Raw genomic sequence first — 58,699 nt, 5'->3', positions numbered from 1 at the left:
CGGTGGCTTTCTTGCTCACGTATTTTAGTGCAGTGGGTGAGTTTTTCTGGACCTATGGATGGCCTGAATTTGACTCACTCTTCTCTGTGCACCCTCCCTCCCTCTGCTTGCACTTAAGTTAGATGTGGAGAAGGCTGGACACACCCTCCAGAGCTAAGCACCTAGTCCTTGTGAGGGAGTAAAGTCCCAATGCTTGAGGGTGGGACCTGTAAATAAATTCCTATAATAGAGGAAATGCGGTGTGATCTGGTCTCCCTTTTGATCCGTGGTCCTTGGGATCCCACTGAATTAATTCTGATGAGATACGGAGAGAAGAGTTAATACTGCCCGTGGGGACAGGGCGTGGCAACCAGAAAGATTTGCTTTGGGAAATAGTCAGAGGGCTCTTGAATGGAGGCAACAGAGAGTCAGGAAGGGCCAAAACATCCCTCAGGTGCTCCCACACGTGTGGCTTACCCGTCTTCGTCACGGTTGCCCCTTTGATTCGTCCCTTCCTTCTAGATTTAATGTGTGCAGTTGCGGTTTTAGGACAGCAGGGACTTCTCATATGTGCTTGAATTCACTTGTGCTTCATGTCACTTTCGCCCTCCACTCTTTAGACGTGTGAGCTTTGTTTCCCTTGTTTCATAATGACTTTCACCAGGTTTGAAGGTCACTGGGGACTAACTCCTCCCTTGTAACCAGTGTCTTCAAAAACCAGGACTGAATGAATCACCGTGACTCTGCTTGCTCCTCAGAAAAACTGGACCTAAGTGTCATGGCCTCTGAGACTTGACTCTTTTGTTTATTTGGTTTGGTTTGGTTTTGGGTTTTTTTGAGACAGGGTTTCTCTGTGTAACAGTCCTGACTGTCCTGAAACTCACTCTGTAGACCAGACTGGCCTCGAACTCACAGAGATGCACCTGCCTCTGTCTCCAGAATGCTGGGATTAAAGGTATGTGCCACTACCGTCCAGCTGAGACTTGACTTTCTAAACTGCCCCAAAGATCACAAGGCTATTGCCCGTCAGAGTCAGAGGTGTTCCTGTAAAGGGTAAAGTGACAGTATTGTCCCTTCACTTTAGAGTTTATCCAAATATGTCTGTCAATCACCTGAATAGGAAAACCCCTCTCAGAAAAACTGCTCAAGACATAATATATAGTATAATGCCAATCAAAACAGGGAAGTGATCACAGTGCCCTCCCTCACCCTAGGAGAGTCCTTCCCTCCACAATTGTGGTGAGTTGAAAGAAAATGGACCCTAAAAGGAGTGGCACTGTTGGGAGGTGTGTCTTTGTTGGAGTGGGTGTGGCCTTGTTGGAGGAAGAATGTCACTGTGAAAGCAGACTTTGAGGTCTCATATATGCTCAAGCCATACCCCGTGTCTCAGTTCACTTCCTGTTGCCTGTGTAAGATCTAGAATTCTCAGTGACCTCTCCAGCATCATGTCTGCCAGCTCACCACCATGTCTCACCATGATGATAATGAACTGAACCTCTGAACTCTTAGCTACCCAATTAAATGTTTTCATTGATAAGAGTTGGTCATGGTGTCCCTTAACAGCAATAGAAACTCCAACTAAGACAACAGTGGTCTCTTTAGCTGCTGCTCACTCCACCTTGACAATGCCTCATGTCATAATAACCGAAGCTGCTACTCCAGGGGTCTGAGAAAACACTCAAGGAAGATCCCAGACTCAAATAGTATGCAAGAGCAAAGAGCGTTTATTTACCAGCATATGTGGGGTGGGTTGTTCACCTGCACAAAATGGCAATGACCCTGAGAGGAGCATGCAGGCTTCTTTTAAGCACAGCTAGGGGGATTTCAGGAATAGTTAGGTCATCTCAAACAATTGGTCAAGCAAGTAGCAGTTACACTAGTATATTTTTGATTGGCTGAGGTTTTAGTTTTTCCATCTTTGGTGTACTGGGGCAAGTCAAGACCTGTTTCAGGAGGTTACAGGAACTGTCCTTTTGGGGCACTGTCTTGTGATACTGTGGGGGCTGGCTCAGGCCTTGTGCATGCTTCCCTCCTCGTCTCTGCAGTCAGGGGCGGTGTTGACTAATGGTCCTTTGTTGGAAAAAAAGCTTGCTTGCTCTTAAAAAACTGAAACCTAGATCTGGTTATAAAATGGGGAAAATTTAGACCTCTCACTACATGAACTTTTACAGATGCAAAACCAAAGAAACTGATAAATGAAAGCCTATTTCAAACACATTGGTAGGAAGATTGGGTAGGGGAATAGAAAAGTGGTGTTAGTCTAAGATGTTCTCTGATGACATTCTCAGCTTTGGGATTAGTAGAAGCTAATACTCTATTACCATATTCCAAAGATTTAGTGCGATCACCAAGAGGATGTTGGCTCAGACACAGGTGGGCAATGAATGGCTATGAAGAGCATTATCCTAAGACATTCTAGGGTAACTTTAGCTCTTGAAGGGAGGGGGTGGAGCAAGGAGAAAATGGACATTCCAACTCTCTACAATCACAGAAACTCTAATTCATGACTAGACTCTTAAAGACTCTTTGAAGCCAGGTGTGGTGGTGCATGCCTTTAATCTTAGCACCCAGGAGGCAGAGGCAGGTGGATTTCTGTGAGTTCAAGGCCAGCCTGGCCTACAGAGTGTTGGTTATTATGCGGCGCAATGTTATTCACTAAGCAGCACTGTTTACCATGCGAGAAAAGCCACGAGGTACAACAAAATCCACTGTAAGAGTTTATTAGGGGAAGGGAACAGAAAGGATGTGATAGGCCTATGGGAATGGAATGACTGTGCAGGAAGAGGGGGGAGGGATAGATGGAACCCGCTTGTTTATAGGTTCCCCCTGCACATGGGCATATGGATTTATGTAGCTATGCCACGCATGAGCATAGATTACGTGATCACTCTGCTGGCAAATTATGTGATCATGCAGCACACGGATTACATAGGACATAAGGCCCTGGGATGACTAATCGTTTTGACAGCACATGCATGGTCATGGAGGCGTGGCTAGGAATCCTATCACAGAGCAAGTTCCAGGATAGCCATGGCTACAAAGAGAAACCCCGTCTCGAATCCCCCTCTCCCCACAAAAAAAGACTTTCACATGGGTGTGGCTTTTTCCTGGGAACTTCAGTGTACACTAGAATGAGTGAAAACATGTGTTGTGTGACAAAATTTTTCCTGGGGAGACAGTACACACATGACTACTTACCCCAAATAGCCCATGACAGACCAGGGTGAACAATGAGTTTTATTGAGGTTACTTAGAAATGACTCAAAGAGAACTGTATCACCGAAGTCCACCCCAGCATGGGTGACAGCTCACAAAGCTGGGAACCTGGAGCACACTGCACAGCCTGCAGGCATCTCAGCAGCTTGGAGTGTCCTTCCCAGGTGACTCTGGTCTAAACCTCTTCCAGGCAACTCGGCTGGTTTGGGCTTCTTCGAGGCCGCTGGTCTGGTCCCTGTCTTCTTTGCATCTTGGCGTGTCTGAGGATGACTCTCAGCAACTTTATTGCTTACTCTGAGAGGGAGGAGCCTACCAAATCAGGTCAGTTTCAGGGACTTCCTGCAGCTGTTTTGAGTTGTTTTTCTTCCCGTTTGAGGAGCTTCCCTGCAGAAGGGAATGTTTCAGTGGCAGAGGAAACTGTTACACAACGATGTTCAAACTATTCCTTTGTCTTTGCTTTCTTGGAACAAGGAAAACTTCATCAATTGTTCATCGGCTTAGGAGCCCAAGAGCTCTGCTCAAGATTATCTTCAGCTACATCAGGAGTTTGAGGTGACCCTACATGAGATCCTGTCTCACAAACAATAAGAACAAAAATCTAAATAGGGGCTGGAGAGATGGCTCAGAGGTTAAAAGCACCGACTGCTCTTCCTGAGGTCCTGAGTTCAATTCCCAGCACCCACATGGTGGCTGACAACCATCTGTAATGAGATCTGCCACCCTCTTCTATGTATATAATATATAAAAAATATAAATAGATAAATACCAGTAAAAAAATAAAAAGTCAAAATACTAAAAGTATAGTTGAAAGAATAAAAAAGGGAAAAAAGGGAAAAGATTTCCCAATAATGTAAAAATTGATAAATGATATTAGATGAATATATGAAGGATAATAGAAGATAAAAGTATAAAAGATTTTTAATACAGTAAAGTGAAAATACTACTAAAAGTGTAGTTAAAAACAAAGAAATGGGAGAGCTGGGGAGATGGCTCAGTGGTTTGGAGCGTGGCTGCTCTTCCTAAGGTCCCAGGTTTGAATCCTAGCTCCCACCTGGTGGCTCACAACTGTCCATAACTCCAGGAGAATCTGATGCCCTCTTCTGGCCTCCATGGGCATTGCATGCACATGGTACACAGACATACATGTAAACAGTACTCCCATACATGTAAAATGAAAATAATTAAATCTTGAAAAACAAAACAAAATAAAAAGGCAAAACAAACAAACAGCAACAAAAACAAAAACATGAAGTACTGGAGCAGCTTCTTTGGGGTTCCTGAAAATTGCAGACTGCCAGTTATCTGCATGGGAGTGGAATGACTCGGGGACATGTGGACTCGTGGACAAGTGTCCCCTGCCTGCCACAGCTGTCTCCTCTTTAGGGGCTCCCCTCCTTCATACCCCAGGGGCCTCCACATGGCCACACTTAGCTTTTCAGTCTGTGGACTGGGCAGGCACTGCCTCTCCACCTCCATTCTGAGGTGGCCGTTTTAGCTGAGGAGTGTTTCCTACATCCACTGGGATGGGAGACACAACCACAGCATGGAGATCCATACCGGCAGAAGACCATTTTCAACCCCCTACCTGTCGCTTTTCCTGCTGAGGGCTGCAGCTGTGGACAGCAAGTCATGGACTGGAACCTCACGGTTCTCAGGCTCTACAGCAGTGAGCCGCAGATAACTGACTCCTGGACTGGTCCATCTGTTGACTCCATGCTTGGGACCATCAGACTCTAAAGTCCTTCCCAGTTGAAGTCTGTTCCTGGCCACCAAGGGCAGGGCAGCCTCCCCCTATACAAATCACGGCCTGATCTGAGACTCTGGCCATCGTGTCCAATCCTTCCACTCTTCACACCTGACACCAGGGTAGTCTCTCACACTGGGCAATGCTAGACTAATTTTAGGAGGGTCGTCAGTTATACACAGTAGGCTCCCTCCCAAGGTGATGTCTGTCCACTGCTTGCCAAGTCATACAGAGCAGCAAGATAGGATTCCTTTCCATGACTAACCCATCTGCCAGAGGAACCACTGTCTCACCAAACCTGGTGACTTCATTTGAGACTTCTGAGGCCTGTGAACTGGCCTGGAGGGCAGGCTGGGCAATCTCTTCTCCCCAGGATACCTGGCTGATCTTTTGAATGCGGCTTCTGCTTCCCTTTCCTGGACCAGGCAACTGAGCAGCAGCTCAGCTTGACTTCTGTGAAGCCGCCCATCTTTTCCTTGGTCCTCTTCATCGGCTCTGTATCTACCTTTGTGAGATTCAGAAACTCTTCCTCTTTGTCAGGGTCACATGGAGGCAGCATCTCGGCTGCCATCTTATGTGGAAGTCCCTCCCCCTTTAGTAGACCTTACTTTTTTAGAGTCGTTTTAGCTTTATAGCAAAATTGAGCACAGAGTATAGAGTGCCCCTTTTGTGGGGCGTTTACCCACCAACCCCACAGCTCCCCAGAGTTTTCTTGAGTGTGAGCAGCAGGAAATATTAGATAGAAGGATTTATTGTGGAGATAAACAGATAGAAAATAAAGGACAGCCTTGAGAGGGCCTGGAACCTATTCCAACGGGCCCGACTGTCTCAGCCCCAGGGTTTTTATAGAGACGCCAAGGGGTGGAGCAAAAGACCTCCTCCCCCAGCACAGCCAAGTGCAGACCATCCCAGACACCTGCACTCAGGCCCGTGGTCCTCATTATCCTCTATGCGGACCTGCTGGATAAAGCCACGAGGAACCCGAGAATGGGCTCCCACACCCTTTGCACCCTCTGTCCCCCACATATGCACAGCATCCCCAGAGGAGTAATGCACCGTCCTCAAGGCCCGAGGACCACCCCAAGACCGCATATTGTATTAGGGTTCACTCGTGATGCCAAGTATCCTGTGGGTTTGGATCAGCCTATCTTAAGAAGTAGTCACCATTTCCACAGAAGGCTTTTGCTGCCCTGCTCCGGTTCCAGCTTCCCTCTCTGCCAACCGATGGCAGCCACTGATCCTTTCACTCTCCTTCTAGTTTGACCTTTTGCAGACCATCTTAGAGTTGAAATCATGGTGTGCAGCCTTTTCAGATTGCCGTCTTTTATGCCGGGCGGTGGTGGCGCACGCCTTTAATCCCAGCACTCGGGAGGCAGAGCCAGGCGGATCTCTGTGAGTTCGAGGCCAGCCTGGGCTACCAAGTGAGTTCCAGGAAAGGCGCAAAGCTACACAGAGAAACCCTGTCTCGAAAAACAAAAAAACAAAAAAAAACAACAACAACAAAAAATGTTAACACAGATTGCCGTCTTTTTCGCATTTACGATTCCTCCATTTCTATAGCTGGACTTTGCACTTGGCTAACTCACCCGGGAGCCCTACGGGGTCTTCGTGGCAAAGACACACTCTGGAGTGACTTGCCCTGATGCAGGTGGTTTTGATCTCAGACTTAGGTGCTGTCTGTCAGGATTCTCCAGTGGGAAGTCACTGGCTCTCCCTCTGTAGTTAATAAATGTACACTTCTTATTATCTGTAGAACATGACTGACTTCTGTACTTGCCAATTTCCAACATCTTCCTGAAATGATTATTACTGTGGTTTTGCCAAATGGTGCCAATGATGACTTTCTAACTTAAACTTTTAAGTGAAATTTTGTTTACTCTTCACTGATTTTGTGCTTCTTTTTTGCTTTTCTCTAAGATTTTCCTCACTCTAAAAAAATTTTGGAATTCTTATATAAAGCTTCATGGGCTCTAACTTCCTATAATTTAAGGCTCACAGAAGGAAGGAGATCACCAAAGACTCCTTAGACCAACACACAGCTTAAATTGCAAAACCTAATTAAAGAAACGAGGTCACTTCCCGGCCTGGCTTCCAAACTGTTTCCCTCTCGCTGTTTTTCATCTTTAGTACTGCTCCTTTGGGGAGCAGGAACAGGCTTTCTCGGGTCTCAGTGGGAAGTGACATCAGGGGCCAAACACTACTCCTGGGTGAACTCTTGTCACTTTGATGCATAAATGCAAGACAGGCTGGGCGGGAAAGACGCTCCTTAGGTCCAAGTGACTTGAAAAGGGAGATAAAAGGGAGCGGAAGCCAGCAACTGTTATTTCAGTCACTGCTAGCCTGGGACATGGCTGTTTGTTGTTGACATAATCTCAGTGCCGAGCACTTAACTGCATCCCGCAAATACTGGAGGCTTAATCGTTGCTGCATACTCTACCACACTCTGAGTACAAGTTGGAATAAAATCATAAGAAGACTGAGGTTTCATTTCGTTTTGAACCATGTTTGAACCCACGAGCCACTTGTGAGTTAAAATATCACTGAAGTGAGGCTGAAGAGATTTATTTAATTTAAGTAAATTTAACAGCATTTAACAGCACTGACTGCTTTTCCAGAAGATCAGGGTTCGGTTCTTACCACCTACATGTTGGTGGCTAACAATCACCTGTAACACTAGTTTCAGGGCCTCCAACACCCTCTTTTTGCCCCATGGGTAGTGCATGCAGATGGTTTTCAGATATAATGCAGGCAAAACGCTCATAAATATAAACTAAAAATAAATAAATCTTTAAAATATATATCACTCTGGTTTGCTGCATGAATTACATTGGGTAGTATGTGGAGAGAAATCTCACGGACATTACACAGGGAACCAAGCACGTGTCTTTTGTCCTGTACAATGGTTGCTGTTGCCTATGTCAACACCTCTGTGACAAGAGGCCCTGTGGTGGTTTGAAAGAAGATGCCCCCAAAGGGAGTGGCACTCTCAGGAGATGTGGCCTTGTTGGAGTAGGTGTGGCCTTGTTGGAGGAAGTGTGTCACTGTAGGGGTGGTCTTTGAGGTCTCATATATGCTCAAGATAACATCCAGTGTCTCAGTTCACTCCCTGTTGCCTTTGAATCAAGATGTAGAATTTTCCAGGACCTTGTCTGCCTGCTGCATGCCGCCATACTCCCAGCTGCCACGCTCCCCGCCATAATTATAATGGATTAAACTCCTGAAACTGTAAGCTGCCACCTTAAATTAAATATTCTCCTTTATAAGAGTTGCTGTGGTCATGGTGTCCCACCACAGCAATAGACAGCCCCTTTAACATTGTTAGGAAACCCAATATGGAAATATCATATATATATATATTATATATATATAATCTTGAGACTTTAATTCATTTTGGCACAACATGGTGAAGCATAGCTGAATTGTTTTATTTAAGAATTTTTTTATTTATTTTACATACCAGCCACAGATCCCCCTCTCATCCCTTCTCTCGCTCCCCATCCCCAACCGATCCACCATCCCCTCCTCCAGAAGGGTAAGGGCTCCCATGGGGAGTCAGCAAAGCCTGGTACATTCAATTGAGGCAGGACCAAGCCCCTCCCTCTGCATCAAGGCTGTGCAAGGTGTCACACCATAGGTAATGGGCTCCAGAAAGCCAGCTCATACACCAGGGATAGATCCTGGTCCCATTGCCAGGGTCCTCTCAAACACACCAAGTTACACAACTGTCTCCCGTATGCAGTGGGCCTAGTCTGGTCCCATGAAGGTTCCACAGCTGTCGTTCTAAGGTTTGTGAGTTCCTACGAGCTTGGTTCAGTTGTCTCTGTTAATTTTTCCATCATGATCTTGAGCCTCCTTGCTCATATAATACCTCTTCCCTCTCTTTGACTGGACTCCCAGAGCTTGGCCTGGTGCTTGGCTGTGTGGATCTCTGCATCTGCTTCCATCAGTTATTAGATGAAGGCTCTATGATGACAGTTAGGGTAGTCACCAATCTGACTACTGGGGTAAGCCAGTTCAGGTACCATCTCCACTATTGCTAGTAGTCTAAGCTGGGTCATCCTTGTGGATTCCTGGGAATTTCCATAGCACCAGGTTTCTCCCTAACCCCGTAATGTCTCCCTCTATCAAAATATCTCTTTCGTTGCTGTCTCACTCCATCCCTCCCTCTGCTTGACCATCTTGTTCCCTCACATTCTCATCCCCCAACCCCTCCCCTCTATTATTTCCCCTCACCCCAGTTTACTCATAGAGATCTCATTTATTTCCCCTTCCTAGGGTGAACCATGCATCCTTCTTAGGGTCCTCCTTGTTACCTACAGCTGAATGTTTTAAACCTTTTTTGTTTGTTTTGACAAAGCAATCCTGAAAGCCATTTAAAATTTGTTCTTTTTTTATTAATTTTTTTCATTTATTTTACACACCAAGCACAGTTTGCGCTCCCTCCTCTCTTCCTGTTCTCTCCCCCTATCTTCTATCTACCCCCTCCCCCCCCACTCCTCCTCCATTCAGAAAGGCGCAAGCTGCCCATGGGAGTCAACAAAATATGGCATATCAAGTTGAGGCAGGACCAAGCTCCTCCCCCTGGAATGGGCAAGGCATCCCAGCACGTGGAATAGGTTCCAAAAGCCAGCTCATGCACCAGGAACCAGTCCTGATCCCACTGTTAGGAGCCCCACAAACAGACCAAGCTACACAACTGTCACCCACATACAGAGGGCCTAGGTCGGTCCTATGCAGGCTCCCTAGTTGTTGGTCTATGAGCTCCCACTAGCTCAGGTCAGCTGTCTCTGTGGGTTCCCCCATCATGATCTTGACCCCCTTTGCTACTACAATCCCTCCTCCCTCTCTTCAGCTGGACTCCCGGAACTCAATCCATTGCTTGGCTATGGATCTCTGCATCTGCTTCCATCAGTTAATGGATGAAGGTTCTATGATGACAATTAGGGTAGTCACCAGTCTGATTACAGAAGGCCAGTTCTGGCACCTTTTCTACTATTGCTAAGAGTTTTAGCTGGGGTTCATCCTTGTAGATTCCTGGGAGTTTACCTAGCACCAGGTTTCTCCCTAATCTCAAAATGGCTCCCTCTATCAAGATACCACTTTCATTACTACCCCCTTTTGTGCTGCCCCCAACTCAACCAACTGGGTGCCTCATTTTCAAATCCCCTAACCCCTCCCCTACACACTCCCAAATCCCCAGTTTACCCAGGATATCTCATCTATTTCCCCTTCCCAAGGAAATCCCTGTGTCCCTCTTAGGGTCCTTCTTGTTACCTTGCTTCTCTGGGGCTGTGGATTGTAACCTGGTTATCCTTTGTTTTACAGCTAATATCCACTTATGAGTGAGTATGAGTGAGTACATACCATATTTGTCTTTCTGAGTCTGGATTACCTCACTCAGGATGATATTTTCTTTTTTTTTTTTAAAGATTTATTTATTTTATGTATATGAGTGCTCTGTCCTCATGCATACCAGAAGAGAGAATCAGACCCCACTACAGATGGTTATGAGCTACCACATGGTTGCTGGGAATTGAACCCATGACCTCTGGGAGAGCAGCCAGTACTCTTAACCACTGAGCCATCTCTCCAGCCCCCTGGATGATATTTTCTAGTTCCATCCATTTACCTGCAAATTTCATGATGTCATTGGTTTTTTTTTAACCTCTGAGTAATATTCCACTGTGTAAATGTACCACATTTTCTTTATCTATTCTTCAGTTGAGAGGTATCTAAATTGTTTCCAGGTTCTGGCTATTACAAATAATGTTGCTTTGAACATAGTTGAGCAAGTGTCCTTGTGGTATGATTGAGCATCCTTTGGGTATATGCCCAAGATTGGTATAGCTGGGTTTTGAGGTATATTGATTCCCAGTTTTCTACGAAACCACCATACTAATCCCCAAAGTGGCTGTACAAGTTTGCCTTCCCACCAGCAGTAGAGGAGTGTTCCCCTTACTCTCCACATCCTCTCAACATAGGCTGTCATTAGCGTTTTTGATCTTAGCCATTCTGACAGATGTAAGATGGTATCTCAGAGTCATTTTGATTTGCATTTCCCTGATGACTAAGGATGTTGAACAATTATTCAAGTGTTTCTTGGCCATTTGTGGTTCTTCTGTTGAGAATTCTTTGTTTAAATCTGTACCCCATTTTTAAATTGGATCATTTGGTATTTTGATTTCTAGTTTCTGGAGTTCTTTTATATTTTGGAGATCAGCCCTCTGTCAGATGTGGGGTTGATGAAGATCTTTTCCCATTCTGTAGGCTGCCGTTTTATCTTGTTGACAGTGTCCTTTGCTTTACAGCAGCTTTTCAGTTTCAGGAGGCCCCATTTATTAATTTTTGCTCTCAATGTCTGTGCTACTGGTGTTATATTTAGGAAGTGATCTCCTGTGCCAATGCATTCAAGACTACTTCCTACTTTCTCTTCTATCAGATTCAGTGTAACTGGTTTTATATTGAGGTCTTTGATCCACTTGGACTTGAGTTTTGTGCATGGTGATAGATATGGATCTATTTGCATTCTTCTACATGTTGACATCCAGTTATGCCAGCACCATTTGTTGAAGCTTTCTTTTTTCCATTGTATAATTTTGGCTTCTTTGAAAAAAAAATCAGGTGTTCGTAGGTGTGTGGATTTACATCAAGGTCTTCAATTTGATTCTATTGGTCCACATGTCTGTTTTTATGCCAGTACCATGCTGTTTTTATTACTATAGCTCTATAGTAGAGCTTGAAGTCAGGGATGATGATACCTCTGGAAATTCCTTTATTATACAGGATTGTTTTAGCTATCCTGGGTTTTTTGTTCTTCCATATGAGTTGAGTGTAATCAAAATCCAAGAGACTCTGTTTAAGGGGTATCAGGGATTTATTACGATATGAAATGGGGGAAATACACTCATGAATATAGGATAGGGTAAATCTAGTTGCAGAGTCCTTGGAAAGCTGGGAACTGATCACACACTGCTTCACACCACCTGACCCGGTCTTCACCACCCAAGAGTCCCAACTCCCCTTTCTCTTCCCTTTTAAGAGGTCTCATAGGCAGACAAGAAGCACCAACTCTACTGGGCCAGGTAGCCCAAGGTCATTGACGTAGTGAATAGACACTATACTTGAGTATTGTTCTTTCAAAGTCTGTGAAGAGTAGTGTTGGAATTTTGATGGAGATTGCATTAAATCTGTAGATTGCTTTTGGTAAGATTGCCATTTTTACTATGTTAATCCTACTGATCCAAGAGCATGGGAGATCTTTCTGTTTTCTGATATATTCTTTAATTTCTTTCTTCAAAGACTTAAAATTCTTGTCATACAGATCTTTCACTTGTTTGGTTAGAATTACCTCAAGATATTTAATATTTTTCATGGCTATTGTAAAGGGTTCTGTTTCTCTGATTTCTTTCTCAGCCCATTTATCATTTGTATATAGGAGGGCTACTGATTTTTTTTTTTTTAGTTAATCTTGTATCCAGCCACATTACTGAAGGAGTTTATCAGCTGTAGGAGTTCCCTGGTAGGATTTTTGGTGTCACTTATGTATACTATCATATCATCTTCAAATAGTGAAAGTTTGACTTCTTCTTTTCTCATTTGTATCTCCTTGATCTTCTTTTGTTGCCTTATTGCTCTAGCTAGAACTTCGAGTGTACATTGAATAGATATGGAGAGAGTGGACAGTCTTGTCTTGTTCCTGATTTTAGTGGAATTGCTTTGAGTTTTTCTCCATTTAATTTGATATTGGCTGTCAGATTGCTGTATATTGCTTTTGTTATGTTTAGGTATGTTTATTGTATCCCTTATCTCTCCAGAACCTTTATCATGAAGGGGTGTAGGATTTTGTCAAAGGCTTTTTTTTTTTTTTTTTTTTTGTCAAAGCATCTAATGAGATGATCATGTGTTTTTTCCTTTCTGTTTATATGGTGGATTACATTGACAGATTTTCGTATGCTTAACTATCCTTGCATCTCTGGGATGAAGTCTACTTGTTCATGGTGGATGATTTTTTTGATGTGTTCTTGGATTCGGTTTGCCAGTATTTTATTGAGTATTTTTACATCAATTCTCATGAGGGAGATTGATCTATAATTCTTTCTTTGTTGCATCTTTGTGTGGTTTGGGTATCAGGGTAACTGTGGCCTTTTAGAAAAAATGTGGCAATGTTCCTTCTGTTTCTATTGTGTGGAACAATTTGAGGAGTATTGATATCTTCTTTGAAATTCTGATAGAATTCTGTGCAGAAACCACCTGGCCCTGGGCTTTTTTTGGTTGGAAGACTTTTAATGCCCATTTCTATTTCCTTGGGGGTTATAGGTCTATTTAAATTGTTTATTTGGTCATGATTTAATTTTGGTGTGTGGTAACTATCAAGAAAATTGTCCATTTCTTTTAGATTTTTTCAATTTTGTGGCGTACAGGTGTTTGAAGTATGACCTGATGATTCTCTGGATTTTCTCAGTGTCTGTTGTTATGTCCCCCCTTTGTTTCTGATTTTGTTAATTTGGAAATTCTCTCTACTTTTTTGTTGGTTGGGATAAGAGTTTGTCTATCTTGTTGATTTTCTCAAAGAACCAACTCTGTTTCATTGATCATTGTATTGTTCTCTTTGTTTCTATTTGGTTGATTTCAGCCTGGAGTTTGAGTATTTCCTGCCATCTACTCCTCCTCAGTGAGTTTGCTTCTTTTTGTTTTAGAGCTATTATGTATGTTGTTAAGTCGCTAGTGTGTGATTTCTCCAAATTCTTTATATAGGCACTTAGTGCTATGACACAGAACCCAAGTATTGTGCTAGGCAGGCATTCTCCCAGCTGAGCTATACACCTAGCCTGGAAGGCAGTCTTTTAAAAACAAAAGCATTTCTGTGTATCAAATAAGAAGGAGTGAAAGATATGTTTTGAGAACTAAGTTGTATTTTCTTCTGATGACTGGAAATGGGGTAAGAATGGAGCATAAATCAGGAAAGTTTGGGCTTTTACATGTTTAATGTTTAACAGAGATAATTAAATTTTTGTTTGAGTCTATAAAATAAAGACTGTGGTGACATATAGAAGCCAGGACATTTCCTTGTTAGTTAGAAAAGTATTTGTTCTCATATACATGTATATGTTTTTAATATTTACATTTTACTTATTTGTGTGTATGTGTGTGTTGCCCATATGCTTGTCTGTGCTACAGCACACTTGTGGAAGTCAGAGAACAGTTTGCAAGAGTTATTTCTTTCCTTTCACCACATGGGTGGGATCCATTTCTGGTAGTCAGGATTGGTGGTAGGTGCCCACCCATTGAATCATCTCACAGCCTTCATTTATGTATTTGTATCTCCATATTTGGGGGCTATATCCTCATTCACTTTAGGTGACCTTTTCATACTGGAGTATACTTAGACATTCAATCTTCTCTTGAAACATAAAATACTCATTCCGAGAGAAGTTAAATACTGGCAAAAAACTAATTTGTAAGAAAGCTGTTAAAATTCAGGGGTCTCTTCTGGCACATTAATGCATTTCTCAGAATCCGCATTCCAGGAATTGAACGTAGGGGGAACTCATTGACTATTTTTACAAGTGACCAAATGTACATTGAGATACCAGCTCTCTTCAATACAAAAACAGCTACAACAGAATACAGAGGAATCTAAAATTCCTCCTATCTCAGTTGGGCTAATGATTTAAAGCTTCACCAGGATAAGTGTTTTTAAAAGACCCAAGGGTACAAGGTAGTTTGGAAAGACGACATAACCATCATGAGCTGTGATAAAACTCTTCCGGTGAGCTTCACCATAACAGTTATAAAGATAAAGAAAATCTAAGCCAGAATATGCCAAGTACCATATGGCTAGTACAGGTAGAGGCAATAAACAGTTACAGGAAGGGAGCATGGGTGGGTCAATTGCCCTAGCACAGGATGTAGAGATGAAACTGAGTTATTAGAAATAACAGAATATTTACCTAGTAACAGCATCTGTGATTAAGTGCACTTGATAGCTTTCTATCCTGGCTGTCTTCCAGAACTTGCATCAGCAAGGGTACAGAAGCATTGCTGTGTCTTCTCACAACAGGAAGCACAAGATATCCATGGCTTCTGAAGGCTGTCTTTTTTTTGGGGGGGGGGTCAGGTGGTAGTGAGGGTGGAGGGTGTTGAAACATCCTCAGCGGTCCTGGAACTCACTCTGTAGACTAGGTTGGCCTCAGACTCATGGAGATCCACATGCCACTGCTTCCTGAGTGCTGGGATTAAAGGCGTGTGCCACCAGGCCCTGCTCTAAATTTTCACTGTGAAAATTCTGTTTTGTCTGTTATTACTGTATGTGCTGGTTTGAATGAGAATGGTTCCCATAGGTTCATACATTTAAATACGTGGTTCCTAGTTGGTGGAACTGTTTGGGAAGAGTTAGAAGGTGTAACCTTGTTGAAGTAAGTGTATCACCATGGACAGGCTTTGAGATTTCAAAAGACTTGTGTCATTCCCAGCGTGCACTCTACCACCTGCTTGTGGATCAAGATGTGAACTCTCAGGGCTGGAGATGTCTCAGTGGTAAAGAGCAATAGTTCTTTCAGAAGACTAGGATTTGATTTTCAGCACCCACTTGATGACACACAATTCTCTGCAAATCTCCAGTCCCAGGGAATCTGACATGTTCTCTGGATTTTGAGGGCACTGCATGCATGTGGGAACATGCTTTTAATCCCAGCACTTGGGAGGAAGAGGCAGGCAGATCTCTACGCGTTTAAGGCCAGCCTGGTCTACAGAGGGAGTTCCAGAAGAGCCAGAGGTACACAGAGAAAGCCTGTCTCAAAGAACAACAACAACAACAACAGCAAAAAAGTATGGAATTAAATTTCATAAAAAGTTAGAATTAAGCTCTATTTGGTAGAAAATGGATCAAAATTCCCTTTATAAGCCTTGCTTCCAAGGAAGCCCTGCCCAGGCAGGGCAGAGCCCAGGGAGGGTGAGGCTCTTGACCTTCAAGAACCCACCTGTGTGCAAGTGTGTGTGTGTGTGTGTGTGTGTGTGTGTGTGCGCGCACGTTAGGCGGGACCCATGAGATCATCTCCAAGACATGATTAGGTTATCCTCAAAGGTCATCACAGGTGGAAAAGAAAACCTTTCAAAATTCAAAACTTGGTTTGTGTTGAAAATGGAAATTAAGCACAGTCCTGTTTAATTTGTAAGTGGCATCTTTGATACATTTCCTTCTGCTTCTATTATCTCGTTATGTTCTGTGTTTGACACTTGAAACCACTTTTATTATTTATGGCTCTCTTTCTCTCTTTTCCCTCCTCCTCTCTATTTACAGTGCCCTATTGGAGCTCATCCTCATACATGCCAGATAAACACTAGAGCTAAGTAAGGGTCAAGGCCAGCCCCTTATTGGGCCTGTTTGTTTATTTATTTATTTATTTATTTATTTATTTACTTACTTACTTACTTACTTATTTCTTTGTTTATATGTAACAGGGGTCAGGTAATCCATCTGGCCTGCTGGAGTTGTAGGCCTAAGATCCTGATGGCTGAGGTTACCAGGCTTTCTCATTTGCATTTTCATTGAGTGTTTCTTTCCACTTAAATAGTATATCATTGGATTTACTACATTGCTCTATGGATATCCATAGGAAAACTCTGTTAAATGAGAGGAAGACAGTCATGTGATGATTCTGTCTGCCCTGCTGAGTGATCTTCTTGGAAAAGTTCTCCCAAAAGTCTTCCCTCCATCTGTTTCTCTACTCCCCCTAACAACTATACAAAATACTGGGTTTCCTTAGGACACTCTCATACATGTGCAAAATAGACCTTGATTTCATTCATGCCCCACAACCCTCTCCTCTTGCTGGCTCTGTTCCTTTTCTTAATTATTCCTCAAAGTACTCTAAGGACTTTAGAAATACTTTCAGCATTTCTTTTCAGCAAGAGCGTCATGTACCCAACCCAACTGGCCCAAAACACACTATGCAGTGAGGATAACCTTGGACTTCTGATTGACTGTCTCTACCTCTCAAAGGCTGGGGTGCATGTACCCACACCTTCCTTCTCCTGCTGTGTTGGGGATCTTTCCACCTCTAAAGAACCAGATTCAGACTGGGTCCTCCCACCTCAAATGATTCAATCAAGAAAAATCCCTCACAGGTATACTTGACCTCTGGCATTTAGTTAATCCAGACAAGTCAAGATGACAACCAAGACTAGACATCACACACTCCCTGTTAAAGAATTTCTTAACCTCTGTGGTTTTTTTCATTCTTTTATTTTAAACCTTTATTTACTTATATTTCATTGGTTTATGTGCAAGTTTGTAGACCTTTGTTAGTGTACATGCACTTGGGGCATACAAGAGCCTGGAGAGAAGGTATTAGAGATCTTCTGGAACTGTAGTTACAGGTGGTTAAGTGCCATCCTGTGGGTGCTCCAATCATTCCTTCTAAGTGAATGGTTCGTCACCGTCCTAATGCTGGGACCCTTCAATAGAGTTCGTCATGCATTGTGGACCCACAACCCTAAAATGATTTCTGTTGCTACTTCATAACTGTAATTTTACTACTGTAATGAACTATTTTGTAAATAACTGCTCTGCAGTATGCCTGACATGGGCCCTCTGACCCTCAAAGTGGCCTCTCCCCATGGGTTGAGAATCACTACTCCAAGTGCTGAACCCTCTCTCTGGTCCCTCTTTACTTTTGGATCTCTTTGACACTGTCCCTTACAGCCCCATTGCCCTTGAACTTCCTGTGTAGCTGTGTGTGGGCTCCAACTCCTGATCCAGCTGCCCTCACCTGGATTATGGGCATGCACCACCACACTCAGTTGCTCCTCATAGTTTCCCATGTTTCCTTTCCCAGTTGACCTCTCTGTCATGTTTACCAAAGGTCAGTGTGGCCAGTGTCGACCTGACCCCTTCCCATTCTTCTCTCAGTGTCCTCACTGCTGCTGTTGGAAGCATGGGCCACCACACCCAGCACAATTGAACCTCATATCTGGATGGAATGGATTATTAAAACCACCAGATAGTTATTCAGTTTAACTTTTCATGTGAAATATCATGGTCCTGTCATATCTTACTAAAAAAATTACCTTTTCCCACTGAACCCCATCACTTCCAGTGGCTTATTTTGTGTGTGTGTGTGTGTGTGTGTGTGTGTGTGTGTGTGTGTGTGTTCATTTCTTTGTGTGTTCTAAATCTATTTCAATTTTTAAAGATACCTGTTTCTCTGATATGGGTAAACATAAGAAATTTCACACAATATACATTTTAATATATTTTGTATTTTTGATAATACATTTGGTATTGGTTTATATTGGGTATGGTCTAGGGAATGTGACACTCTCCATTTCACTAGCAGGCTGATTTTCAACCAATTTGTGTGATCACGCAGTCCCCCAGAATGTTTGTGGTTTAATTGTCTTTCTCAAATACAAACACACACATACACACACTCTCTCTCTCTCTCTCCAGCTCTCTCTCATGAACTCCTTTACAAAGCCTCGCATACTTGGGTCTTCAAATTTTATTAATTTTTAAGTTAAGTTGGAATTACAAACGTGCTCTGGAGAATAGCATTTCAAAAGTAAGTCATGAAACTCGAGTTTTTTTGTCAGAGAGCAAGCTCCAATTCACAGAGATTTGCTAGCTTCTGGTTTTCCAGGGCTGAGAGCAAAAGGCACATACATGCCAGCTCTCCTGCCCCAAACTGATTTCTTCAGTAGATGTCTTTTTGTTTGTTTGTTTTGTGTTCTGAGGTGGTGTTTATCTATGCAGCCTTAGTTGTCCTGAGGAGAAAGACTGTTCTAGCAGGTTAAGAGATGGTTGCGAAGAAGCAGAGAAGCATCATACACTCAGGGCTAGGAACCATCTTCTCCCACCGGGGTATTTGTCAGTTTCTAGAGGAGCAGCTTGATCCATCTACAAGGACCAAGGCAAGGACAAGTCTCCATTCAGTTAGGGGAACACAAAAAGGACAGTGGCAGCCTATCAAACCAAGTACTCTTGGTTTGCAAGAAATAGTGGACAGTGAAAGTGTTTGTACAAGGAGTGTGCCCTGCCAACAGTATCCCTGGGGAGCCTAGGGCTCTTTGGCTAGTATTAATCCATTTATAGACAAAACTGACTCCCCAGAAGCTTTGACTAGTTCCCTTGTCTACATCTGTTGATACGAGTGAGCACTTGCTAGCAGAAGCTTGTGTCTGTACAACACTGGGAATTGAGTAGTGCTCTTAAGGAGTCATATAGGCCACAGTCATTCCACTTTCATGAAAGCACAAAGTAAAACTGCATCCTTCCAAGTCCAGGTCTTACCCACATCTCCTGAGTGACAGCAGATGCTCAGTGTCATGCACATGTTTCTCTCTCCAGATATCACAGGAAGTTTGAGCATCACTACTCCAGAGCAGACAATTCAGGAAGCCCAAGGGGAAACTGTCCACCTGCCCTGCATATTCACTCTTAACCCTGAGGACCAAGGACCACTGGACATCGAGTGGCTTCGGCTTTCAGGACCTAATGAGGCGAGGGACCATGTGGTGAGTGTGCCCTGTGCCTGCTCACTTTCACGAGATAAATTTGGTGTTATGGCTGCAAGCCCCACTGCCCAGGCTTGTGAACACATATAGAATAATCCAAGATTTTGTAAGTATTGTAGAATATTATTTTAAGGTATGCTAATTTTTTTTTTTTTATTTTGGATTTAACTCTGTGAAGCTATGTTACCGTGCCTGGCTAGAACACCTGATGGTCTGTCTAATAAAGAGCTGAACGGCCAATAGGGAGGCACAAGGAAAGATGGGTGGGGCTGGCAGGCGGAAAGAATTAATAGGAGAAATCTGGTAGGAGAGGATAAGGCGCAAGAGAACAAGAAGAGGAGGACACTAGGGGCCAGTCACCCAGCCACCCAGCCACCCAGCCACTGAGTAAGAGTGAAAGTAAGTTTACAGAAGTATGAAAAGGAAAAAGCCCAGAGGCAAACGGTAGATGGTATAATTTAAAGATAAGAAAATCTGGCTAGAAACAAGCCAAGCTAAGGCCAGGCAAACATAAGTAAGAATACATCTCGGTGTGTGATTTATTTGGGAGCTGGGTGGTGGGCCTCCCAAAAGAGTAATGAGTAATAAAACAACCAACAACACATAAGAGAAAGGGACCATCAGATTTCTTGAAGGCTTCAGGGGACAAAAGGAAGTTGTGGAAGTTCTGAGAGTCTGGACTCGAAAGTGTGTGACAGGAGGCGAGGAACAAGAGGGGTGTGCTGAGTTGACTGGACAGCAAGGGTGTGTGTGGAATGTGTGTGCCAGGGTCACTGGACTCTGTCAGAAGTGACAATCAGTGTCCTCTGTCTTTGTCACTCTAGTTTCCTTCCAGCTCACCATGTTGCCAGCCTGGTCTCACAGTCCAGGGCCCAGTCATCCTCCTCCTTCACCTTCCCCTCCTCACTTCTGGTCTATAAGTCGACCTCACTGCACCTGGCCCTGGTAGGATTTTAGATTTACATGGGGCTCCTACAACCAGCAAAGCGGTCACAAGATGTACACAGTATGATGATCGTCTACATTACCACAGTCTGTTCTCCTCATTGCAAGTTAATTCTTATAGCTAATTTCTTGAAAAGCAAAGGAAAAGCTGAGCATGGTGGCACCTGCCTGCAAGCCTTCTCTATGCAGGTAGGCTGAGGCAGGAGGATTGAGTTTGAGGCCAGCTTGGGCTACACAGCAAATTCTATGTCAGCCTGAGCTGCACAGTAAAACCCCCTAGCAAGTAAGCAAACAAACAAGCAAAAATTAACGTCTCTAAAATATCAGTGTTAAACTATAGAAATCATGTAAAACATCACTGTGGAAGTTTTTCTAATCCAAGTGATCAGAGCCAAATGAAGAACACTGGAAAGTCAAAAATCGCTCCAAGGGGGCACACCTGATGGTCCTATCCATGTCCAAGTAGTGGTTCACACTTGTCTTTTGGATGGCTTAGTATTTTATTTTATTTAGAATGTTTTATATTAGCTTCATCTGGCACATTTACTTAAAAAACTAAGCCGTGTTGGACTGGACACTGATTGATTAGTGGGTAAGAGGGCTTGCTGTGCAGACCGGAACTCAGATCCCTCATACTCCTGTAGAAAGCTGTGCGTGGAAATGCATGCCTATAACAGGGCACTGGGATGGGGGGAGAGACAAGAGGATTGTGGAGACCTGCTGGTTCCTGTGTCAGCTGCTTCAATGAAGACCTTGTTGTGCTGACTAGTTTTATGTCAACTTGATACAACTAGAGTCATTCATTGGAGAGGAGGGAATCCCAATTTAGAAAATGTCTCCATAAGATCAGGCGTGGGCAAGCCTGTAGGGCATTTTTTTTTTTTAAAGATTTATTTATTTGTTATGTATACAGCATGTATGACTGCAGACCAGAAGAGGGCACCAGATCTCATTACAGATGGCTGTGAGCCACCATGTGGTTGCTGGGAATTGAACTCAGGACCTCTGAAAGAGCAGCCAGTGCTCTTAACCTCTGAGCCATCTCTCCAGCCCGCATTTTCTTAACTAGTGATTGATGGAGGAGGGCTCAGCTCACGGTGGTGGTGTCATCCCAGGGCTGGTGGTTCTGGGTTCTATAAGAAAGCAAGCTGAGCAAGCCACAGGGAGCAAGCCTGTAAGCAGCTCCCCTCCACAGCTCTGCATCAGCTCCTGCCCTCTTTGAGTTCCTGTCCTGACTTCCTTCAATGATGAACAGTGATGATGAAACACAATCCAAATAGACCCTTTCTTCCCAGCTTGCTTTTGGTCATGATGTTTATCACAGCGGTAGTAACTATAACTAAAACACTTGTCTCAAGGGAATACGGTGGGTCATGATAGCGATGGAAACCCATGGCTGTCTGCTTGCCTCTACAGACCCTCAGGTCCATATAACCACACACACACACACACACACACACACACACACACTCCCCGCACAAATGAAAATAAAGTATTTAGGACAAAAAGTGATGTTAATAAATTAGCCCAGGGAAAGGAAACACATGAAAATATAGTAATAATTATTGCATATATATTTTGGAGTGTGTGTGTGCCCCATGTAGGGTTTTCCAACAGAGGCCAGATAAAGAGTCAGGACTTCCTAGGGCTGGAGTTACAAGCTGTTGTGAGCCCTCCAACGTGGATACTAAGAATGGAACTTGGTTCCCCTGGATGACCAGCAAATGCCCTTAAGGTCTGAGCTATCTCTTGAGTGACCTAATAACTAATTCAGGAAAGAGACTTTAGTTTTGCTCACGGTTCATAGAGAAGCAGGCATTTCAGTTCTGAAAATCACATTCTTCTGGTTCGGGGTTAATCAGGGCAGTCAGGCAATTTCCTCAGTTTGTTCAAGTCGTCATGACAATCGTTGAGGCGATTTCCCGGCTTGTGAATGGCTTGTCTTCTCCTCCCAGGATGCACTTCTTCTATGTCTTCTGCTACCCAAACTCCTTGCTTTCTCCCTATTCATGAGAACGAGGACCCAATGCCCTCTGTGCACTGGGCCACACTCCTGTTTTGCTCTCCCCATCCCTCCTTCCCTGTGTTCTATGCATCCTCAGTACCAGCTTCCACCCCAGGTCCTGCTACTCCCTGTTCTCCCTCGTCAGGGCCATGCCATCCCATCATGGTGGCTGTGTGGGTAGATGCTGGGGTGGACAAGGGTGATGAGCATGCATCGCCAGTGTTACTGGCTGACACTCAAGGGTTGAGTGGAGAGGGTGTGGCGAGAAAATGGCACAAAAGACACAGCAGCTCCTCAGGGGAGCCAGCTGTGGACCTCTAACTGCTGCTTTTATGTGCTTAGCTTCCGAGATGTGGAGGAAGATATGAAAGGAGAGCTCCAGGGAGAGCATCAGCAGGCTAGGGGACCCAAAATACAGAAAAGGACAGTTGTCTCTCTGCTCAATAGGTTTCCACAGAACCCACCTGGAAAAGCATCTTCCCGATGCCAATTACTCTGATTGCACTGCCCATCACCAGAGTTAAACGTTTAGCTGGAAGGCGCCTAGTCCAGCAGTGTTCACTCCTGGTAATTATGAGCTGGGCACTGCTGTTACAGGTCTTATGTGTCTACAGTGAGGAACTTCATTGGCAATGTGAAAATTAGAATATACGTTAAACCAATTTTAGAAATTATCAAGGTGATTACTCCAATTCTTTCCCAACTCAAATTTAACCCAGAGTCTGTTGCCTTCTACATCTACCTGCCGCTGTTGCCCTCAAAGCCTGTAACAGTGAAACCCTGGAAGGCATTGGCATTAGGGTCATGCTTTAGACATAGGAGTTCTGGGGAAGGCTGATTTTTCTATTTGCTTGTTTTTAAACTTTCTACAACTGTCTAAAGCAGTTGTTTTGTTATTTTTTCATATTGGCATTTATGAATTGTAAGTGCCTAAGCAGTATTTTCTAAGATTGGTTCTTTTTTATCTTTCTACATATGTTTTGCCCCAGGAGTGTCTATTGCACCATTTGTGTGCATGGCCTTCAAAGGCCAGAAGAAGACACTGGATCCAATGGAACTGGAGTTACAGATGGTTGTCAGCCACCATGTGGGTGCTGGGAATTGAACCTGGGTCCTCTGGAAGACCTCTGAGCCATCTCTCCACCTGGCGGTAATTTTTTTTTTTTAATTTTAGTGTATTAAGACAATGGTTCACTCTATAATTCAGGCTGGACTGGAGCTTCTTATGTTGGTCTTGAACTCGTGATCAGTCCTCAGTATTCCTAGTTACTGGAACGACAGGTGTGTCCCATCGTGCCTGGCTTCCACTTTTGTATCAAGACAGAAAGAACTTTTTCTTTTTATTAGATCCCACAGGTAAACTATGGTCAGCCTTCTTCTGAAGCAAAGGAGTGGTACATTGTTGTTTGTATTTGGTGATGTACCACAGCGACAAACAAGGATGTGTTCCTGTCCAACCTCACCAGCCATTCCCCATCAGGCTGCGCTATTTACCAACATGTCGAGCCTCCGGTTCTCCATTTAAAATAGGAGTGTGGGGCTACAAGGACCACCATGTGGATGATGCATTTCTACTTGGTCAGTTTGTGCTCTGAGTAGGTTTTCTCACCCTGCCTACCCCACCTCTCTTGCTCATGCTTCTCCTCCCTGTGTCCATTCTTTCTCCTTCCTTTCTTTTTCCTTCCTCCCTCCCTCCCTTCCAATCTTTCTATTTTTTGATTCGATGGCAGCATGGTATGTACAGAGCGTTAATGAAATAAGTTTTGGTTTATTTTGTTTTCTGTTGGCTAATTTTCCCCTTCTGTTTTGGATTTATTTTAGATAATTTTGTATGCTGTAGATAAAATTTATTCTTACTACTACGACCTGAAAGGACGAATACATTTTACAACTAATGATATTGTGTCTGGTGACGCGTCCATAAAAATAAGAAATGTTCGGCCTTCAGACAGTGGCACCTATCAGTGCAAAGTGAAAAAAGCCCCTGGTGTTGCCAAGACAACCATCCAGCTGACAGTTGTTGGTAAGTTACTGTTGGTAGGCTGGCTTCTCAGTAACAGGGTGAAATATCACAGTACTAAAGTCACAGCATTAAAGTAAGACAAACATGGCTTGTACACGTGATTGTATTTATTTTTGATATGCTAGGAGTGGAATATGGGGCCTCTTGCTTACTAGAGAAGGGCTCTGCCACTGAGCCACACCCCTAGCCTAGAGTAATAATGTTAAACTTTTAAAGTATCCCTAATGTCCTCACACAGCATAAAATAAGCTATCACATTTTTGCATAAGAAAAATAAGTCAGGAGGTGGTAGCACATGCCTTTAATCCCAGCACTCAGGAGGCAGAGGCAGGTGGATCTACATAGTGAGTTCAAGGCCAGCCTGGTCTACAAAGTGAGTTCGGGGACAGACATGGCTGTTACACAGAGAAAGCCTGTCTCAAAAAACCAAAGGGGGGGGGGAAGATAGATAAGAAGCGGCTGCTTTTTTTTTTTTTTTTTTTTTTTTTTTTTACAAAATTCCTGGAGATTTTCAAAATAAACTAAGTTTAGTTGTGTGAGGAAGAACCCCAAGCCTAGACTCAGGAGAATGCACTGTTGTCACTAGGGCTGTTGTTATGGACCTAGGTTTCTGCGTTTGCCCTGAGGATTCAGTAAGTTTCTGCATTTCCTCGGGCCTCAGTCTACTCTATGTGCATTGAAACATGGAGTACAAAAAGCTTTACTCGTCACCGCACCTGTCAGAGTCACCCCCCAGAGCTGCGTGTGAGCACTCTGAGCTTTGCTTTCACGGCACAAAGACAAGTGAGGTTTCTATGGCAAAGAGCTGCGTGTTTAGGATGCTGGGGATAGAATAGTGTGTGTGTGTGTGTGTGTGTTATATATGTGAGTGTATGAGTGTTTGTGTATGTATGTGAGTGTATTGTGGGGCGTTTACCCACCCACCCCCCAGTTCCCCAGAGTTTTCTTGAGTGCAAGCAGCAGGAAATATTAGATAGAAGGATTTACTGCAGAGAATCTTGCGGAGATAAACAGATAGAAAATAAAGGATAGCCTCGAGAGGGCCTGGAACCTTTTCCAACGGGCTCCGACTGTCTCTGCCACAGGGTTTTTATAGAGATGCCAAGGGATGGAGCAAAAGACCTCCTCCCCCAGCACAGCCAAGTGCAGACCATCACAGACACCTGCTCTCAGGCCCGTGGTCCTAATCATCCTCTATGCGAACCTGCTGGGTAAAGCCACAAGGAACCCAAGAACGGGCTCCCACAGGTCCCCCTTTCTTAATATATAAAAAATAACTATTAATGGCTTACAGCAATCTCCAAAGCTGTTACACCTCCCAATATGGGAGTAGAGGATGATAAAGATGGCATTTCTCTTTTGAATTAGGTCCAAAGTGACTACAGCAGTCTTACCTACCTCAAGCCCTTTCTAAACCAAAAACTCTTAAGGTGACTACAAACTTAAAGAATCCCTTAGCTTCATCATTACCATTAACAGGTTAACATAAATATTGCTATACATAGTCACAATTCTCTCAATCTTACAACTCAAAGCAAACTCTTAACAGAACCATTTGAATTAGCATATATGGTGCTATATACAGTTAACAATTTTCTCTGTCTTACAACTTTAACTCAATCATTTGAATTTTCTTGCTAACAGAACACAGGAAAAACTTCGATGTATTCACATCAAACTTAAATATTTCCTTAACTCCACAAAACCAGGGTGCATTAATATCAATAGGTTAAACTTAATTTCTGCAAACATAATTCAACCTTAATTCCACTCATAACTCCTCCTTTTCTTTATAATTTAAAACAAAATCTCAAACCTAGTTAGAGGAACCCAAACTCATACAATTCCTACAAACCCATATTGAAAAGCAATATTCTTAATCTAACTTTGAAAACTTAGCAAAACATCCAAAAGCAGTTTCTTAATAAAACTGTTTACACTTTAAAAGTAGTCTCTTAATATACCCCATTTGCATTTCTTACTAACAAAACATGACATTAATCCACTCAAACAACTTTTGAAATTAGGCTAAGGAATATTAACTCTCCCCCTTTTCTTATAATTTTTTAAGCAAAATCTCAAGCCTACTTATAAAACCCAAACTTTTGTTTAAACAGTTCCATTTTTAACACAAAACCAGTTCCATAAGTAATTCCATTTTTACATAAACAGTTCCACAAAACAATTCATGAATCACCAGTTAATAAAGCATATATGCATACACAAAACTGCATCTTGATTCTAGGTAGAAATAAATTTCTTCATTTAAACAGTTCCATTTTTAACCCAATTCCAGCAAACAGTTCCTAGGTCATTACTATGAATAAACTCAAAATTGTCCCATTGCAATGAAATCTCATGTTTACTTCATTTTCTTAAGTCTTAAAATTCAAATGATAAATTCTGGTACTAGCCTTCCAAATAAGAGAAATCCATAACCAAAATCTTTTTGTAATTTTATCTCATTTTAAGTTCAAAAAAAGTAAATTCCGATATCAGACTTTAACTACCAAATATGAAGAGATGTTTTACAACCAAAACTTTTTGCAGTTAACAATTTTAGTTCAAACAAGCATCTCTGCAACTTTTGTTCTCACAGACAGAGATCTTTTTAGGTACAGTAGTATTCTAAACCGCACCGTTTTTGATGTTAGCTCAGGTTTTTCTGTGTTGTGTCGATTTTCCACGGATCTCAGCTGCAGATGCCTTGTGCTGGTTCTGGCGTCCACCATTCTTAGCTTCTTAGCGGCTTCTGGAACTTTTGAAAACCGCTCAGACTGCCTGCTTTGCAGTCTGCTAGGACACTACTGTATCTCAGGTTTTATTCACCATATACATTAAGCATAGATTCACACTTAACATTTACACTTTTTAAACTCACATATAACATTTTTTGCCTTGCAAAGCATTTAGACTCACATTCAACATTTACATTTTACAAACTCACATATAACATTAATATCTACTTATTTATACTCCTTAAGGAAACTATAGAACTACTTTAGCAAATATATTTCTTATTACTTCTTATGCACTTATTTAAATTTACATTTACAACTAGCATCTTTACTTATTACAAGCTTATTACTACATGTCTTAAGACTACATTAGATACTTCTTGCAAGCTTATATTCTTAAAGGAACTCTATAGATCTATTTTACAAACTTATATAGGGCTACCATTAGCATATATTTAACTTAGCAAACACCTAAAGATTTCTTAACACAGATCTAACAAGAGAATTTTTACAAACTCACATATCTTATTTTCATCTTTTTCTACTTCTTACTCTTAATTATCACTATCTCTATTAGAAAGATTCTTAACTAGACAGGAAGTACGTACATCATTTCTAAAGTTTAGAGTTTATAGTCAGCTTTACTATAAAGCACTGGGATTTAGTGATTGTTATAGAATTGTGATAGTTGTTGCTAGGGGACTATAACCTTCCCAGGATGATGCCACACTCCAAAGTTGCCAGTTCTCTCAGCCATTCGGGAACCGGCAGGGATGCACTGTCAGCAGTAAATGGTTTTTAACTAGAGGCTGTCCCTTCACCCAAATTCATAATAGTTCCCCTAAGTGCTTCAATTCAGACAAACGTTTCTATTACAGCAGTACTTTTGGTTTGTTCTACCAAAAAACTTCTGAGGGTGAAATTACCATATTTAGCTGCTGTAAAGCTCTTCGCCAATACTGCACAGCTATTAGGTGTTATAAAGTATTTTTCTAAAGGAGCTATTAAAGCCAAAAGCAGCACAGCTCCAAACTCTATTTCCTCACTGTTTGCATTAACCAGTGACAAAACCTCAGAAACACTAATAGAGCCAATTTCATTCTGGTTCCTTTGTAGGAACATCATTGGAGCTGACCTTTTTTAGTTCCACGCGCGCCTTAGGAAACGCTCTGGTAACCACCGAGTTTCATTCTCCTCTTGTGAAAAAACACAAACATGTCCTCAACCCCATATTAACACAGGATCATTGGAACCCTTCCATAATCCTGAGCAGGGATCTTTCCATTTCGAATTACCCTCAGCTAAAGGACCAGGAAGATTGGAGTGAGCTCTAATATGGCCCACAAAGCATGGCAGCTTTCTTTTGTGGAATAGCGTCTTGAATTTGTTGAAACATTTTGATTTGATTGTTGTTAGTTCCAATATTTTCACCAAAACTGTTACTATTCAAAGGAGTCAAGAACATAGATGTTCTTTCATGAAACATATCCTTCATTAGCTTACTCTGAGAAAAAGCACTTCCAGGATTTAGTATTTTCACTTCATTAGCTTTAACTCCTGATATTAGCAGCTGTGATATTTAGCATTGATTTCTTAAAGGAACTTTCAGGTGAAGCAACTCTTTTGTAAGACAGCTAGATTGTCTGAAGTTTGTTTCCCATCTATAAAGCAGTCATTTCTTTTTGAATGCCTGTTTCCTTGTATCCTTATTAGATTTGCAAAGGAATTACTCATTGCAGGCAGTTTGTTCAAAAGGCAAAGAACTTTTAATTTCAACATAAGTTTCTTCATATCTAAGACAACATTCAGTGTATAAACTGCTTTCTCAAGGATTTTAAAGTGGCTTGTTTGCTCTTAAAGGTAGCTTTTTGTCATCCAACTACCGTAAAAACTTTGCACAGCTATTAGGGTAAATAAGGCAAACTGTAAAGCACCTAGTTCCGTATCCTTTCAATTTTTCACTGGAACTGACACTTAAACTCTTAGACGATTTTTCTCCTTATTCTTTTAAAAGCTGTATTTTAAGTTTACCATGAACGTATTTTCGAGCTGACAAGTGTTTCAGGGCAATGTCGCCATCTTTAGCGGAAAAACTACCTTTCCCAGAATGCATTTCCCTTATATTAGTCCATAATATCAGTCCCTTATATCATTTCCCTTATATCAGTCATTTCCCATAGTTCTTTTCGGGTCTGAGAGTCAACTGGTTCTTTTACTAGACTTGCTTACAAATTCTTGCCCGGGAGGTTTGAACAAAGTTTTTTGCTTTTGCAACGGGAGATTTGAACAAGCATTTTACATTTTCAGCTATGGCACATTGGGAGGTTTCTGGTCTCTCCTTCATTTGACACTGGCCCCCAAATCAGAACCGCACCTGCCTCGTTAGCGGGAATTGAGGCTGGCATTTCTGATAGCAACTTTCCTCGGGGCTTGTGTTTGTCTTAGCCAGTAAGTTAAAAACAAGATCATTTACAACAGCTTTTCCATAGCTCCTTCAGAGAGATTTTTCTCCCACTGATTTTATTCTCATTTTGTTTGTTCCTTCCCCCCCCCCCCCCCCCCGAGATGCAGAGCTTCAGGTATCTGTTTGTGTCTCTGTACCTCTGCTAGCTGCCTTTGGAAGTAGGGGCTTTTTTTCTCCACCCGAATCTGCCTCAAATTCTAGCAGCTTTTCACAGGTCATGTATTCTCTGGGGAGGAATATGTCCCTTCTGTTTCTTCGGAGTCTTTTTCCCAGACAGTTCCCAGTTTGGTCTCAGTTTATCCCCTCTACCCCAGAAACAGTTTCCAACACTACAGTGGTGGCTTTCCCTGCTACTGAAGGTAGGGGCTTTTTGTCCATTTGTTTTCTGGGTCTATGTGGTTTGCGTACAGACTGAAAATCTAACAAGGGAGGTTTTTGCCATCTCTAAACTCCCATTAGGACAGGTGTTTTTCCCTCAGGCTTTTCACCTGACCCAGTCCCCCAGTGGGTTGCATTTGCTTGTCTGGGTGCTCAAAGACAGAGCTTATGCCAGAGGCAATCACCCCTTAGGGCTACACTCCCTCATCTCAGGGAGTCAGTGGAAACAAAGCTTTTCTCAAAGAGGTGCTTTCTCTAACAGAAAAGAAAGCTTTACTCCTGGATAGTTCTGTTCTGCCCCAGACAGCGTTTGACTCCGCAGCACAACTGCTTCACACACAGTTTAGCTTTACTGTTTTCCCAGAGAGGTCCTTACTCTGATAGGAAAGCTTTTCTCAGATTTCTTTTTGCAGCTGTGGACCCATCAACCCGGGACTTGTAGGAAAGTGGACAACTGTGCTGTTCCTACCGACTTTAGCTTTGTTCGTTCATTAGCAATCTTCCCCTGGGTCCTGCACCTTCCTGCCTCAGCTCCGTGCTCCAGGAAGTTTACAACTGCAGGAACCCTAGTATCCCCGAAATGCACCCCAACTCAGAGACGCTGGCCAGTTGTCTCTGGGTTTTTGGTCAGAAGCGAGGATACAATGCTTCAGGGGATCTTTGCATTAGGACAATTAGGAGCACCTTTTCATTCTGAAACGCTCACTCAAAACCCTTGATGCCTCAGCTCTGCTGTAACTGAAAAGCTTGGCTTTTTTGCTTTTCCCACTAAAGTTTCCTGCCCTTTTGGGCTCTCTGTAGCTCTTTACCCACACTCTCCCAAGCGTTTCCCTCAGGGTACTCTGACCCACTGTCTTTTACTAGCTTGAAGAGACAGAGCTTAGAAGAGGTTTTTAGGAACTTGTCCCTGCCTCCTGTATTGCAGGGAGGATTTTTAAAGCTTGAAAGAGAACTTGGAGAGGTTTTGCTGTCTTCAGAGGTTTGTTGTTTTCCCTTAGAGCTAATCACAGGTGGTCCCCATACTAATATCTTCAGGTGATTCTAATTTTTGTCCTTCTGAGAGAGTGAGTTCTGAAAGGCTTTAGTTTTTAAGTTTGAGAGCTTTTGAGAAAGATTAAAGCTTTTTAGAGAGATTTCCCCCCCCCCCAAATTTTCTAAGAAAAGCTTTTAGTTTGAGAAAGATTTTTTTTTCCCCAAGAGAGAAAGACCAATTTTTCCCAAAACTTCCCAACTTTAAGCTTTGACTTCTTACACCCCCATTTTTGCCTCAGGGAGAAATTACTTTCTCCTGCCGCTTGGACTTAGCATTTCAGCTGTCCCCAGGTCAAAAGCTTCCATAGGAAACTTTTTCTTCCCCATAAGCTCAAAGAGCTTTTTTACTACCCGTAAAGCCCAAAGAAAGATTTTTCCCCCAGTTTGCGTTCATAGCCCCCAAAGTTAGAAAATTGAAGAGTTTTTCTGTCTAGTTGCCTTACTTATTTTTTTCTACAATATCTTACATTTCTAAGTTTTTCTTACACTATATTACTACCCTATACCTTATACTTATTTTTCACAGATAGAAATTGAGAAAGGGATAGAAGATAGAAAATTTTGACAGAAGAGAATTTCGCTGCAGCATCGGACATCCTTCTAGTCCGCTTTCCTTTTCTCTCGAGGATAAAACCCCTGCCTCTCAATAATATATAATATATATATTTTCCATAACACCGGCATGCCTTTCCACTGGCAGGGCTGACTCAGCACTTTCACCAAAAACTCTAATAAAACTATTATTTTCTTTTATCTTTAGTCCCTATTACTTTGTCTTTAGTCCCTGTTCATTTGTCTTTAGCCCCCCCCTTTTTTAATCCCCCCTTTTTTCTTTAGTCCCTTTTTTTTCTTTTTTCTTTAGTCCCTGTTCATGGTGCCATTCTGTGGGGCATTTACCCACCCCCCCCACCCCCAGTTCCCCAGAGTTTTCTTGAGTGCGAGCCCCAGGAAATATTAGATAGAAGGATTTATTGCAGATAATCTTGCAGAGATAAACAGATAGAAAATAAAGGATAGCCTCGAGAGGGCCTGGAACCTTTTCCAACGGGCTCCGACTGTCTCTGCCACAGGGTTTTTATAGAGACGCCAAGGGGTGGAGCAAAAGACCTCCTCCCCCAGCACAGCCAAGTGCAGACCATCTCAGACACCTGCACTCAGGCCCGTGGTCCTAATCATCCTCTATGCGGACCTGCTGGGTAAAGCCACGAGGAACCCGAGAATGGGCTCCCACAGTGTATGAGAGTGTGTATATGTGAGTGTGTGTGTTATGTATGTGAGTGTGTGTGTGTGTTATGTATGTGAGTGTGTATGTGTGTTATGTAGGAGAGTGTATATGTGTGTTATGTATGTGTGTATGAGTGTGTGTGTATGTATGTGAGTGTATGAGAGTGTGTATATGTGAGTATGTGTGCTATGTATGTGAGTGTGTGTGTTATGTATGTGTGTATGTGTGTTATATATGTGAGTGTGTATGTGTGTTATGTATGTGAGTGTGTGTGTTATGTATGTGTGTATGTGTGTTATGTATGTGAGTGTGTATGTGTGTTATGAATGTGAGTGTGTATGTGTGTTATGTATGTGAGTGTGTGTGTGTGTGTGGGGGGTGGTTCTCCAGCTCAGGTGGCCAGGCTTACATGCAAGCTCCTTTACCTCCTGAACCACCGTGCCTGCCTTAAATGCAAGTGTTACAGAATACAAATCTTAGAATAAGTTGTGAAAGTTTAAAATGCCTTCTCAAAACCACTAAAACAAATGTGGTTAACCTTTTTAGAAAGGAACTAGGAGGATGGCGTAAGAAATATCTTAAACATAATTCCTAGGCCAGTCACTTAGTGGATTTATACATGGGCAGGGTTGGAATGAGACAGTCCGCCACAGGCTCAGTCTAGCTCCCAGTCGTGGCACTATCTGGGTAGGTGTAGGAGGTGTGGACTTGTTGGAGGAAGTATGCCATTGAGGGCAGATTTGAAGATTTGAAAGCACCACATTAGTCATAATGCTTCCTGCTTCCTGTCCTATGTGAGCTCCCAGCGTGCTGCACCAGCTGCCAATGCATGTTGCCATGACAGCCATTCTCCTGAGATGGTGATGAACTCTTCTCCTTCGGAACTGTGAACCCAAATAAGCACTTCCTTCTACAAATTGCCTTGGTCATGGTGTCTTACCAAAACAGTAGAAAAGAACCTAATACTGCATATATGAAACTTGACAGTGTTTCTTTAGAAATTGTCCTCATCAGAATTTGTTGTTTAGAAATAATTTTAACCATTCGGGGCTCAGAATGTAGCCCATTGTAGACCGCTTGCCTAATATAAATAGGCCTTGGCTTCAGTCCTCAGTACCACTGCCACCAGAACAAAGTACAAATAAAAATGATCAGATTTCATAAAAAAATTTAGAATTAAAGACAATTTGGCAGAAAATGCATCAAAATTTATCCATATGTCCTGCCCACAGAGTCCCCGGGGAGCCTGTGACACTGTGGCTAGCATGAATCAATCTGGCCTTCCATTTATAGACAAAACTGACCCCCCAGAATCTCTGACTAATTTCCTTGTCTACATCTGCTGGGAAGGGCGAGCACTTGCTAGCAGAAGCTTGTGTCTGTACAACACTGGGAAGTGAGTGGTGCTCTAGGGGAGTCATATAGGATGATGTAATGTCCACAGGTGCTCCACTTTCATGAAGAGCATCCCTGGGTGGGAACTGCATCCTTCTAGGTCCAGGTCTCACCCACAACTTCTCATGCTGTCTCCTGATTGGCTTCTGCCTGGAGCCGGCCAGTGAGTGACAGCAGATGCTCAGTGTCATGCACAGGTTTCTCTCTCCAGAGTTCATTGGGAATGTGAGCATCACAACTCCAGAGCAGACAGTTCAGGAAGCCCAAGGGGAAACTGTTCATCTGCCCTGCACATTCACCTTTATCTCCAAGGACCAAGGACCACTGGACATTGAGTGGTTTCGGCTTTCAGGACCCAATAATGAAGTGGTGGACCGTGTGGTGAGTGTGCCCTGTGCCTGCTCACTCTTAGTAGGCAGATGTGGTATCATGGCTGGAAGCCCACTGCCCAGTGCTGTGGGATGTTCTGTATGGCAAATGTGTTGCTCTGATTGGTCAATAAATAAAACACTGATTGGCCATTGGCTAGGCAGGAAGTATAGGCAGGACTAACAGAGAGGAGAAAAGAAAGAACAGGAAGGCAGAAGGAGTAAGTGCCAGCCGCCACCAGGACAAGCAGCATGTGAAGATGCCGGTAAGCCACGAGCCACATGGCAAGGTATAGATTTATGGAAATGGATTAATTTAAGCTATAAGAACAGTTAGCAAGAAGCCTGCTACAGCCATACAGTTTGTAAGCAATATAAGTCTCTGTGTTTACTTGGTTGGGTCTGAGCGGCTGTGGGACTGGCAGGTGACAAGGATTTGTCCTGACTGTGGGCAAGGCAGGAAAACTCTAGCTACAGCCCAGGCTTGTGAATGTAGATAGAATGGCCCAGGATTTCAGAAGATGAAGGGACCATCAGATTTCTTGAAGGCTTCAGGGGACAAAAGGAAGTTGTGGAAGTTCTGAGAACCTGGACTTCAAAGTATGTGACAGGAGGCAAGGATCAAGAGTGGTGTGCTGAGTTGACTGGACAGCAAGGGTGTGTGTGGAATGTGTGTGCCAGGGTCACTGGACTCTGTCAGAAGTGACAATCAGTGTCCTCTGTCTTTGACTCTAGTGTCCTTTCAGCTCACCATGTTGCCAGCTTGGTCTCACAGTCCAGGGCCCAGTCATCCTTCTCCTTCACCCTCCCCTCCTCACTTCCGGTCTACAAGTGGACCTCACTGCACCTGGCCTTGGTAGGATTTTAGATTTACATGGGTTCCTACAACCAGCAAAGCGGTCACAAGATGTACACAGCATGATGATCGTCTACATTACCACAGTCTGTTCTCCTCATTGCAAATTAATTCTTACAGCTAATTTCTTGAAAAGCAAAGAAAAAGCTGAGCATGGTGGTACCTGCCTGCAACCCTTCTCTGTGTAAGTAGGCTGAGGCAGGAGGATTGAGAGATTGAAGCCAGCTTGGACTACATAGCAAATTCCAGGCCAGCCTGAGCTGCGCAGTAAGGACCTGTAACAAATAAAACAACAAACAAACAAAAATTTACAGCCTGTAAAATATCAGTGTTAAACTATGGAAATAAAATAAAATATTGCTGTAGAAGTTTTTCTAATCAAAGTGACCAGAGCCAAATGAAGAATGCTGGAAAGTCAAAGACAGATCCGAGGAGGAGGCACACCCAAAGATCCCAATCTCCAAGTATCACACTTGCCTTTGCGATGGTTCTTTCATATTTTGTTTTATCTCCAATGTCACCTATTAGCTTCATCACACACATTTTATCTCAGAAGTCAACACTGGGTTGGAGAGACGGCTTGGTGAGTAACAGTTCACGCACAAGGGCAAGGAAACCCCTAGCCTGGACCTGAACAGTTGTGTGTGGTAATTCAGGCTATTAGCTTCAACTTGTGAAGGGCAGAGGCAGGAGGATGGCTGGGCCTTTCTGGCTGCTAGCCTATGTCCAGGTTCAGTTTGAGACCCTACTTCAGCGGAGTAAGAGAGAATCTAGAGCAAGGCACCCAGTGGTTCCCGAACCTCAGTGCCTCGTACGCAGGTAACTACACCCATGCACACAAGTACACTCCTCACTTGTTTTTGTTTTAGTTAGTTTAATTTTTCTTCCCTTTTTATTTTCTTTCAGGTTATTTTATATTCTGCAGACAAAGTTTGTGATGACTTCTATCCAGACCTAAAAGGACGAGTACATTTCACCAGTAATGACATCAGGTCTGGGGATGCATCCATAAATATAACAAACGCCCAGCCATCGGATGCTGGCACCTATCAGTGCAGAGTGAAAAAACATCCCGGCATTGTCAACAGAAACATTCAGCTGGCTGTCACTGGTAAGTTTCTGTTGGGAGCGATGGGTGTCATAGAAACAGGGTGAGTGCTCACCGCGCCACAGTCACAGTGATTTATAAAATAAAGCTTTGATTCTAGAGTAGTAATTTTACTGATTTTTTGCTATGTTAGGGGTGAAACCCAGGGCTCATGCTTCCTAGGGAAGGACTCTGACACTGAGCCACACCCCTAGCTCTAGAATAATAATTTTAAACTTTGGAGTATTTCTAATGTTCTCCGTTGTGTGAAACAAAGTGAATACTTTCTTTTCTTTTGCGAAAGAAGAGAGTTACTTCTTTTTGTTGTTGTTACTTTATTTTATTTTTCTGTTTTTCTATTTTATTTCACTCGTAAATGAGTGTTTTGCCTGCATGTATGTCTGGAAGCCAGAAAAGGGTGATGGGTCCCCTGCAACTGGAGTTACAGACCTTTGTGAGCCACCATGTGGATGCTGGGAATTGAACCTGGGTCCTCCAGAAGAGCGGCCAGTGCTCTTAACCATTGAGCCATCTCTCCCGCCATTTGGTTTCTGTCTTTTGAGACCAGGTTCCACATTGCATTCCTGGATGGCCTGGATCTTTCTGTATAGACCATGATGGCCGCAAACTAACAGAGGTATGCTTGCACTGCCTTTCAAGTGCTGGATTTAAAGGCATACAGCAATATGCCCAGCCTGTGACAAACTTGGTAAAATTCATCGACAATTCAAAAAATAAGTGAAGTATTTTTTTTTCCTCAAGAATTTCATACATGCATAGAATCTATTTTTATAAAATCTACCCCTAGTTGGTGCCTCCAATTCCTCCCCTATCCCTCCCATCCTCCTCAGTTTTCTTTTCAACTTCTAGCTGTCTCTCTCTCCCTCTCTTTGACCCTCCCGTCCCGCTACCAAGTCATTCAGTACAGCCTTCTGTGTATGGGCTGTGGATCATCTGCTGGAGTACGGGCAGCCTCTCAGAGCCTCCATCGCTGAAGAAAACAGCCTCTGTCTCCCCAAGCAGCCATCAATTCCAGTGCTCCTCAGAGGTGCATGTCATAAGTGCCCCACACCCGTCCATGCTGGGATTCGTCCTGGCTTGACTTTGTGCAGGGCTTCTCTAAGCAGGTCCTCCTTAGTTGTTTGAACACAGTTATAATCATTCTTTGGATTCTTCGTCTGCAGGATCTTATTGGCTTTTCTGATTGGAGTTCTTTGTTTGTTTGTTTGTTTGTTTGTTTGTTTCTAGACAGGGTTTCTCTGTGTAGTTTTGTGCCTTTCCTGGAACTCACTTTGTAGACCAGGCTGGCCTCCAACTCACAGAGATCTGCCTGCCTCTGCCTCCCAGTGCTGGGAATAAAGGCATGCGCCACAACCACCCCGCAATTGGAGTTCTTATAAGGGGATTAATAATTGGGGGTAGGGGAACATGTTTGTTTATTTTTCATGTTACTTTTCATTCTGTATTGGAACATGTGCACTAGAAGTAGTTTGTTAGCTGCCCCCCCATATCTCTCTCTCTCTCTCTCTCTCTCTCTCTCTCTCTCTCTCTCTCTCTCTCTCTCTCTCTCTCAGGAGAGGATTAAGTTGTAAAAGGGTTGAAACATTGTTTTCTTTTGTGGAACTTGTATCAAGGGCTATAGTTTCTCTTTCTATTCTTTCGAGACCTACTACTGTCTGTGTGAGCAGACACTGTCCAGTGTCCACACCCCACTGCTGCTGTCTGTGTGAGCAGACCCTGTCCAATGTGCACATCCCACTGCTACTGTCTGTGTGAGCAGACACTGTCCAATGTCCACACTCTACCGCTACTGTCTGTGTGAGCACACACTGTCCAAGGTCCACACGCCCACTTCTGCTACCTTCTTCATGACTTTCTAGGTATAGTTCCACCTTTCATAAGCTCTGGTCAACAGAAGGTTGGGATAGGAGGTCCTGAGAGGCCAGGTGGCACATGGGAGGTACATGGCTCGGCACATGGGAGGTACATGGCTCGGCACATGGGAGGTATATGGCTCGGCACATGGGAGGTATATGGCTCTGCACATTTCTCTGACAGCCAGGATGGTCAAGAGTTTTGTTTTGTGAGAAAGAACCCCGAGCCTGGATTCAGGAGAGCTGTGTTGTTGTTCCTTTGAACCTTGTCTTCTGAGTTTGCCCTGAGAATTCAATAAATTTCTGCATTTCCTCGGGCCTCAGTCTACTCTATGTGTATTGAAAAACATGGAGTACAAAAAGCTTTACTTGTCATCACACCTGTTAGAGTCACCCCCTCAGAGCTGCGTGGGAGTGCTCTGAGCTTCACTTTCACGGCACAAAGACAAGTGAGGTTTCTATGGTGCAGAGCTGTGTGTTTAGGATGCTGGGGATAGAATAGTGTGTGTGTGTGTGTGTGTGTGTGTGTGTGTGTGTGTGTGTGTGTGAATGAGAGAGGGGCGTGAAAGAAAAGAGAGGAGAGAGAGAGAGGGAGAGAAAATAGAGGAGAGAGAGAGAGAGAGAGAGAGAGAGAGAGAGGCACCACAGCATGTGGGTGCAAGTAGATTTCAGAAGACGACGTTCAGGAGTTGACAGTTTCTTTCCTGAATCAAAGACTTTCAGGGATCAAACTCAGGTCATGAGCTTCCCTAACAAGCATTTTACCCACACAGCTTCACCCCAACTTTGTGGAAATTATTGTTTGTTTAGTGTTTAGATTATTGTACATCAAATAAAACAAAACAGAAAAGAATTTTCAACATCACACCTTGAATGTGGTCTAAATGGAAAGCTTTAAAAAATTGTGTTATGGCTAGAGCTGTGTCTCAGAGGTTTAGAGCACTGGCTGATCTTCCAGAGGACCAGAGTTTGATTCCCAGCACCCACATGGCTGCTCACAGCTGTCTGTGACTCCAGTCTCAAGTATTATATGCCTTCTCCTGGCCTTATGGGCACTGTACACGAAGTTCCCAGGGAGCCTGTGACACTGTGGCTAGCATGAATCAATCTGGCCTTGGCATTCGTAGGTAAAACTGACCCCCCAGAAGCTCTGGCTAAATCCCTTGTCTACATCTGCTGGGAAGGGCGAGCACTTGCTAGCAGAAGCTTGTGTCTGTACAACACTGGGAAGTGGGTGGTGCTCTAGGGGAGTCATATAGAATGAGGTAATGTCCACAGGCGTTCCACTTTCATGAAGGGCATCCCTGGGTGGGAACTGCATCCTTCTAGGTCCAGGTCTCACCCACAACTTCTCATGCTGTCTCCTGATTGGCTTCTGCCTGGAGCCGGCCAGTGAGTGACAGCAGATGCTCAGTGTCATGCACAGGTTTTTCTCTCTCTAGGTTCTACTGAAAGTGTGAACATCACTACTTCAGAGCAGACAATTCAGGAAGTCCAAGGGGAAACTGTCCATCTGCCCTGCATGTTCACTCCTAACCCTGAGGGCCAAGGACCACTATTCATTGACTGGATGCAGCTTACAGGCCCTGAAAATGAGGTGGTGAACCGCATGGTGAGTGTGCCCTGCGCCTGCTCACTCTCACTAGGCAGATGTGGTATCATAGTCAGAGTCCCTACTGCGTAGACTTATGGACCTGGGTAGAAAGACTTGGATTTCAGAAGAGGAAGGGGTCATCAGATTCCTTGAATGCATCAGGGACAAGAGGATGTTGTGGAAGTTCTGAAGATGTAGACTTGAACATCTGTGACAGCAGGCAAGGGACAGGAGAGGTGTGCTGAGTGGGCTGGGCAGCAAGGGTGTGTGTGCCAGAGTCAGTAGACTCTTGTCAGAAGTCAGGTTCTATGTCCTTTGTTTTTTATCATGATCAAGCTTCAGCCGCCATAGTTACTGGAACTACAGATATGTCCCATCATGCCTGGCTTCCAAATTGCATTAAGACAAAAAGCAATTTGTCTTTTTTGTTACATTTCACAGGCAAATTATGATAGCCTTCTTGAGGGGTAAAGGGTGGCCTGTTCTTATTTTGACTTGATTCTTTTACTACACCCTCTAGGGCAGCTCATAAACAAGAGACTACAGGAATGGAGAAGTATGTGGTCCTGTCCAGTGTCACTAAACCCTTCTCTAGTACTGGGCTGTGTTATTTAATCATGATCATGGTATTTAATCACATTGGACTCTGGGTTTTCCTTTTATAGTGGGAATATGGAACCCAAAGATTTGGCTCAGCACTTAAGAGCACTGGCAGCTCCTCTAGAGGACCTGGTTTCAGTTCCCAGCATCAACATGGCAGTTCACAACTGTTACTTCAGTTCCTAGTGACCCAGCATTCTCTATTGGCCTCTGAGTGCTGGTGTTGTAGAATAGTATTTTAACTAGGCAAAGATGTGTTACATTTGTTTATGCTGCAGAATATTACTTTAACTGTGTAAAGGTGTGTTACTTTCGTTTATGCTGCATTTGTTTAACAACGTAAGGATGTGTGTTTAGTTATGTAAAGATGTGTTGCATCTGTTTCACCTTGCCTGCCTAAGGCACCTGAATGGTCTAATAAAGAGCTGAATGGCCAGTAGCTAGACAGGAGAAAGGATAGGCAGGGCTGGCAGGAGAGAGAATAAACAGGAGGAGAAATCTAGGCTAGGAAGGAGAAGGGGAAGAAGAGGGAAGAAGGAGGAGAGAATGAGGGACATGCCTGGGGCAAGAAGCCAGGCAGATGCCAGCCAGCGAAGCTGTGCAAGTGAGATGTACAGAAGGAAGAGAGATTAAAAAACCCCAAGGCCAAAGGTAGATAAAGAGAAACAGGTTAAGTTAAAAGTGCTAGCCAGAAACTAGCCTAAGCTAGGCCAAGCATTCAAAACTAATAATGAGTCTCTGTGTCATGATTTGGGAGCTGGTTGGTGGCCCAAAAGTAAGTGCCACCACACCTGGCTCAACCTAAATATAATTTAAAACAATAAAAAAACAAAGCTTAAAATAATAATAAAAAAGAGGGTTGTGAGGCTACATCCCAGGCCCCACCAGCCCATTTCTACTTCATCATTCTGTGTTTTTAAGTATTGTAGGTTTCCTTATAATGTGTTCCTTTCTTTCTTTTCTTCTCCTTCCATCCTCTTCCTCTTCCTCTCCTTCTGCATATGTAATGTAGTGCATGTGTGTGCAGATACATCTGTATATGTGTGGGCACACATGTGGAAGCCAGAGGTTGAGGTCAGGTGTGATCTGCTATCTCTCTCCATCACGTTTGAGATGTGAGATATGGCCTCTCACTTGGAGCTCACCAATGGCTAGACTGACTGGCCAACAAGGGCCTAGGGTTGGCCCCCAACCCTGACTCTAGTGGTAGAGGCTTACAGAACTGTGAGGTCACATCTGGCTCTTACACTGGCAGTGGGGTCCTAACTCAGGTTCTTGTCCATCAAACAATCTCCTTACTAAGCCATCTCTCTACCCAGCTCTCTTCTTCCCTTTTTTTCTCTCTCTTTCTCTCCTTTCTATTTCTTTTTTAAAATTCTGTGATAACATGGTATATGCACAGCTTTAACAAAAGATGTTTTCAGTTTTATTTTTATGTGAGTCTCTGGCCTGTATGTTCATCTCTGCACCACGTACATGCCTAGTGCCTGTGGAGGCCAGAGAGGCTGTTTAGTCCCATGGATCTGAAGTTACAGGCCACTGTGAGCTGCCATGGGGGTGCTAAGACCCAGTCGTGGGTCCTCTGGAAAAGAACTACATGATTCTAACGCCAAGTCATTTCCTCAGCTCATGTTTGTTTTTCCTTCTGTTTTGGTTTTCTTTTAGTTTATCGTAAATTTAGCAGACAAAATTTACGATGACTTCTATCAAGATATGAAAGGACGTGTGAAATTTACAAGTAATGATACCAGGTCTGGTGACGCATCTATAAATATAACCAATATTCAGCTCTCTGATGCTGGCACCTATCAGTGTGGAGTGTTCTATGACCATGGTGCTGTCAAAAGGACCATTCAGCTGAGAGTTGTTGGTAAGTTACTGTTGTTGGTAGAAAGCGGTGGCTTACTAACCAGGTGAGAAATCGCAGTACTAAAATCAAGCATTTATGTGAAACACACTTACCTTTTACAGTAATAATTGTATGTATTCATTTTTTATATTGGAGAAGTGAAACCTGGACCTTGCTTGCTAGGAAATAGCTCTACTACTGAACCATAGTTCTAGCTCTAGAATTATAAGTAAACTTTGGAAGTAATTCTATTGTTCTCTCATAGCTTAAAACATAAAGCTCGTATGGCTTTAGATGAAAAAATAAGAACAACTAGCTTCTTTGTAAAATTCTTTATGATTTTCAAAATAAACGAAGTTTAGTTGTGTGAGGAAGAACCCCGAGCCTGGACTCAGGAGAATGCACTGTTGTCACTAGGGCTGTTGTTATGGACCTAGGCTTCTGCATTTGCCCTGAGGATTCAGTAAGTTTCTGCGTTTCCTCGGGCCTCAGTCTACTCTATGTGCATTGAAACATGGAGTACAAAAGCTTTACTCGTCACCGCGCCTGTCAGAGTCACCCCCCAGAGCTGCTCTGAGCTTCGCTTTCACGGCACAAAGACAAGTGAGGTTTCTATGGTGCAGAGCTGTGTGTTTAGGATGCTGGAGATAGAGCAGAAGAGAAAAACTGATGGACTGGAGAAGCCAGTCCACAACAGGCAGTGGTGTCACGTCCCTGGTCTCACTGTTTTTACCCTTAAAATGAGACAGGCTGGGACATGGTGAAGTTCTCTCACTGTTTTCCGGGCTGCCAAGTGTCCTTTCTGTGGATCCTGTGGTAATGTGCCCAATCTCAATCCCCTCGAGTTCAGACATCGGAAAGGTGATAGTTCGCAGTACACTTGAGTGCCTTGTTGTAGCAGGCCTTACACAGGTTGATGGTGTCTAGTGCTCTGTGATGGCAGCTCCCTGTCCTGCAACCTAAGGTCTCATGGCTTAGAAGATTCCTGGGGACATGTTTTGTAGGAATTTCTGGTTGTCTGGTACAACCTTAGAAGTGAACAGCCTATATACATGCCGATTGTTCCTTGATCCTTCGGTTTTATAGGCTCATCAAGGGGAGCGGTGAAGAAGGGTCACACGCGGGAGTCAGGCTCCTGAACACTGCTGTCTTTCAGAGCAGGAAGATCAGCACAGAGACCAGGAGAGAGAGGGCACACTGAGCACATCCACGGGCAGCGTCAGGGCTTGTCTCCTGTTGGCAGCAGCATTGAGTGCACACCCTGTTCAAAGGCACTCCGGCCCGAGTGCTGCCATTATAAATGAGTCCTACAGTGTGAAATAAGTGACCTAGCCTGAGTGGCTGTAGTTCTCTGTCAGGATCTCACTGCTCCAAACACTTCTTGGTATTCTTTGGTACACTTAATTGAATTTCTCTATCGGTTACTATTTCGTGTATATATTTTTATCACATTTGTTTGTGTGTGTGTGTGTGTGTGTGTGTGTGTGTGTGTGTGTGTGTGTGTGTATGTATGTTCATGTACCATGACGCATGCTGGAGGTCATAAGGTAACTTATAGGAATTGGTTTCTCTTTCCACCATGTGTGTCCTGGGGATCAAACTCAGGGTGCCCAGCTTATCAACAAGTGTTTTATCCACTGGGCCAGTCCTGTTCATGTGTTCTAACAAGGACAGCCTATATTCTTTATAGTATGGCAAGATTTACGTGTTTTGTGTGTTTTCCCTGCATGTATGTGTGTGTCTGCACCACAGACATGATTAGTGCCCTCAGAGGTCAGAAGAAGGTGTCGGATCCTCACAACTGGAGTTATGGTTATAAGCCACTGTATGGGTCCTACGACTCAAACAGGGGTCATCTCTGGGACAAAAAAGCTCTTGAGCATCTCTAAAGTTCCAAGGATAGCATATAATTTTAACTGTACTATTGATTTTTTTTAAGGGTCCCCTGGCTGACCTTGAACTTGGATTCCTTCTGCGTCACCTCCCAAGTCTTGAGATTACATATTTGTATCTGTGAATGGTTTGCGTTGTTGAGGTTTTAAAAGTATTTCTAATTTTTATTAGCATGTATAAATTATACCTATTGTGCTCAGTTGCTTTTCCTAAGCAAATGCCTTTCTTTTCAGGCTAATCATCTGCCCCGGAGATCACATCACCTGAACTTTTAATTAAGTTTTGCCAATTTTTGGTCCTGTGACTCTTCAGTGAAATGTGCCTTGTGCTCCTGCCCTCCTTCAGCCTCAGAAGAATTCTTCGTGAGAATAAACTAGTGTCTCATCATTTTGTTGGATTTCTCTTTCTTCCGTTCGCTCCTGTATTTTAGGGTTAAAGAATGTAGGAAAATTATCTTGGTGGTAGAGATGTAAGTTTTATGGAAATCAGTTGATAAAAACCAACATGATCGGAATTCTGAGTTTTGGAACTAGAATCTAAGTCTTTCAAACAGTATTACATGAACTTCACTTCCATGCTGTCTGGAGGTGAGGGGTACTGCAGAGCCAAAGCAAACTCTGACATTGCTCATTGTCTTCTTCTGTACTTTATTAGGACAGTGGCTCTCCATTGTTGGGCTCCTGTAATTCAGCATCAGAAACACCTTCCCCAAGGTGCTGAAAGTTTCACGCTGATGTGTATATTTTGCTTTATTGGAGAATGTATGTGTGTAGCATGTGGTGCATATATGCACGCCCAAAGTTGAGGTTGGTTGCCTTCAATCACTCTCCACCTTACCTTATCGGGGTCTCTCAACTGAACTTGGAGTTCAGATTGGTTGGTCTTTCACAAGGCTTGGGTTCAGTGCATAGCCTCAAGTGTCTGGAGAGCTAGCTCCAGGGTATTCAGTACTGGTTTCTGGACTCCAAAGGGGCCTGTCAACATGTGCAGATGCATGTGCACACAATGCTTTGTCATTTGCATAATTCTAAAGTCCTTAGAGTACTTTGAGAAATAAATAGGAAAAGGAACAGAGCCAGCAAGAGGAGAAGGTTGTGGGGCATGAATGAAATCAAGGTCTATTTTATACATGTATGAGAATGTCCTAAGGAAACCCAGTATTTTGTATAGTTGTTAGGGGGAGGAGAGAAACAGACAGAGGGCAGAATTTGGAAGAACTTTTCCAAGAAGATCACTCAGCAAGGCAGACAGAATCATCACATGACTATCTTCCTCTCATTGAACAGAGTTTTCCAATGGATATCCATAGTGCCATGTAGTAGATTCATTGATACGCTATTTAAAAGGTAAGAAACATTCAATGGCTGGGCAGTGGTGGTGCATGCCTTTAATGTCAGCACTTGGGAGGCAGAGTCAGAGCAATCTCTGGGAGTTCCAAGCCAGCCTGGTCTACAGAGCAAGAGCCAGGACAGGCACCAAGCTACACAAGAGAAACTCTGTCTCGAAAAACCAAAAAAAAAAAAAAAATTAAAAATTAAAAATTAAAAATTTAAAAATTAAAATTAAAAATTAAACAGAATGAAAGAAAGAAAAGAAAAAAAGAAACATTCAAAAAATATGCAAATGAAAAAGCACAGTAACCTCACCGATCAGGATCTTAGGCCTATATCTTGAGTAGGCCATATGGACTACCTGACCCCTGTTAGATATAAACAAAGAAATAAGTAGATAAGTAAGTAAGTAAGTAAGTAAATAATGAAACCAACAGGCCCAATAAGGACTGGCCTTGGAACTTAGCTCTAGTGTTTGTCTGGCATGTATGAGGATGAGCTCCTCCAATAGGGAATGGTAGAGACAGAGGAGGAGGGAAGACAGAGAGACAGCCATAAAGAGTAAAACTGGTTTCAGGTGTCAAACACAGAGCATAACAAAATAATAGAACGAGAAGGAAAAATATCAAAGATGCCACTTACAAATTAAGCAGGACTATGCTTAATTTCCATTTTTAACACAAGCAAAGGTTTTAATTTTGAAAGATTTCTTTTCCACCCCTGATGACCTTTGAGGATAAACTAATCATGTCTTAGAGACATGGTTTCATGGGTCCAGCCTAGCCTGGAATTTCCCTTTTCCACAGACTGGCCTAGAACTCCCCATGCAGCAGGCTGACCTTGAACTCCTGATCTCCCTGTCCTTGTCTCCCAACTTCTGGGGTTTAGGGATGTTCTAAAGTACTCATTCTAATATTTTTTAAATTTCTTTCTGGGGATGGAACCCATTGGCCTTGAGTATGTGAGACAAACACTCTATCCTTGGGGTGTTTTCTTAGATCAATTCTTTGCACGTGATACCATATGAATCTGATATCGATATTTGATTAAATTAAAAACTAGCCAAATACAAAAATTTAGCCACTGGTTTTATTAGCAACCTTGACCTCCAACGAACAACTCAAGTTTCACTTTGTTAATTTCCATTTCCGTTTTATTTGGGGAATGAAGAAAACTTTTAGGACTTGGTATGTGGGGATGGGGCAAAGAATCCATGAGAATGTAGGAAGGGGTTGGGAAAACGGTTTTCCTGTTTCTATCTTTGGATCAAAATCAGGCTATCCAAACAATAAAGACATGCCAAGGTCGATTTCTCCTCTCCACCACCACCACCCAATAACACCTGTGTGCATACACACGCACATGCACACTTGCACACAGGTGGGTTCTTGAAGGGTAAGGGTCACACCTTGCCTGGGCCCCACCACGCCTGGGTGGGGCTTTCTTGGAAGCCAGGCTTAAATAGGGAACTGTGGTCCTCTCCAAACACTCTTGATCAGTCAGTCATCCTGATCACGTCTCTCTCCCAGAGGGTCCACAGAGTCTCTTGCAGAAGAAGCCAGACGACAGCCGTCCCTGAAGGAAGACCTCCAGCAAAGTCCATCAGCTGCATCGGACCTTGTTGTGCACCTCTCCTCAAGTGCCAAGGCCGCATTGCCAGCACGATGCCAGGAGTGCGGCCCCGCAGTCCCACTGATAACCCGCTGCCCTGCTGGGCACCGCAGCCAGAAGGACCCAAGCCTGCCAAGCGCCAACGCCTCCACGACTGCACCTGCCCGGGGTCGCAGGCACAGCCAGACCGGGAAGCGCCCACCAGGCCGGCCAGCGAGCAGCTCACCAGCACCTTGTTCCTGCCTGCTAGCCTTGCCCTGAAACTCCATCTGGAAGGTGGAGACCTGCTCCTGGAGCGAGAGCCAGATTCGGTCAGGAGAGTGGCGCTCCCTGGACACACCATCATCTTGGTGCCCGAGGATCTCCAGGACTCCCACCAGCCTGGACAGCCTGGCTTCTTGCCCTCCAGCCAGCAGGAGGCCGCTCTCCTGGAAATGCCCCAGGACCACCAGGTCAGCCTCCAGCAGGGATCCTCCAGCCCATCTGCGTCAGATACCCAAGGCTGGGGAAACGCCTCTGACCCACAGGAAGACACTCAAGGAGGCTTAGGAGACTTCCTGAGGCCTATGCCATGGATGAATGCTCCTTCCGAACCCGATTGGGACATGAGTGTGACGCTCCCTGGACACACCATCCTGGTGCCCGAGGATCTCCAGGACTCCACAGAGACTGCGCAGCCTGGCATCTGGGCCGCCAGCCAGCTGGAGGCCGCTCTCCTGGAATTGCCCCTGGACCACCAGGTCAGCCTCCAGCGGGGATCCTCCAGCAAAACGATATTCGACACCCAACACTGGGGAAACGCCTCTGACCCACATGAAGACTCTCAAGGAGGCTTAGGAGATTTCCTGAGGCCTAGGCCATGGATGAAGGCTCCAGCCGGCATGGTCCCGGTGATGCCTCTCCCCTTGCCTGGGGTGTCCAGCCCCTTGTTCCCAGGCCAAGTGTCACGTCCCTGGCGCCCATCAGCCCCTCCCGGTGCAGAGAGATATGCTCCCAGCTCCATCTGGAGCCTCAAAGGCAGCATGCTGTGGCCTCTTCCCAGCTCACCGCTGCAGCCTCTCCCTCCATCTCCCTCTCCTCCTCCACGTCATCAGGCACAGGATCCTCAGAGTCATCAGAAGATCTGGTGCCCTTGCTGCAAGGCCCGGAGGCGCCTCTTCTAGGAAAGAGAGGACTGCTGCCGTGCCACTCGAGACACCAAATAACCCAACAACATTCAGCCTGGCTACACACAGGTGTTTTGGGCTGTGCACTATGGAAGAATGGAGACACTAGATCTCACCCCCGAAGTCAAAATGCTGCCTTCCAGAACCAATTCAAGGCTTCATCTCAAAACCTTCCACATCCCCCTCATTGGCATCGCTGGTTCCCTGGACAGACACTCTCGGTGTCCCCTATTTCAACAGAACCGAGAGGACTGGGTTTGCTACACTGACACTGTCCTTTCTGTGTTCCCCTGACTGGATGGAGACTTGGCCTTGCCTTCGGCCTCTTGCACAGTTCAAGCTGCTGCTCCTCCAGGAACCAAGGAATACCCCAGTGGGAGAAGGTGGGTCCTAGCCCTGAGTGTATGATGCTTCTCTGCTAACAATATTTGTAATTCCAACTTCACTTATAAATTAATAAAATTTGTAAACCCTAGTATGTGAGGCTGTATAAAGGAGTTTTTGAGAGAGAGCTGGAGAGAGAGAGAGAGAGAGAGAGAGAGAGAGAGAGAGAGAGAGAGAGTTTTTGTGTGTGTTTTTCTGTGTGTTCGTGCGTGCGTGCGTGCGTGCGTGCGTGCGTGTGTGTGTGTGTGTGTGTGTGTGTGTGTGTGTATTAGAGAAAGAGGACAATAAAACCACAAGCAATCTGGGGTACTTGTGATCACACAAATTGGTTGAAAATCAGACTGCTAGTGAAATGGAGGGTCTCACCTTCCCTTGGCCCCACCGAGTATAAAGCAATACCGAATGTATCATCTTCAATAAGAAACATATTAAATGTCAATTGCAGGAAATTCATTCTGCCTACCTATATCAAGAGAGACAGGTATCTTTAAAAATTGAAACAGAATTAGAACACACAAACAAAGAAATGAACACACACACACACACACACAATAAGCCACTGGAAGTGATGGGGTTCAGTGGGAAAAGGTAATTTTTTTTAGTAAGATATGACAGAACCATCATATTTCACATGAAAAGTGAAACTGAATAAATATCTGGTGGTTTTAATAATCCATTCCATCCAGATATGAGGTTCAATTGTGCTGGGTGTGGTGGCCCATGCTTCCAACAGCAGCAGTGAGGACACTGAGAGAAGAATGGGAAGGGGTCAGGTCGACACTGGCCACACTGACCTTTGGTAAACCTGACAGAGAGGTCAACTGGGAAAGGAAACATGGGAAACTATGAGGAGCAACTGAGTGTGGTGGTGCATGCCCATAATCCAGGTGAGGGCAGCTGGATCAGGAGTTGGAGCCCACACACAGCTACACAGGAAGTTCAAGGGCAATGGGGCTGTAAGGGACAGTGTCAAAGAGATCCAAAAGTAAAGAGGGACCGGAGAGATGGTTCAGCACTTGGAGTAGTGATTCTCAACCCATGGGGAGAGGCCACTTTGAGGGTCAGAGGGCCCATGTCAGGCATACTGCAGAGCAGATATTTACAAACTAGTTCATTACAGTAGTAAAATTACAGTTATGAAGTAGCAACAGAAATCATTTTAGGGTTGTGGGTCCACAATGCATGAGGAACTGTTTGAAGGGTCCCAGCATTAGGACGGTGGTGAACCATTCACTTAGAAGGACTGTCTGCTCTTGGAGCACCCACAGGATGGCACTTAACCACCTGTAACTACAGTTCCAGAAGATCTCTAACACCCTCTTCTCTCCAGGCTCTTGTATGCCCCAAGTGCATGTACACTAACAAAGGTCTACAAACTTGCACATAAGCCAATGAAATATAAATAAATAAAGGTTTGACATAAAGAATGAAAAAAAATCAGATTAAGAACTTCTTCTACAGGGAGTGTGTGGTGTCAAGTCTTGGTTGTCATCTTGACTATGTCTGGAATTAACTAAACCCCCAGAGGTCAAGTGTACCTGTGAGGGATTTTTCTTGAAAGAATCATTTGAGGTGGGAAGTACAGCTGAATATTTTCTGAGTCCCACCCAGTCCACAGCAGCCTAGACCCAAGTAAAAACACAGAAGCTTATATTAATTAAAACCACTCAGCCATTAGCTCAGGCTTACTATTGACTACCTCTTACACTTAAATTCAGCCCATTTCTGTTAATCTACACGTCATCACGTGTTCCGTGGCTTTATCTGTGTGTCATTACATGCTGTTCCCTGGACAGCAGGCTGGTGTCCTCTGTCACTGCCTTCCTCTTCCCAGAATTCTCCTTTTCTGCTCATCACACATATACTTCCTGTCTGGCTACTGGCCAATCAGCATTTTTTTTTATCAACCGATCGGAACAACATAGATTCACAGCATACAGAACATCCCAAAGCATGGAGGACCCAATCTAAATCTGGTTCTTTAGAGGTGGAATGATCCCCAACACAGCAGGAGAAGGAAGGTGTTGGTACATGCACCCCAGCCTTTGGGAGGTAGAGACAGTCAATCAGAAGTCCAACGTTATATTCACTGCATAGTGTGTTTTGGGCCAGTTGGGTTGGGTACATGAAACTCTTGCTGAAAAAGAATGCTGAAAGTATTTCTAAAGTCCTTAGAGTACTTTGAGGAATAAATAAGAAAAGGAACAGATCCAGCAAGAGGAGAGGGTTGTGGGGCATGAATGAAACCAAGGTCTATTTTGCACATGTATGAGAATGTCCTAAGGAAACCCAGTATTTTGTACAGTTGGTAAGAGGAGGAAGAGAGAAACAGATGGAGGGAAGACTTTTGGGAGAACTTTTCCAAGAAGATCACTCAGCAGGGCAGACAGAATCATCACATGACTATCTTCCTCTCATTGAACAGAGTTTTCCTATGGATATCCATAGTGCCAAGCAGTAGATTCATTGATATAATATTTAAAAGGTAAGAAACATTCAATGGCTGGGCAGTGGTGGTGCATGCCTTTAATGTCAGCACTTGAGAGGCAGAGTCAGAGCGATCTCTGGGAGTTCCAAGCCAGCCTGGTCTACAGAGCAAGAGCCAGGACAGGCACCAAGCTACACAAGGGAAACTCTGTCTTGAGAAACCAAAAAAAAAAAAAAATGAAAAATGGAAAATTAAAAAAAATGAAAAAAAAAAGAAAAAGGAAAAAGAAACATTCAATAAATATGCAAATTAAAAAGCATGGTAACCTAACCCATCAGGATCTTAGGCCTACAACTTGAGTAGGCCATATGGACTACCTGACCCCTGTTAGATATAAACAAAGAAATAAGTAGATAAGTAAGTAAGTAAGTAAGCAAATAATCAAACCAACAGGGCCAATAAGGGACTGGGCTTGGCGCTTAGCTCTAGTGTTGTCTGGCATGTATGAGGATGAGCTCCTCCAATAGGGAATGGTAGAGACAGAGGAGGAGGGAAGACAGAGAGACAGCCATAAAGAGTAAAACTGGTTTCAGGTGTCAAACACAGAGCATAACAAAATAATAGAACGAGAAGGAAAAATATCAAAGATGCCACTTACAAATTAAGCAGGACTATGCTTAATTTCCATTTTTAACACAAGCAAAGGTTTTAATTTTGAAAGATTTCTTTTCCACCCCTGATGACCTTTGAGGATAAACTAATCATGTCTTAGAGACATGGTTTCATGGGTCCAGCCTAGCCTGGAATTTCCCTTTTCCACAGACTGGCCTAGAACTCCCCATGCAGCAGGCTGACCTTGAACTCCTGATCTCCCTGTCCTTGTCTCCCAACTTCTGGGGTTTAGGGATGTTCTAAAGTACTCATTCTAATATTTTTTAAATTTCTTTCTGGGGATGGAACCCATTGGCCTTGAGTATGTGAGACAAACACTCTATCCTTGGGGTGTTTTCTTAGATCAATTCTTTGCACGTGATACCATATGAATCTGATATCGATATTTGATTAAATTAAAAACTAGCCAAATACAAAAATTTAGCCACTGGTTTTATTAGCAACCTTGACCTCCAACGAACAACTCAAGTTTCACTTTGTTAATTTCCATTTCCGTTTTATTTGGGGAATGAAGAAAACTTTTAGGACTTGGTATGTGGGGATGGGGCAAAGAATCCATGAGAATGTAGGAAGGGGTTGGGAAAACGGTTTTCCTGTTTCTATCTTTGGATCAAAATCAGGCTATCCAAACAATAAAGACATGCCAAGGTCGATTTCTCCTCTCCACCACCACCACCCAATAACACCTGTGTGCATACACACGCACATGCACACTTGCACACAGGTGGGTTCTTGAAGGGTAAGGGTCACACCTTGCCTGGGCCCCACCACGCCTGGGTGGGGCTTTCTTGGAAGCCAGGCTTAAATAGGGAACTGTGGTCCTCTCCAAACACTCTTGATCAGTCAGTCATCCTGATCACGTCTCTCTCCCAGAGGGTCCACAGAGTCTCTTGCAGAAGAAGCCAGACGACAGCCGTCCCTGAAGGAAGACCTCCAGCAAAGTCCATCAGCTGCATCGGACCTTGTTGTGCACCTCTCCTCAAGTGCCAAGGCCGCATTGCCAGCACGATGCCAGGAGTGCGGCCCCGCAGTCCCACTGATAACCCGCTGCCCTGCTGGGCACCGCAGCCAGAAGGACCCAAGCCTGCCAAGCGCCAACGCCTCCACGACTGCACCTGCCCGGGGTCGCAGGCACAGCCAGACCGGGAAGCGCCCACCAGGCCGGCCAGCGAGCAGCTCACCAGCACCTTGTTCCTGCCTGCTAGCCTTGCCCTGAAACTCCATCTGGAAGGTGGAGACCTGCTCCTGGAGCGAGAGCCAGATTCGGTCAGGAGAGTGGCGCTCCCTGGACACACCATCATCTTGGTGCCCGAGGATCTCCAGGACTCCCACCAGCCTGGACAGCCTGGCTTCTTGCCCTCCAGCCAGCAGGAGGCCGCTCTCCTGGAAATGCCCCAGGACCACCAGGTCAGCCTCCAGCAGGGATCCTCCAGCCCATCTGCGTCAGATACCCAAGGCTGGGGAAACGCCTCTGACCCACAGGAAGACACTCAAGGAGGCTTAGGAGACTTCCTGAGGCCTATGCCATGGATGAATGCTCCTTCCGAACCCGATTGGGACATGAGTGTGACGCTCCCTGGACACACCATCCTGGTGCCCGAGGATCTCCAGGACTCCACAGAGACTGCGCAGCCTGGCATCTGGGCCGCCAGCCAGCTGGAGGCCGCTCTCCTGGAATTGCCCCTGGACCACCAGGTCAGCCTCCAGCGGGGATCCTCCAGCAAAACGATATTCGACACCCAACACTGGGGAAACGCCTCTGACCCACATGAAGACTCTCAAGGAGGCTTAGGAGATTTCCTGAGGCCTAGGCCATGGATGAAGGCTCCAGCCGGCATGGTCCCGGTGATGCCTCTCCCCTTGCCTGGGGTGTCCAGCCCCTTGTTCCCAGGCCAAGTGTCACGTCCCTGGCGCCCATCAGCCCCTCCCGGTGCAGAGAGATATGCTCCCAGCTCCATCTGGAGCCTCAAAGGCAGCATGCTGTGGCCTCTTCCCAGCTCACCGCTGCAGCCTCTCCCTCCATCTCCCTCTCCTCCTCCACGTCATCAGGCACAGGATCCTCAGAGTCATCAGAAGATCTGGTGCCCTTGCTGCAAGGCCCGGAGGCGCCTCTTCTAGGAAAGAGAGGACTGCTGCCGTGCCACTCGAGACACCAAATAACCCAACAACATTCAGCCTGGCTACACACAGGTGTTTTGGGCTGTGCACTATGGAAGAATGGAGACACTAGATCTCACCCCCGAAGTCAAAATGCTGCCTTCCAGAACCAATTCAAGGCTTCATCTCAAAACCTTCCACATCCCCCTCATTGGCATCGCTGGTTCCCTGGACAGACACTCTCGGTGTCCCCTATTTCAACAGAACCGAGAGGACTGGGTTTGCTACACTGACACTGTCCTTTCTGTGTTCCCCTGACTGGATGGAGACTTGGCCTTGCCTTCGGCCTCTTGCACAGTTCAAGCTGCTGCTCCTCCAGGAACCAAGGAATACCCCAGTGGGAGAAGGTGGGTCCTAGCCCTGAGTGTATGATGCTTCTCTGCTAACAATATTTGTAATTCCAACTTCACTTATAAATTAATAAAATTTGTAAACCCTACTATGTGAGGCTGTATAAAGGAGTTTTTGAGAGAGAGCTGGAGGGAGTGGGAAAGAGAGTTTGTGTGTGTTTTTCTGTGTGTGTGCGTGTGTGTGTGTGTGTGTGTGTGTGTGTGTGTGTGTGTGTTTTAGAGAAAGAGGACAATAAAACCCCAAGCAATCTCGGGGACTGTGTGATCACCCAAATTTTTGAAAATCAGCCTGCTAGTGAAAAGGAGGGTCTCAACTTCCCTTGGCCCCACTGAGTATAAAGCAATACCGAATGTATCATCTTCAATAAGAAACATATTAAAATGTCAATTGCAGGAAATTCATTCTGCCTACCCATATCAAGAGAAACAGTTATCTTTAAAAATTGAAATAGAATTAGAACAAAGAAATGAACACACACACACACACACACACACACACACACACACACACACAGAGTCAATGATGAGTCAAATCTTGCTGTCATTCACCTAGGATAAACAACTGTTTTCCTTCAGCTACCATGACGAATTACTAACAGCGCGGTTGCTCAAGTTACTGCAATTTCTTCTCAGTTGTAGAGACATAACGTCTAAAATCAGGGACCACAAGGCTCCTGCTGAAGGCTCCAGGGGCAACTCTGTTTCTTAGTTCCTTTTGCTTGTAGATCCATTTTCCATCCCTTTGCCTAAGGTGATGGCAAGGTTTGTTTCTTGGAGGCAGCAACATGATGATCTTGCTTCCTAATCCAATCTGCTAGTCTGCATCTCTTTATTGGGTAATTGAGATGGTAAATTGTTGTTCAAAGACATGTATTAATTCCTATCATCTTGTCACATTTTCTTAAATCTCTTTTGATTGTTCTTAAATTGTTTATATATTCCTGTGTTCTCTTGATTGTTTTCCTCCTTTTCTTTAGATCAAAGCATCCCAGTATCTTCAGACATGGCTTAGTGGTCATACATTCCTTTAATCTGATTTTCTCACATTTTTCTTCCTCCTTATACTACAACTGATAGTTTTGCTGGGTCCGGTAGTCTGGGCTGGCATCTGTGGTCATTCAGAAATCTCAGATAGTAAGTTTAAGCCCTTGTGGCTTTTATCATCTTCACTGAGAAGTCAGTTGTTATTCTCATGGGCTTGCTTTTATAGGTAACTTGTTTCTTTCTTGAAGCTTTTAATATTTTTTTGTTTGTTCTGTGTATTCAGTATTTATTATATAGCCCTGTCTAATTGGTGTTATGTATATGCCTCTCACACCCTGATAGCCATTTCTCTGTCCTTATATTTGGGGGGTTTTCTTCTGATTCTTTTGAAAATATTTTTCTGCCATTGGGTTTCTTCTTCTCTATCTACGATTCCTAGGTTTTGCCATTTTACAGTGTCCCAGAGTGCCTGCATATTCTGTTCATGGGTTGTGTTTTATTTCTTTAGATTTAACATATTCTTTGGTTTGGTTATCCAATACCCTACCTTGTCTTTAAGCCTTGATATTCTCTCTTCCACTTACGCCATTTGATTTACTATTTTTTTTTTTTTCCGACAGGGTTTCTCTGTGTAGTTTTGGTGCCTGTCCTGGATCTCACTCTGTAGACCAGGCTGGCCTCGAACTCACAGAGATCCACCTGGCCCTGCCTGTGCTGGGATTAAAGGCATGCGCCACCACCATCCAGCAATTTACTGAATTTTTAAGTGAGTTTCATTTTGGCTTTTCTTCAGAAATTCTCTTTATTTACTTCAATATTCATATGTTGAATTGTCTCCTTTATTTCATTCAACTATTTTAGTATTAATTCATTGATATCCTTTTTTTTTTTTTAGTTCCCTCAATGTATTTATAAAAGCTATTTTGAAATCATTTTTTGTGTGTCATTAAATTGCCTTTCTCAAGAAATCTAGCTATGAGAATATGCATTTTTGGAAATGTCTTATCTGCTCACTCATGTTGTTTGCGTTTTGTGGTAGGACCTGTATCTGGAGTTTTGGTTTGGGGTTGTGTTTCTTGATATGGGTATCTGTTCCACCCTTGTTGAGTGGGCACGTGTTGGTTTGCTCTTACCTAACTTGTCAGGTTACAGGCCAGCCGAATGGTGCTTGGAGTTCCCTCTTGGGGCCACTCAGTGTTTATGTCCAAATGGAGTGCAAGTGGAGTCCATCCTCTCCTGCTCCTAGGTTTCCAAATGCCTGGTCTACCTCTCCATCTCCAACTTCCCCGACTCCAACACCCTGGTTTGCAAGTAGACCCCTAGACAGCTTTTCTGGTGCCTTCAAATGGTCACTGTCGCTGTTTGTGACTTTACTCATGCCCCACCAGTTCCTCACTCACTTTAGTATGGCGACATTTCATTGAGACTGTTCTCATTCATTTCCTCACCATCATCCACCGGGTTGCCAGATCCACTGGTGTCTTGTGTTTTGTAAAATAAACATCTACACACCCACATAGGACGGAAGTCCAGACACCAGAGGAAGATTCTGTCAAGTCTAGCTTGGCAAACAACTGGGCTTCCTGTTTCTCACAGAAGCATGGGTGACTCCCAGGCAGCTGGACCACTGGCCAGCCCCGCCCAGTCCGTTTTTACCTCTCATATTGAAACAGAGGGAGTGCTGATTGCAATCTCATGGGAGGGTTTTGTGACTCTTCCCCTCCCTCCGAGAGGAAGCAGCAAGGCCCACTGTATTACAATACACCTAGCTATCGGCTATAGTTGTTTTTTTTTTGGCACCATGACTGCCAAGAATCATAAACAATCTGCTTCAAGGTGGTAATGATCACGTCAAACCTAAAAGAAAGCTACAGCCATGCACATCAGTTCTCGAACTTTCCATTGCTTGGCAGTGATATGAGACCATCAGCTTCCTGTTTTATACCTTCTTGCCTTGCCTCCTACATTTTAGGGTTTTTCTACTATCTCGGTCTTGGATCTGTTTTACTTCCCCGCTCTGTAATCAATCCTGACACTATTGACAAAATGCCTGAGAGGAACAAGTTAAAAGGCAAACAGATTTGTTTTTGGTCACAATTTCAGTCCAAGATTGGCTAGTTGTTACTGGGTTCATAGTGAGGTCTTAACCACCAGGCCATCACTTATGGTTTTATTCTTAAGTAACAGATTGCCAAGAGAGGAGAGAGTGAGGGTACTTTTTAAGAATGCATTGAGTATATATTAAAATCATTTGTGTGTGTCTGTGCACACGGGGCCAGTGCTAGGATCAAACATAGGGCCTCACTCACACTAGGCAAGCACTCTACCACTAAGCTACATCGCTAAACCCAATCATAAAAGTATTATTTTCAGATTTGTGCAGAGCATATGTTACATAAAAGTAAATGACACATGCGTATATTAATATTCATAGACTGTCTTTGTAACCAGCACTCAGACGAAGATGAGAAAATTACCATCAGCCTTGAGGTTCCTTTTTTGCCACTTCCGGTTATTAATTCCCTCCTAATTCAGGCATTATGTGGACTTCTAAGGCTACACATATGTCAGGGGTATTTTTTTCCTGCCTCTGAATCTTATAGAACTCTTCATATAAGCTGGCATGGTGATGCACACCTGTAACCCTCGTGCTTAGGAGATGGAGGCAAGATGATCAAGGTCACCCTCAACTGAGTTCAAGGCCAGCCTGGGCATATGAGACAACCAAAATAATTAAAAATTGACTGTCAGAGTGGTTTCTAAAAACATAAAATATTTATTCTTCCCCACCAAAGTAAGAGACGGCAGGGGGATGGCTCAGTGGGTGACAGGCCTGAGGACTTGGGCTTCAGGCCCCAGAATCCACACAGCTCCCTTCCCGGAGCCTGAGAGGTGGGAACGAGAACCCATGGAAGCTCAGAGCCCGGCCAGCCTACCATGCACATCAAAAAGAGGCCTTGTCTCAAACCAGGTGGAAGGTGAGGGCCACACCTGGGGCTGTCTTCTGACCTCCATATGTGGGAAGTAGGTGCCTGCCATGGAAGACTTTAGAGAAGAGCAGGAAGGCAAACCACGGGAGAGCAGGACTGAGCAAGTCTACAGAGAGGTGCCTTTGTGCACAGGAGCAGTGCTCTCCTCTGAGGGACACAGTCCATGTAAAAGAGATCATCTCTTTCTCTCTTTATTTCCCACACACGAATGGAAATAAAACCACCTCTACAGAAACCCACATTTTAAATTAAAATTTTTAAAAAATTATTTTGTATATGTAGATTTGGGTGCACATGCCACAGAGCACACACCCGAGGACCATTTCAGGATTCAGTTTTCCCTTCTTGGGGAGTAAACTCAGGTTTGCCTGCCTCTGCCTCCCAAGTACTGGGATTAAAGACATAAACCACCACACCCATATAAATGGAAATCTTTTCATTTTTAAGTGATTTATTTTTATTTTATGTGTATAAGTGTTTTGTCTGAATGTATATATGTGCACCAGATGCATGACTGATATCCCTGGAGGCCAAAGCAGAGTGTTAGAACACCGGGGACTAGAATTACAGACAGTGGTGAGCAGTCATGTGGGTACTGGGAATTGAACCCAGGTCCTCTGGAAGAGCAGCAGCATGCATTCCTAACTGCTAAACCATCTCTCTATCACCTAAATTAAGTTCTTATATGACATTATTGGCTTTTTTTCATGTTTTCGACAGAAAATGCTTCTTGTTTTCTCTGGTTACACAAACTGTATCATTATGAACCAATTGCTTCAAATGCAGGCCAGCCTACCTTGCATGTGAAAGACATGTGAAAGCAGACCCACAGTGGACACTGCCAGCA

At 44.0% G+C, this 58,699-nt stretch overlaps 1 protein-coding gene across 1 annotated transcript; it reads left to right on the top strand.

The window, feature by feature from the left end:
* The first annotated feature begins 19,264 nt into the window (after positions 1 to 19,264).
* On the top strand, positions 19,265 to 43,025 carry LOC131915676 (coxsackievirus and adenovirus receptor-like). The gene is made up of 7 exons (XM_059269079.1): positions 19,265 to 19,453; positions 24,225 to 24,426; positions 33,870 to 34,039; positions 35,789 to 35,993; positions 39,286 to 39,455; positions 41,703 to 41,907; positions 42,973 to 43,025. Exons 1-7 carry the CDS (start codon positions 19,265 to 19,267, stop codon positions 43,023 to 43,025), a joined length of 1,194 nt encoding a protein of 397 aa, XP_059125062.1.
* Positions 43,026 to 58,699: the final 15,674 nt, after the last annotated feature.

The sequence above is a fragment of the Peromyscus eremicus genome, chromosome 7 (assembly GCF_949786415.1).
Source record: "Peromyscus eremicus chromosome 7, PerEre_H2_v1, whole genome shotgun sequence".
Taxonomy (NCBI): domain Eukaryota; kingdom Metazoa; phylum Chordata; class Mammalia; order Rodentia; family Cricetidae; genus Peromyscus; species Peromyscus eremicus.
The sequence above is the reverse complement of the archived record's forward strand: the minus strand, read 5'-3'. Positions and strand labels throughout refer to the sequence as shown.

What these genes read in the sequence shown, in the direction of transcription:
- LOC131915676 (XM_059269079.1), top strand. Translation starts at nt 19,265, where the DNA reads ATGCACATGTTTCTCTCTCCAGATATCACAGGAAGTTTGAGCATCACT. An exon ending in CATTCAGCTGGCTGTCACTG is followed by an intron (nt 35,994 to 39,285) that starts GTAAGTTTCTGT and finishes TTCTCTCTCTAG; the next exon opens with GTTCTACTGAAAGTGTGAAC. An exon ending in CATTCAGCTGAGAGTTGTTG is followed by an intron (nt 41,908 to 42,972) that starts GTAAGTTACTGT and finishes TCGGTTTTATAG; the next exon opens with GCTCATCAAGGGGAGCGGTG.